This window comes from Ictalurus punctatus, chromosome 29 (assembly GCF_001660625.3).
Source record: "Ictalurus punctatus breed USDA103 chromosome 29, Coco_2.0, whole genome shotgun sequence".
Taxonomy (NCBI): Eukaryota; Metazoa; Chordata; class Actinopteri; order Siluriformes; family Ictaluridae; genus Ictalurus; species Ictalurus punctatus.
This window is the reverse complement of record NC_030444.2, coordinates 7,094,964-7,167,052: the sequence shown is the minus strand read 5'-3', so window position 1 is coordinate 7,167,052 and position 72,089 is coordinate 7,094,964. Positions and strand designations below refer to the sequence as shown.

At 39.3% G+C, this 72,089-nt stretch overlaps 3 protein-coding genes across 15 annotated transcripts in view; 1 reads left to right on the top strand and 2 right to left on the bottom strand.

Moving 5' to 3' along the window:
- Positions 1-28,638: 28,638 nt before the first annotated feature.
- On the bottom strand, positions 28,639-52,488 carry LOC108261001 (serine/threonine-protein kinase ICK). Of its 7 annotated transcripts, none has more exons than XM_017461800.3 (14): positions 52,271-52,488; positions 48,607-48,838; positions 45,897-45,951; positions 43,252-43,373; positions 43,058-43,137; positions 42,614-42,746; positions 42,237-42,408; positions 41,879-42,046; positions 40,419-40,676; positions 37,253-37,461; positions 36,716-36,858; positions 32,074-32,181; positions 31,818-31,904; positions 28,639-29,065 (listed from the first exon to the last, which is right to left on the bottom strand). In XM_017461800.3, the coding sequence occupies exons 2-14, from the start codon at positions 48,705-48,707 to the stop codon at positions 28,908-28,910; spliced, it is 1,794 nt and encodes a 597-aa protein (XP_017317289.1). In that variant the 5' UTR covers positions 48,708-48,838; positions 52,271-52,488; the 3' UTR covers positions 28,639-28,907. The 7 variants fall into 7 exon arrangements, with proteins under 7 accessions (XP_017317289.1, XP_017317290.1, XP_017317288.1 ...); XM_017461801.3 differs by lacking the exon at positions 52,271-52,488 and adding an exon at positions 51,633-51,809 and having other exon boundaries at positions 48,607-48,853; XM_017461799.3 differs by lacking the exon at positions 52,271-52,488 and adding an exon at positions 51,633-51,809.
- A 4,766-nt stretch (positions 52,489-57,254) lies between these two features.
- Positions 57,255-64,289, bottom strand: LOC108260548 (zinc finger and SCAN domain-containing protein 5B). Of its 5 annotated transcripts, none has more exons than XM_047152365.2 (4): positions 64,191-64,289; positions 61,309-61,384; positions 61,003-61,195; positions 57,255-59,250 (listed from the first exon to the last, which is right to left on the bottom strand). In XM_047152365.2, the coding sequence occupies exons 3-4, from the start codon at positions 61,055-61,057 to the stop codon at positions 57,944-57,946; spliced, it is 1,362 nt and encodes a 453-aa protein (XP_047008321.1). In that variant the 5' UTR covers positions 61,058-61,195; positions 61,309-61,384; positions 64,191-64,289; the 3' UTR covers positions 57,255-57,943. The 5 variants fall into 5 exon arrangements, with proteins under 5 accessions (XP_047008321.1, XP_047008319.1, XP_053533692.1 ...); XM_047152363.2 differs by having other exon boundaries at positions 61,117-61,195; XM_053677717.1 differs by having other exon boundaries at positions 61,003-61,384.
- Positions 64,290-67,109: 2,820 nt separating this feature from the next.
- ddx21 (DEAD (Asp-Glu-Ala-Asp) box helicase 21) overlaps positions 67,110-72,089 on the top strand; it is a 26,641-nt gene continuing 21,661 nt past the window's right edge. Inside the window, exons 1-3 of one of the 3 annotated variants that reach the window (XM_053677742.1) lie at positions 67,110-67,289; positions 69,097-69,321; positions 71,032-71,214. In XM_053677742.1, the coding sequence (XP_053533717.1) occupies positions 67,203-67,289; positions 69,097-69,321; positions 71,032-71,214 (495 nt within the window). In that variant the 5' untranslated portion in view covers positions 67,110-67,202. Of the gene's footprint in view, positions 67,290-69,096; positions 69,322-71,025; positions 71,215-72,089 lie in introns of all 3 variants that reach the window. The other 2 variants (XM_017461369.3, XM_017461368.3) reach the window with 2 other exon arrangements.

The following is a 72,089-nucleotide window of genomic DNA, read 5'->3' as shown; positions in this document are numbered from 1 at the left end:
TAATAGCTTCTGAGGCCAAGGGTGTACTTACTTTTTCCACAGAAGAATGTAACATCTATTGATATTTCTGTTGAATAAATGATTGAAAAAGCTAAATTTCCTTTTGTTTTTCTTCAAGTATATCAACTTCATTAATAGGCAACGGTTTCACAGACGATCAAATGTTCGTTTGTCCAAATATGGAAGAGCGGGGGCGGGAGGGGGGGGGGGTTCTGACCTGTACAAGATAGCCTTTAGGTTTATTTTTCTTTTTGCAAGCTCCAGGCAAGCTGTTGCGTCCATTTTCTTGAGGAGTGGCTTCTGTCTCGCCCAAATAAGGGCATGATTGTTACTCTGTTGTCCCACTGGCAAGTTCTGTCAGAGTGATCTTTGGGTTGTTGCTCACCTCCTTGACTAAAGCCCTTCTTCCCCATTAACTCAGCTTGACTGGGAGGCCAGCTCTGTGAAATGGAAGGTTGTGGGTTATGTAAGTATTTTTTTTCTTCGATGAATGGTAACGTAAACTTGTGACTTAGCTTGAGAAGATTTGAACATTTAGAAATTTATAACACATACAGTGATGTCTTTTGGACTGAAGAATATCCCTCCTACTTTTCAAAAGTTGATAAGCCTTGCCTATGTTCCTAATTATAGCAATTAATTGAATGGCCTGGAAGGTTATTCATTGGCCTTGCCCAGTTAGGTAGGGTGTTTTACACACAGGTAGAAACATATATCTCCTTACTTGTCATTGTGTTCACTGAACATAACCCATTAGTTTTTTTGTTTGGTTGGTTTTTTTGTACATTTTTTGTACACCATCATGTACAATCAAAACCAGAGACTTATAGGATGGTCACCCATTGTGCAGCAATATAACTTAGAAATACTATACGAAAAGGTTTAGAAAATGTAGCAGCTGATATGGTCTTGGGTCCCTAGTGTTACTGTAGTTATTATTATACTGGTTATTTCCAAACACTCACTTGCTCTTTAAGGATGGCTGAATTACATGTATGAGCATTGACATACATATTTCCTTGTTTGTTTGCTCAGCATCTTGTTTTGTAACTTTCTCTCTGTTTCTCTCTCAATGACCTCTGCCTGATAGGTGTACAAAGTTGTCAGTGTTTATTATCCATGTCATAAAGCCAGGCCAGTAGATAGTGCAGAGTCTGTAACAATGGCAGGAACTTTTCTTTTAAAACCAGCATACTTGCCAAAAAGAGAGGCACACATGGTACACACACCCTCTGGAAACCCCAACCCCCAAAACAGCACTCGACAAATCCAGAACATTTAAATTGATAAAAGATTCAATAGGACTACAACGACGTGTTAAATCTAACACTTTACAAAAATTGTTAATGCTAATGCTAATTGCTCAGTGATTTAAAAAAGTAGTTTGTTTACTTTGTGGTCCTGTGTTGGTAGGGGGGCACAACTGGTTCCCAGTGTCCCAAAAACTGGGAAGTGGGCCTTACGGGGAAAAAGTTTGAATACGTCTGCCCCAGAGTTTAGTTTAAGTAACGTGAGTTGCCATGACACAGCCTGATTTACCATGGAAAAGGAACAGAGCACGGTTGTAATCACAGTGCGGTCATTTGCCATACCCTGATGATCCATGGAGTGCCTGTCATGGCTAAAACATATAGAACAGATTATTATTACTGTTATTATGTCCAAACACAACTTTCCATCTCAGAGGCTCTTAATATGAGTTTTCATGTGAAGGATTTTGAGGGCTAATGCTTTACAATGTCTCCATTCATAGGAGACATAGACCATGTTGTTGAATTTACACAAATGAAGTGTAATTCTAACCATGAGCTTGGTATTGGGATACAGGAGATGTTTGTGTGAAGCAGTGCAGAATGAACCATTTGTGTATAAGTTGGAATTAATATACAGTTAAATAACACGATATAATTTTATTCAAATTAATTGTGGAGGTACAGTATATGCACAAAGATACAAAGGATTGTTAAATGGCTATCCTTTTTAAAGAAGTTTATCCTCAGTGTCAATAGTCACACAGCCCTCTCTATAGAGGTAAATTCAGTATCATATCAAACTCTTACCGAAGCTAACTTTTTTTTAGCACTAAACTGATATGGCTTTTTCTTTGCAAATTCAGAATTTAGCTGTTTTTTTGAAGATAGTGACAGATTCTGTGGTCCGGATTGAGGTTGGAAGTTCATTCCACCACTGAGGGTCAGCTAGTGTGAAGGTTCTGGAAAGGGACCTTGAGCCACACTGAGTAGGCACTTTTGTCGTTAAACAATCGTAGATTGCATGAGGGAAAGTAAGCCTTCAGAAGAGTGTTGAGGTAGGGGGATGCTGTTCAAGAAAAGCTCTTGTACATGAGCATCAAGGCCTTGAATTTGATATGGGCAGCTACAGGAAGCCAGTGGAGGGAGATGAAGAGGGGTGTGACATGGGTCCTTTTGCGCTGGTTGAAGACAAGACGTGCTGCTGCATTCTGAGTCATCTGAAGGGGTTTGATGGAGTTGGCTTGGAGGCCCGAGAGTACCAAATGAGAAGAGCCTGGAGTAGTAGTTGTGTAGCCTGTTCGGTAAGAGAGGGTCTAATTTTCTTGATGTTGTACAGAATGAACCTACAGGACCGTGCAGTTGTTGAAATGTGGTCTGTAAAGGTTGTTGAAAGCTGTCGTCAAAAGTCACCCCAAGGTTCTTGGCTGTCCTGTTTGGCTTTAGTGTGGTTGAGCCAAGCTGTACAGTGAGGTTGTGGTTGATTGAGGGGCAGGCTGGGATGACGAAAAGCTCAGATTTTGCCAAGTTGAGCTTATGGTGGCATTCACTCATCCAGTCCGAGATGTCAGACAAGCAAGCAGAGCTTCCCGCAGAGACAGATGGATCATCATGCTGTGAACTAAGTATGAAAAACTTTGGAAGACATTTTGCTAAAAAGTGTTAATTTCCTTTATGCATTGAGATTTTTGTGACACCCTATAAATTCCGTGACAAGGATATGAGCATCTCCATGACACCTATAGATATTGAAGATAAAAGGAGATTGACTTGCATATTTCTGTGCCTGTCTAGGACAGTGAAATGTAGTAATTAAGCAGACACATCTGTATTAATGAGAATACATCTAGAGATATGAGAATGAATCCACAGTTACTCTAGAACCATGAACCCAAGGCAGAATGATGAGATTATTTTACACAATGTATTCTAGAGAACAAGCCAAGACCAGCTTGAATTGGAAGACAGTTTTAAAAGGATTATGAATTATATCCTGCAATTTCTGTTTTGATAAAAGTTGTGTTCAACATGTTCCAATGTCATGTCTATTCTGTTTTTTTTTGTCAGTTATTAAGTGAAAACACGTGTCAGAATGTAGCTGCAGACCACATGTAATATTTCTTGTGTTACACTTATCAGCAACAAATAGGAATTCCTGACCTTGTGTGCCAATATTTACAAGAAAGTTAAAATAAACTAAATGCAACATACTGAAATGTTTTTGGGAGGTGGGAGGAAACCAGAGAAACTGGAGGAGACACATACTCTAAATAATATGTTTCACATAGTAAATATGTGAAACTGCACACAGTAACCTGAGCTCAGGATAGAACCGGGAAAGTTATTCTGCTTCTGCGCAGTCAGGTGCAAAATGGATTCCATGAACACATTAGAGCAAAGCTTCTGCTATATGGTTAGATGTAACAGCTTTCTTGAGAAACGATTTAAGATAGATTTGACAATTTAATGATTTAAATTATTCCAGCTACATTAGTGTTCTTATTGTTTCATTTGTGTTTAATATGGGCCACAACAAATTGAAGAATTGTAGGCTTCAAATACATACAGTATCTCACAAAAGTGAGTACACCCCTCACATTTTTGTAAATATTTGATTATATCTTTTCATGTGACAACACCGAAGAAATAACACTTTGCTACAATGTAAAGTAGTGAGCGTACAGCTTGTGTAACAGTGTAAATTTGCTGTCCCCTCAAAATAACTCAACACACAGCCATTAATGTCTAAACCACTGGCAAAAAAAGTGAGTACACCCCTAAGTGAAAATGTCCAAATTGGGCCCAAAGTGTCAATATTTTGTGTGGCCACCATTATTTTCCAGCACTGCCTTAACCCTCTTGGGCATGGAGTTCACCAGAGCTTCACAGGTTGCCACTGGAGTCCTCTTCCACTCCTCCATGACGACATCGCGGAGCTGGTGGATGTTAGAGACCTTGTGCTCCTCCACCTTCCGTTTGAGGATGCCCCACAGATGCTCAATAGGGTTTAGGTCTGGAGACATGCTTGACCAGTTCATTACCTTCATCCTCCTTTCTTCACTCGCCATCTTTATATAGAGCAACAATTTTTTTTTTTCAGATCCTCAGAGAGTTCTTTGCCATGAGGTGCCATGTTGAACTTCCAGTGACCAGTATGAGTGAGTGTGAGAGCGATGACACCAAATTTAACACACCCGCTCCCCATTCACACCTGAGACCTTGTAACACTAACAAGTCACATGACACCGGGGAGGGAAAAATGGCTAATTGGGCCCAATTTGGACATTTTCACTTAAGGGTGTACTCACTTTTGTTGCCAGCAGTTAGACATTAATGGCTGTGTGTTGAGTTATTTTGATTGGACAGCACATTTACACTGTTACACAAGCTGTACACTCACTACTTCAGTGTTGTCACATGAAAAGTTATAATCAAATATTTACAAAAACTCTGAGGGGTGTACTCATTTTTGTGAGATACTGTATGTTGATGTGGTAATGAGATCCTAAAAAGGTAATTTCTTATTACAAGTAAATGCCTTTTTATTGCTGTTGCAGAACAGTGTCCATGCTAGAAGGGTAAGGAATAGTCTACATCTATGTTACAGAACAAGTGGATAATGAAAAGATTTTCTTACAAAATAATAATAATAATTGTGTCTTTGTGTTAGACTACAACTTAGAAAAATAAAGGAGACACACGGAGGCAAAGCTAACTCGTGTATTAACCAGCAAGAGCAAAACAACATATCAATGCGCATGGTTAATTACCAATCAGAAGTCAATGCTAAGGGGAGTGATTCCACTTAAAGAAATAAGTCCACTCTATACACTACACTCCTCCACTTTTAGATGTATGCAATGCATATGAATAGAAAATAAAACATTATAATTTGCTCTCTGCAAATCTTGTTTTTAAACAGTCTATGACTATAACTATAACAGTCTATGATACAAACTATAACTACTATGGTTATAACTATATAAATCAAGTCAGATCTTTACAGATCCAGTCTTTTGGGTGGCGCCCTGTTCCTTTCAGGGCAGCGTCTCTGTATCTGTGGAGTAACATGAGGGTTCTTTTCAAGGGAGACTGTTTCTGTTGCTGGTGTCATACATTTGTTAGTGTCACGATCAGAATCAAGTGATTAGTCTGGTGGACACACTGTGTCGGGTTTATTGAATGCAGACTGTTCAGGGGTGTTCTTTGGCTGAGCATCCAGTATTTGATCAACGTGACGTCTCCACGTATGCTCTCCAACGTCCACTTTGTACATCAGTGGTCCAGCTCTCGTGGCTATCCGCCCAGGTGTCCACTTGTTCTCTCGATAATCACGTGCTAAAACTTGCTGTCCAACATCAAAACTCCTTGCTGCTTTACTTGTCAACTTGCTGAACTGTTTATTCTGCACTTCCCGCCACAAGTTAGGCTTTAGAAGGTCAAAGCGAGATCTCAGTTGTCTGTTCATGAACAGCAGTGCAGGCATCTGGTTTGTTGTTGCTTGCACAGAGTTCGACAAGGAAGTTGTCCACCTTATGTTGCAGAGGAATGTCCTCTTTCTCCATGGCTTTAATGGACTTTTTGAATGTTTGGACAAACCGTTCAGCTAACCCATTTGTAGCCGGGTGGTGTGGTGCTGACTTGAAGTGTTTAATGCCATTTCTCTTCATGAAAAGTCTGAATTCGTCTGAAGTATACTGTGGTCCGTTGTCACTCATAATTTGCTCAGGTAGGCCGTTTCTGGAGAAGATATTCCTCAAAACAGAAATAGTCTTTTCTGAGGTGGTAGATTTCATTGGTATGACCTTGGGCCACTTTGAATGAGCGTCCACAGCAATTAGAAACATGGAATTCATGAATGGCCCGGCAAAGTCAATATGCACCCTTTGCCATGGTGCAGACAGCCACTCCCACGGATGTAAGGGTGCCTGAGAAGGTACATTTTGAATATTATGACATCCTGAACAGGATTTTGTGGGATCCTCGATCTGTCTATCTATTCCCGACCACCTAGCTAGGAGCAAGGCTTTTCATCTTGACTGTACCTAGGTGACCCTCATGTAGGTTCTCCAACACTCTAGTATGGAGCTTAGCGGGAACTATAACACATGAGCCACACATCAGAGTTCCTTGGCACATAAACAGTTGTTCACGTTTCACTGAAAACTCTGGGAACATAACATTTCCATGAGCTGGCCAACCCTGTATGGTGATGTCATACACTTTTGACAGTGTCGGGTCATTCTGCGTTTCTTTTTGTATCTCTGCATTTGTTACCGGCAGCTGGACCACGAGTGCTGTATGGAACACTTCCTCTGGATCCTGAGTGGAAGGCCTTACTTCCTCAGTTGTAGACAATGGAAGGCATGACAAAGCATCAGCATTACTGTGCATCTTGGTACCTTTAAACTCTATGTCGTAAGAATGGGCTCCCAAGAAAAGTGCCCAACATTGTAACCGTGTGGCTGACATCACCGGAATTCCCTTCCCGGGATTGAAGATGGACACAAGGGGCTGGTGGTCTGTAACTAAGATGAACTTTTCGCCATGAAGGTAGTGATGGAACTTCTTTATGCCCCATACTAGACTAAGGGCCTCTCGATCCATCTGTACATAATTAGGTTCTGCACTCGTCAGTGATCCTGAAGCAAATGCAATTGGACGCTCAGATCCATCGTCCATAGTGCGTGATAAAACGGCACCAATGCCATATGGCGTTGGACGCATAACATGCCAGTCTGATGGGTCGTGATGGGTCATAGTGGGTAAGGAGTTCATCTGAGGTAATCAGTCTTTTTGTCTCTTTGAATGCTTTCTCACATTTTTCTGACCACTCTCATTTTGTTGCTGTCTGTAACAGTGCATTAAGTGAGTGCAGCACTGTAGCAAGATTTGGGAGAAATTTGTGATAATAATTTACAAGGCCCAAATATGATCTATGTTGTGACACGTTTTCCGGTCTAGGTGCCTGCAGCACAGCTTCAACTTTCTCCTGTGATTTGTGTAAGCCATGTTTGTCAATGATATGTCCACAATATGAGATTTCACTCTTGAAAAACTCACACTTCTTTTCTTTGCCCGTAGACTATACTCGTTTAGCCTGGAAAGCACTTTGCTGAGGTTTTGGAGATGTTCTTCATCATTCTTGCCTGTCACAATTATGTCGTCAAGATAACACTGTGTCCCTGGTATATCTTGAAGAACCTGATCCATTGCTCTTTGCCAAATGGCTGGAGACGATGCCACACCGAACACAAGACAATTGTACTGGTACAGTCCCTTATGAGTGTTGATGGTTAGGTACTTCCTGCTTGACTCCTCAACTTCCATTTGGAGATATGCCTGTGACAAGTCAACCTTTCAAAACTTCTCCCCTCCTGCCAGAGATGAGAAAATATCTTCAATTCATGGCAGGGGGTACTGCACAGTGTGCAGTACAGGGTTAATGCTCACTTTGAAGTCCCCGCATATGCGAACACCTCCACCTTTCCCTTTCTTGATTATCGGTACGATGGGTGTAGCCCACTCACTCCAGTCAATCTTGGAGAGAATGGCAGATGCCTCCAAGCTTTGAAGTTCAGCATCCACTTTAGTACGTAGTGTATAGGGCACTGGACGTGCATTTTGAAATCTCTCCATTGCTGTTTCATTTAATTCAATTTTCGCCTTCATGCCTTTAAGTTTACCAATGCCCTTTTCAAACACTTTTGTATTAGCATTCAAGAGCTGTGACAATCTTTGGTTAGAACTACAGTTTGTGCTGTGAAGACCTGTTGATGATATGTTGAGGGCTTTAATTGTATGCCAGTCAAGCTGGATTTTTCTCAACCACTCCCGTCCAAAAAGAGCTGGCCCTCCATTTTTCAACACATAAAGCTCCAGCTGCATTGTTTTGCCACCATACGTGACATCTACCTTCAGTTTGCCTTTAGGAGACACCTTTTCACCTGTGTACATCTTTAACATGACTGAGGTCTTTTCTAACGGTAGCTTGAAATACAGTTTGTTGTAGACAGCTTCAGAAATTACAGACAAAGCTGAGCCTGTATCCAGCTCCATTTTCAGTTTTACACCAGACACATTTGTTGTTATCCATATTATTTTCCTGTCCGTTTCAGTCATGCTATGCAGTTCTAGGCATGAGAGATCATCTTCGTCAGAGCCAGTGCTCTCTGATATGTTTTCACATTCAGACACTTTGTGCACTTGTTTAGTTTTGTATTTGAAACCTTTGTCTTTACCTGGTTTTCCTTGTTGGCTGTGCTTCTTGTCTGTTTTGCACACTCTTTCTATGTGGCCTTGTCTGTGACACTTTCTACAGACTTTTTCCTTGAACCAACAATCATTTGCAGCATGAGAGGATTTACCACATCTATAACATTTCTGCCTTTTTGCACCACTTAGGGATATTTTGTGTATTTCATTTTCTACACTTTTCTTTTGTAGCTCCGATGCATCCTTGGCTGCTGTTTCCATTGAAATGGCAATGGCCAGTACTTTTTCCAAGTCCAGGTCTTTTTCTGACAATAGCCTCTTCTGTGTGCTTGAACAATGCATGCCACATACCAGCCTGTCCTTTAATGTACCAGAAAGTCCCTCTTTGAAGTCACAATGTTGTGAAAGTTTGCGTAGTTCTGCCATGTATTCAGAAATGCTCTCCTCTCTTGACTGGTTTCTTTTGTGAAATCTGAATCTTTCCTCTATCACTAGTGGTTTGGGGTTCAAGTGACCTTGTAAGATGTCAACAATTTGTTTGAATGTCTTGCTTGCTGGCTTTGCAGGGGTTACTAGGTTGCGTAAAAGATTGTATGTTTTAGACCCCATGAGACTAAGGAGTACAGAAACTTTCTTCTCTGCACCCACAACGTTCGCTTCACAATACAGTTCAAGCCTTTCAATATACGCCTCCCAGTCTTCATTAGCGCTGTCGAACTCATCTATTTTCCCGACGAAGGCCATTGTGTTAATTCCACGTTATTTTGTTAGCGTCTTTTACTGCGCGCCATGCACAGTTAATGTTACTCAAGCAACCCTTTCGCTAGCAGTGACTGCCTGTCGTGATTCACTGTTCCTCTCCTCTTTTCCTCCGGAGACCATCTGGCATCTCATAACCATGAATCCAGTGATATTCAGGTTCGTAATTCACTCATCGCCAATTTGTTGTGTCTTTGTGTTAGACTACAACTTAGAAAAATAAAGGAGACACACGGAGGCAAAGCTAACTTGCGTATTAACCAGCAAGAGCAAAACAACATATCAATGCGCATGGCTAATTACCAATCAGAAGTCAATGCTAAGGGGAGTGATTCCACTTAAAGAAATAGGTCCACTCTATACACTACAATAATAATAATAATAATAATAATAATAATAATAATAATAATAATAATAATAATAATAATAAATCCTGAGAAAAAACACCTGCTGGCTATCTCAGGTAAGATAATGTGGTAGTGTGCCATTTCTCCTGTGAGGCATTTGCAGTTTCAAACCACTTTAGCATGCAAATTAAGTTAAATAGTTGTATGGGTGTATTTACTTCCCCTAAAAGCATTTAAGCATAATTGCGGATAGTGAACATAATTGTATGTTGCTATAGAGCACCCCTTCAGATTAACTATCACTGAGTAACTAGACAATTTGTTATTATAATGTACTAAGACAATCAATAAACAATTTTAGTGTTACACTCATGACAGGTATGAGGGAAAGAAATAAAAGCAGATTTAGTGTAGACACATCAATAATCATGTAATCATGTCATACAATATGCACACTGGTGGGTACTGTATGTTCTTTAAGCTCCCTTTAAAATCTGTTTTTAAGTTTCACTGGTATTGGTGTAAAAAGCCCTTATAATTCTTGGTTTTATGAGAGGCAGCTTAGCTTCCCCACACATACGCGCACACACACACACACACACACACACACACACACACACACACACACACACACACACACACACACACTCAAGAAAAGGGAGTGCTGTGTTCATGTGTTGTGTGTTCCTGATCTGCTTTAGTGCTTCTGACAGCCTTGACAGAAAAAAAACAAGTCTCAGCCACAGCATCGCTCCAAAAAGAACAAGGCATTGTGGCCCAAAAAAAGCACCAGTGCTGGAAACACTTTTAAACAGTTTTACACTTTTAAACAGTCTATTTGCTTGCAAAGGGATGTAGTTAAATCAGATTCACCACAACCTGAATTCAAGATGCGTGAAAGAAGATAATTCAGGGAACCAATTTTATCCCAGAGGTTAAACTGGGATTTAGAACATCTTCAGGCCGTTCATATCTTCCTCAAATCTTAAATCTATTAATTTGAAGATCTGATTAGCTACTTTAATCAACATTCAGCTAGCTAGATAACTGGAAATGCTGCAAATGTGCCCTTTAAGTGCATTTAGCAACAACCTTTTAGCTAAAAATTAAGAAGCAGACTTTCTGTATGGAGTACTTTTGCCATCAAGCTCAGTTTTGACAATTTTATATAGCTATACAAAGTAGGCTAGATAGTAATCTAGGCAAAAATGTTTTGAGCTACTTTAGATAATGCCACAGTGGAAAAATGTGACTAAGCTGCTTAAGGGGTGAAGCATATTAACTAATTTATTTAGTAAGTTAAATGCTGTAAAACAGCATGAAGAATTGAAACCTTACTTACATGACTAGGAAAATTGCCATAAACAATGCCAAAAGAAGTCAGAGAATCAAATAAACATGGAATGGTAGAAGTAGTCTAGTGGGTTGTCTGTAAACGTCAGTAGAAGTCTAGGGGATTGTCTGTAAGTGTGATTCATTTGAACTGATTTCACATTATTTAATTTTTATTACATTTTCTTGAAATATTTTTCTTCCATGAGATACTAAAATTGGCTGGTTGAAAAAAAAAAAAAAAACAGAATTAGAACAGTTATGTAATATTAGCCATGTACAAGGCAACATCAGCTTCCTACCCTCTTAATACATTCTGTGAAGGAGGTCCAATTACCTCAGATATCAACTAAAGAATTTGCTATTGACACCAAAAACAATGATATAATAAAATAAAAAATAAAAATACAAAAACTAACTTGATTGAATAGTGTTCGGAAAATGCATCAATATCCTTATTATATCCTGGTTGAGAGCCCCCTCCTTAAAAAAATCCTCTCATATAGCACATGGCCTAGTGCCATTCCAGCATTGATCCATTCCCTCCTCCCCTGCTGTTCCTACATCAGGTGGTTCCTATCCGTGAGGCCCTGACAAAACCTGCTGCATCAGTTTTTATGTCTAGCTTTCAGTCAGGAATTGGTAGCGGATGCAAGTATGGATTTAGTTTATTTACAGTGAAACACACTAAACACACACAAAAAAAAGCGAAGAATAGTGAGGCAATGTAACATCTTAAACATAACATGAGTAGAAGAAAGCAACAAATGACAATGACAAAAGCTACATACAATTCAGGACTAGTGCTCATTAAACATAAACGTGAACCAGGTGCAAATAGTGTAATGGGATGTGGTGAGGGTCGTGTTCAGGTGATGTGCAGGGGCTGATCGGTATTGTACTTTTGTGCCTTACTTGGCGCAACCATGACAACCGTCAGGCTTATTCTGTGATCAACAGGCTTTCCCCCACTCTTCCTGTAACACAGGGTTGACTGATTAATCTAAAGCCTCAACAATTTAGGAATAACATGGAGAATCATTATTTTGGGGTTGGGAAATCTTCTACCATCAGTCTGGAACTGGAATATAAATCCTCACACTTTAGACACAATGAGAATAACTGCCAGCTTCCATTATTCCCAGGTCTTGCTTAAATGATGAAACAAATGTAATACAGAACATTATCAAATAAGAACATAATTATTCAAAAGCTTAACTAAGCAATAATACTTTTATTCCAAGCTAAAAAAAAATGCCCACTGGCTAACAGAGGGTTACATACTGCGTGTAACTGTGGTTTTAAAACTAGTGTAGGACTGCTGAGGCATTTTCCTTCAGAACTCGAGCAGTCCCGTTTGCCCGTTTCCTTGCCGAAGTCATAACCTAGTGAACATGACCTGACATGACTAGCCTGATACATCACAATCATCCTCTGGCCATCCTCATCAACCCAGGCTGCCTGATGGTCCTCCACTTAGTCATAGCACTATGCTTACATTCATAACCTTCCATTATACTTCCTTACATTCTGGACCACAGAGCAATTTCCTACAGGCTTTATATCACACACCATGGCCACAGCACAAGTAACTTTATTTTCACATCTTTCATTGTTTAATATGGCAATTTGTACAAATTGTTTAGCACCAAATCCAGATCCTACTGCCAGATCATTGTTTTGTGTGTTTTCCTCTTTCCTGCATACAACCAACACATAAATGGAGCATGCACACTCTTAAGAGTGACCCTTTGAAAACAAGCTAGTATGCTGGGGCCAGACCCAAAATATCAAAGTGTGTGCTGTACCTCAACAAACCTTGCATCTAGGACAGTAGGTCCAGTCTCATGGGTAGCAGGCATGGCCCATCAGTAATACAAACATTAGATGGAACTTTGGCCTGTTTTGCCAGAATGGCCAATAACAATCAACAACAATGATTGTCAGAAGCAATGCAGTATTATTAACAGCAACAGCAGCCATAGATTTGGCCAATAACACATCAAGACATCCTGTCCCAAAGCCTCTGTCTCTGCCTTGCCTGTGGACCATAGTGGACAAAGAATTATCTGTCTGTTCGCCAACAGATCAACTTCCCTTTTCCTGTAGGAGGTTTGCCTCCAAAATTAAACCATTTCCTTGTGAATTTGCCAATCTGTATGCACATACTTGCTGTGGGACAGTACAGTACATCCACTGTAACAGCCTGGCAGGTAGGCAGTGCTCATAGTGTGCATCTGTGCACTTCGAGAGCTTGTTCTCTCATCACATCATATTAAACACCATGTGGTGTTTTAAGTTTGCAGTAGTATCTGTAACCCTCCTAGTGGATATGCTTAAGTTGAGTTACACATGTCTGCCAGCCGAGCATCTGTTTTAGCCTAGCATTTAATTTTGGGGGGGAGAAATTAATGTCCTCTGGGCAAATACCTTGGGGCATGTATACATACTCCTGTCACTACTACTGACACAGGCCTTGCAATATGGATGACAGGTACTGAGTCAACAAGGAAATGGTCTGAGGTGCAGCATTCCGACCACACATAAAAAGTCTGCATATACGCTAAATGGCCAGAATTTTATGGATACTTGACATGATCACACTCATATGTGCCCATTCTATAACCATGGGCATTAACACAGTGTTGGTCCCCCTTTGCTGTTATTATAAACTCCACTCTACTCTGTGCAGTCAGTATCAATTCCTCCTAAAGGTGATCAGTGGGGTTGAGGTCAGGGCTCTGTGCAGGCCACTTAAGTTATTATACATCGACCTTGGTAAACTATGAAATTTTCATCGTAAATGAATATCAATTACCTAAGCGTATCAACCAACAGTGGCTCAGGAAACATGAGCTCCGGACTCAACAATGAATACACCTGGTTCATATTCTCTCCAGAATTTAGTCAGTATAACATCATAAGAAAGCAGGACTTCAGACCCCCCCCAGTCAGAGTCTTTAGCTGTCATGAGATCAGAGAAGGAACTCGGAACTACAGTACCCAGCAGCCACTGCATTACAGTCACATGACCACCTGCACCTGAGTCATGTTCCTGTTAATTGAGCACTCATGTATATAGCCACAGTTTGCACTGCACCTTTTCTCTCATGTTAGTCTTTCTTTGCCTTTGTCTCTGTAGCTGTTTTTGTTCTTTAGTTTATGTTTAATCTTTGCCACAGTGTTTTGCTTCTAGTTATAGTGTCTTTTGCATGTTTTTTCTTTATTAAAACTTTGATATTCTGCACTTGCATCCATCTCAACTTTCTAACGTGACATTAGCCAGCAAAACCCTGTCCTTATTCCCATCACAACAACATACAGCAGTGCCAATTAACACAGAAAAAGAATCCTGAAGGGAATTCCTTTAAATCTAACAAATCCATACAGAAACGTCTGATTTCCAAAAATGTTGAAATCCTCCTTTTTGAGAAAGGGATCTTTGGATGATAGACGCCGAAGAAAAAACAGAGAGGACTGCATTGTTTTTGAAGATTGTATCTTCATGATGTATTCATCATTGTGAGGAAAACCTGACAGTTTAAGTAAAAAAGGAAGAGAGAGAGAGAGAGAGAGAGAGGAAGTCTTGTCAGGAGCCAAACTGAAGAATGAGGAATGTGCCAAGGAGCTGCTGTGTCCCACGTCCTGACATGCCCTAAAAACACTGTGCTCATTACCGGCAATCTCTTGCATGTCCACCAAGCAAAAAAGTTCCACTGTAGGGCAAACATTATAGCTCTCAATTCAAGCCAAATACACTTGAGACCACAGAAGATGCCAGTGGCAGAATCAGAAACTTTATTCAACAAATCTAAAGTCTACAGAGGGGCTTATAGGGGAAATCTGCCTACACGTACACATACATCTTATGCATATCATTTTGAGTATAATAGATTACTATAAAAGAATCATACCAGTTTTCAGATGTAACAGTAGTGTAACTTATGTGACTTATTCTGATACATTATTATATCTATATAGCAAATAATTCACATGGGCACTCACATAATTAATTAATAAATAGAAAATGGTAAATACCTAATATAATGCCTTTTAACCTTAGCGGTTCTACAAAGCACTTTACACCGTTTCTCACTTACCCATGTGCACACACACACACTCACACACCAATGCAAGGTGGTAGCCTGGCATCAGGAGTAACCTGGGGTTCAGTGTCTTCCCCAAGGATGCTTCGGCACATGGGCTGAAGATCGAACCACCAACCCTGCTCTACCACCTGAGCCAAAGTTGCTGCCAATGTTTTGGTTAATCTACTATCCACTGGCAGCTTTAATCTAGTGGCAGGTTTGTCACTACGTAACTGAACGTCAATTAAAGAAGACAGCGGAGTTGTAATTTTGTATCTTCAGTGAATGAAGTGTTGTATTGAAGGTAAATTTCAGTGAACGGAGGCAAGACCACACAGACGGTTCATTTAAAGCATTTAAAATATGTGGAAACATTCATGTCTTATTGCCTGACAGGCGTCAATTCTGCCAAACGCTAGCTCATACAGTCAGTGTGAGGGGAAAATGGATTTATTTTTTATTTTTTTTTAAGGAGTTGAAACTGAAACACTAACATCTTTTGATGCTGAGCAGGAAAACAAGGTGCGTAAATGTCTATGAATTCCAAGTTACGTGACCATGATATGAGCAGAGCATAAGGAAAGATAATATACTTTGCATGGCACTGTAGCAGCTAAACCCATACAATAACAGCTTAGTTGTGCCTCCCCTTGGCTAGTAACACCAAACTAGCCTAGTCTTGTGTTAGATAGCCAAAATGTTTTATATTTTATCGGTCTGGTAGTCCTGCTAACAGTGATAACACCTGAGGCAAGTTTTATGATAAATCCAAATTTTTATCTGATTGTATCATGTCAATTGTGGTTCATATCAAGTAGGTCCATTAGCAATTATTTTACAGCCAGATTATTAAAGTTTACCAGTCACTTTGAGTACTTAGCCGTTTTAAACTCTAATTCATGAAATTGACATTGTATCATAGGTTTTGAGGATTTTGAGATTACATGGTGAATCAAATCCATTTTTTTAAAGCAATTAGCCCTCACATGCATGAAAAAAAAAACCCTCATGGAAAGAGTCTATTTAGAAGTATGTTTTTAAATGTTTTTCGATGGAGAACAATCTGGGCTCAGCCCTGTGATGATTAACAGTCCAGCTAACACCCCTGCACCAGACCCCTGCAACTGATCCAGAATACAGCTGCACGGCTTCAACCTCCTTGTCACCCCATTGCTGTGTTCCTTCAACAGACTCCCTGTAGCTGCCTGCATCAGGTTTAAATCACTGATTTTGTCTGTAAAGCCAAAAAACAAAACAGCCCTGCAATCACTCATGAATGCCTGGTTGGTATCATGTTCCCTTCAAGCCACAAGCACAGCTTGACTTCCCAGCACCTAGGTTCCAGGCTATCCTAGGATCTGAGTCACTGATACAACACTTAACTGATTAAACACTTAACTGAGCACTAAATATACACAGTTTACTGTTTCCTTGTTTTTCAGTAGAGATTTCAATGCAATTATGTAAATCACTCTGGATACCAGAGTCTGCTAAATGTTGTAAATGTACAACATTATTTTATTAGCCTAACAATAAGTGTTTTGGATATTGAGTGATTTCATTTAATGTATTAGTATGTTGTTTTAATATTAAATAAAACTGTAAGATGACAAGCCTGGTTAATAGGGTGGGAAATGAGGACACAGGAGGCAGGGGATGGAGAGAGCGGAGTTGTTCCTTTACATTAATGCGCTAACATTATCACACTGTTCAGCTTCATTTCAGCTCAGCTCAAGTCAAGGCAGGTACAGTCACCTTTCCCTCTATCTGGTGTGTGTCAGCCTACTGTGGAGGAAAAAAGCACCTAAATAGGCTGTTGTAAACCACAGACAGGTGCACACAATCACTTGTTACCTGCTATTTATCCATGACTCCCAATACACTGCACAGCAGGTGCTTGAAGATGCCACCCCCCCCCCTCCCCCCAACAAACTGAATTAACCAGTTTTTCATTATTTTGTGTTATACCAGTTTAGAAACATAATAGTGAGTTTGGAGTTTAAGGATTGAAATGATTAAATATTGGTTCTACTCAGAGCAAACTGGTGAAAAGTAAGAGATTTTTTTTCCTTTGTCATGTCAGTGTTGATTTCAGCCACAAAATAGCCAACAAGAACTCAATTTCCCTGCACTCTCATAAATCACGACTTATAATCATTTACATTTACATATTACATTTATTCACTTAGCAGACGCTTTTATCCAAAGCGACTTACTAATGAGAAAGATTTGTACAATACACCACACAAATGTAAGATGGACAATTATAATCTTTCCATTCAGACCCCAGTGCAGAATTCTTCTCTATATAATCTTATATGTCTTGCTTGTTCTTATTTCTGTGCAGTGGGTCTTGATTTAAGAACTAATATATAGTCAGTATGGCTTTCTCCATCCTCAGCATACTTGAAATAGACCTTAGCCTGAGATTAGCTTACAATGTACTTAGTGGTTTTACTGTTTATTTTCTTTTTCATTATTTTGCTAGTGGGCTGCTTTCAGTGTAAAAGTAAATTTCAGGTTCCCTCATTTTGTTAGAAGGGGGGCACAAATGGACCTTCGAGTCAGTTTGCCTTCAATAAAAAGCCCATTCTGAGTGGTGCCACAATAAATAGGGGTGAATGAAGGCAGAAAACAAAACTGTCTCTGTAAACAGGACGTAATAAATAATGTCATGAATTTACCAGAATAAACCTACAGCTCCACTGCTAATTACCTCGCCAGTATTTGTTTACAATCTACAGTATTTTCTAAAGCAATTTTCCAAGCTAAAATTTTAGGCAAGAAAAACGCTGTCTAAATGTTATTGTATATGTATTCTGAAAACTTTACTTAATAACCTTTCAAAATGTTCCTTTAAAATTGATGCAACAGTTGTAGCTGTATTAAAGTTAGTTCCATAATGTCAGTTTCTGGCTAACAGAGAAGATTGTGTAAGCCATTAAACTAACATTATTACAACAAATGTTACAACATAGTAGGGGTGTTATTTCTGTTATGTTACAGTCTAAGCTTTTTAGAGCTAGTCAATACATGTTCTGCTAACATTCTCTCTTAGCTTGGCTCATACCTAGCCTTTCATATCAGCAGATTTACTATATTCATATCAGCAGATTTACTACATTTAAACAGACATATTCAAATCTTTCTCATTTGACATAATCATTTGCATATGTTTTGTCTTCTCCCTAATTAATAACCCTATTTAAGACCTTGGCTGTGTCTGAAATCGCATATTACCCTACTACACAGTAGGCAAAAAGCAGTACTCCGGAGGGATATTAAACTGAATGCAAGAAATAAACGGATGGTGTGATGCTCATGAGGCTGGAAAAGGTTACAGTACCATCTCTAAAGAGTTTGGACTCCACAGTCAGACAGATTGTGTACAAATTGATTAAATTCAAGACCATTGTTCTCCAGGAGTGGTGCATCTGGGCCCGGACAACATGCCATCATTGATGGAACAATGAATTCCAAATTATACCAGTGAATTCTGAAGGAATATGTCAGGACATCTGTTCATGAACTGAATTTCAAGAGAAAGTGTGTCATGCAGAAAGACAGTGACCCTAAACATTTACATTTATTCATTTAGCAGACACTTTTATCCAAAGCGACTTACAAATAAACACACAAGTCATCTACCAAAGAATGGTTAAAGAAGAATAAAGTTAATGTTTTGGAATGGCCAAGTCAAAGTCTTGACCTTACTCCAACAGAAATGTTGTGGAAGGACCTGAAGCAAGCAGTTCATGTGAGGTAACCCACCAACATCCCAGAGTTGAAGCTGTTCTATACTGAGGAACGGGCTAAAATTCCTCCAAGCCGATGTGCAGGACTGATCAACAGTTAACAGAAACGTTTATTTGCAGTTATTGCTGCACAAGTGGGTCACAACAGATACTGAAAGCAAAGGTTCACATACTTTGGCACTCACAGATATGTAATATTGGATCATTTTCCTCAATAAATAAATGACCAAGTATAATATGTTTGTCTCATTTGTTTAATTGGGTTCTCTTTATCTACTTTGAAGTCTCGTGTGAAAATCTGACGATATTTTAGGTCATATTTATGCAGAAATACAGAAAATTCTGAAGGTTTTACAAACTTGCAAGCACCACCGTAACTTTCACACGTATAAGCAAATGATCCCAATGAATGCAAGTCAAAACCTTGCTGTTAACATTATTTAGTGGATAGCCTAAGCCGTACCATTAAATAGCCACAGTACCTAACCACTTTTCCCATAAAGGAGCAGCTGTGCCACCTCAAATCCATATTTAAGTACAATACTGTAGGTTATCTGTTTACTTTTTCACAGCACAAGGCATACCACTTTAACTGAGGAATCCACTAAATATAAGTATGATGAATAGTGCTCAAGCAGAGGTTTACAGGGAAAATGAGTATTTAAGTATGGAAACTATGTCGCACAAGAAGGTGCCCATTTGCAGACAGGTATGGACAGAAATAGACTTATCAATATACAGAAATGTGTTTTATGAGGTACATAAAAATACAAAATGTCAGGAATGCTGTTGTCTCAATTCAGACATTCTTGTGTCTTATATATTATTATGATCTTGGAAATTATACATATCTGGTTACAATGGTAAACTGAAATAACAATGGCAGTGTATACATTTATTATTATTGTTTTTGAATATGTCTGTTTAAATGTAGTAAATCTGCTGATATGAAAGGCTAGGTATGAGCCAAGCTAAGAGAGAATGTTAGCAGAACATGTATTGACTAGCTCTAAAAAGCTTAGACTGTAACATAACAGAAATAACACCCCTACTATGTTGTAACATTTGTTGTAATAATGTTAGTTTAATGGCTTACACAATCTTCTCTGTTAGCCAGAAACTGACATTATGGAACTAACTTTCATACAGCTACAACTGTTGCATCAACTTTAAAGGAACATTTTGAAAGGTTATTAAGTAAAGTTTTCAGAATACCTAGAAAATCTGTGATTGAGATTTTTTAAGAACCAAAAGTACAATAACATTTAGACAGCGTTTTTCTTGCCTAAAATTTTAGCTTGGAAAATTGCTTTAGAAAATACTGTAGATTGTAAACAAATACTGGCGAGGTAATTAGCAGTGGAGCTGTAGGTTTATTCTAGTAAATTCATGACATTATTTATTACGTCCTGTTTACTATTCCCAAATGGGCAAATGTGTGAAATATAGTGATCACTATTAATTTTTTTAACCAAGGCAATTATGAATACAGAGACAGTTTTGTTTTCTGCCTTCATTCACCCCTATTTATTGTGGCACCACTCAGAATGGGCTTTTTATTGAAGGCAAACTGACTCGAAGGTCCATTTGTGCCCCTCTTCTAACAAAATGAGGGAACCTGAAATTTACTTTTACACTGTGAAAGCAGCCCACTAGCAAAATAATGAAAAAGAAAATAAACAGTAAAACCACTAAGTACATTGTAAGCTAATCTCAGGCTAAGGTCTATTTCGAGTATGCTGAGGATGGAGAAGGCCATACTGACTATATATTAGTTCTTAAATCAAGACCCACTGCACAGAAATAAGAACAAGTAAGACATATAAGATTATATAGAGAAGAATTCTGCACTGGGGTCTGAATGGAAAGATTATAATTGTCCATCTTACGTTTGTGTGGTGTATTGTGCACATTAGTGCAATAGTATTCATGGGTAGTTTAGTGTAAATAAGGTAGTAGGGTTCAAAAGTCTAGATGCTCTAAGAACAGCTTTTTAAAATTTCATCTGTCATTCATTCATCTTCAGTAAATGCTTCATCCTGATCTGGAGTCTATCTTGGAACACTGTGGGTGCAAGGCAGGAATACACCCTGGATGGCATGACAATCCATTGTAGGGCACCTTGCATAAACAGTTACACACTCATTCACCACCTAGGGACAATTTAAAGTCTACCAGCACACCAAGGGGATGGGGTGGGGTTGGGGTAGACAAGTTAGGGGTTTAGTTCAGCATTCACAAACGAGGTGGGTCTTCAGCTGTTTTTGAAGATAGTGATGGATTCTGCCAATATTTTTGAAAAGGAGCTCCAGGAGATTCTCAGGGATGCGCTGTCTATTATCCAGCTAGTGATAAGGTTGCTACCGAGGCTACCATGTCAACAATGAAAGGTACCGTTGTGGAAATGGAGCACGCCCTCTCCGGTTGCACCAATGACATAGCTCAAATGAAGACTACTATCGAGTCTCTCACTGCGACCGTGACTCAATTAGAGAATAAATGTGAGGATTTGGAGTCGAGGTCATGGTGCAATAATGTTAGGATAGTCAGAGTTCTAGAGGGCGCTGACACATGTACAACTGCTGCTATAGCGGCCTTGTTAAAAGAGGCATTTGGTCTGGAGAAGGGGCTGGTTTTGGACCGGTCCCAACGGACCCTTCAGCCGAAGCCCAAGCCTGGTAAAAGACCATGAGCTATTGTGTGCAGATTCCACTATCACAGTGACTGTGTAGACATTTTACGCCGTGCGAGAGAGCTCCATCGGATTAAAGTGAGGGATTTGACCATCTCTGTTTTCCATGACTACACAGCCAAGATAGCCTGGGCCCGAGCTGCATTTAATGAGGTTCGGCGTCAACTTCGTGGCATTGAGGGCGCTCGTTATGGAATACTTCACCAAGCTCGGCTTCGCATTACATATAACAGTGTTCAGAAGGACTTTATTTCAGCGGAGGAAGCAGGAGACTATGTTAAACTCTTGATATCGTGGTGAACTGCATCACCTATACAGCTTCGTCTTTTTCGCTCTTCTTTTATTTTTATTTTTTGTACTCAGCCTTCCAGCTTTCAGTATTTGGATTTTTATTGAAGATATCGTCGTTGCATTACTTCGCCTAGATTTTATGGACTCACTCCTCTTAAATCTACTTTGGTATTAATGTGGTTCTCTGTTTTGAGGGTCTGACTGGGTTAGAGTTTCTGTTTATTTAATTTTATTAGTGTTTTTTCCTCTGTTTTACGTATTACACTGTTATATTATTTGTTACAAGTCTTTAAAAGTTAAGGACATTATATTTGTTATTGTGCGCAGACTGTTTATCAGACTTGAAGTCAGTAGGGTTTTTTTCTCTTACTGGAACTTTTTCTCTTGGTAATTTTTTTGGTTAATACAGCTTACTCTCCGAGTTGTTTTCACATTGTGGACAACTTTTGGTTATTGTGGGAAACACTGCTGTCTCATTTGTTTTATGGAGTCTCTGGGTGTGTGTGTGTTTGGGGGATTATGAGAGTAAACAAAACTTGCCAGTGCTTTGAAAGATGTGAATTGGAACAGAGTAATGTTAGTCAATTGCGAATCTGTTTTTAGAGGATTTAAACCTAACATGGTGAACAAATTATATTATAGAATTCAGGCAATTTTATTGGGGTTATCTCATACAGTGTGGCAAGTAATAATCTGGAAAGACCTTTGTACTAAACAGTATAAAACTGTATTTAAAGAGAAGCCAATCAGTAAATGAATCACATGAAAATGTATCACATTTTTTTTTATCACATCACACAGAAAACTCCCTTTTTTTCCAGAAGTGCATGATGAGATATCATGCTTCTGGGGAAAACCATACACTAGCCGTGTTTATAACCCCGCGACGTCTGATTACTCAGCCATCATGGGGAGTGAGCAGCACGGCAATTCAGCTATGCTGAAGGTAGAGGGGGCACTTGCAATCCACCTCTCTCCATCAATGGCAGGTAATTTAGGGGGCCAACTTTGCCTTCCAAGCCATGTCAGGCCACCTTGGTGTTGGTGGGCAAAGCCTATCCAGCAGCGGGTCTTGCTTGTGGGTCACTGCATACAATGGCAGTGTTGCAGGCCTACCAAGCAGATCTGCTGAGTGAGCTCGATACTGGGAAGGAAATCGGGCCTGAGGCAGTGGCAGAGCTGTGTCGTGCCACAGATTTGTCTCTCCGGGCAACCAAGCAAACGGCCCGTCATATCGGCTGTTCAATTGGTAGCTTGGTTGTGGCGGAGAGACACCTATGGCACAACCTATCAGGGATGGGGGACAAAATTAAATGGTGCACTTATATAGAGCTTTTATCCAAAGCACTTTACACTGTGTCTCATTCACCCATTCACACACACACTCACACACCAACGGTAGCAGAGCTGCCATGCAAGGCGCTAACTTGCCATCGGGAGCAACTTGGGGTTCAGTGTCTTGCTCAAGGACATTTCGGCATGTGGAGTCATGTGGATCGGGAATTGAACCGCCAACCCTACGATTAGTGGGCAACCCGCTCTACCACCTGAGCCACAGCCACCCCAAACACTTTTGGACAAAGATAAGGTCTCCTTGCTGGACACCCCTGTTAAACCTTCTGGCCTGTTTGGTGGCGCAGTTAATGCCATCGCCGACAGGTTATGTGAGGCAAAACAACAAACGGCGGCGTTCAGCCAGTTCCTTCCCCGTCGTGTCGATTTCGCCCGGGCATCCATGAGTGGAGCCTGGGCCAGCGCTAGTGCGAGGGAGGCACAGAAGGCGAGTGTGGGAGCCTGCTTCCCCCTGCAGAGAGCCAGAGGGACCAGGCGGCCATAGCCACAGCCTGTTAACAGGCCTGATCTAAGAATGATAATAAAAGCAAAGCAGGCAAGGAAGGTCCTGATGGGCCACGGAGGGACATATCAGAAGATATGAGGTTGTAAGGGCAGATAGCCCCCAGTGCTACTGTAGGGCCTCCCCTAGCCAAGGCCATCCCAAGTTTTCAGCCTTCTCTGGTCAGTGAGCTGTCACAGGGCAATGAAAATCTGATGCTTTCCCTCCAACAGAATGTGGAAAAGCTAACGTCACTGAAAGACCATCTGGCAGCGTGGAAACTACTGCCAAATGTGTCTCCATGGGTTCTGTCTACCATAGAAAAGGGTTACCGGGTCCAGTTCAGAGCTCGACCCGCCCGGTTCAGAGGTGTGCTCACCACAGTAGTCAGCACAGAGCAGAGCCCAACGTTAGTGCAGGAAGTAAGATCCTTTTTGGACAAAGGGGCCATAGAACATGTACCCTGTTCCCTAAGGGAGGGAAGTTTTTACAGCCGTTATTTCCTGGTCCGCAAAAAAGATGGGAGTATGCGGCCAATTTTAGATCTGCGTCATTTGAATCATACTCATCAGACATACAGGTTCAAGATGCTGATGCTTAAACTTATTGTACCACAGATTCAATTCGAGGACTGGTTTGTGATGATAAATCTGAAAGATGCATATTTCAACATAGGAATATCGCCCAGTCACAGGAAGTTCCTGATGTTTGCATTTGGAGAAAACACATTCCAATATCGGGTTCTTCCCTTCGGGCTAGCTTTATCCCCTCGCACTTTCACAAAGTGCATGGATGCTGCTTTGGCTCCCTTGCGACTCCAGGGCATTCGTGTACTAAACTACATGGATGACTGGTTAATTCTAGCATGATCCAAGGAACTGGTGCTTCAACATCGAGATGTTGTTCTCGCCCACATGAGGAGCTTGGGGCTCAGGTTGAACCTCAAGGAAAGTATGCTTTCTCCAGTGCAGAGGACAACTTTTCTAGGGATCGATCTAACACGTTCTTGTCAGTGAGTGCAATGTACATTCTGGGCAGCCAGAATGTGGGGGCAGACATCCTGTCAAGGCAGGGGCTGAGGCCTGGGGGTTGGAGACTCCATCCGCAAGTGGTGGAATCCATATGGCGGCGGTTCGGACAAGCTTAAGTAGATGTGTTCGCCTCCTAGGAGACAACACACTGCCTGCTATGGTTCGGCCTCACTCCTCCCACACCATTGGGGCTGGATGCCATGGTGCACATGTGGCCAGGGTCGCATCTATATGGTTTTCCCCCGATTGCTCTGCTCCCACAAGTTCTAGCGAGAGTTCGCCAAGACCGTGTACGTCTGCTGCTAGTAGTACCTTATTGGCCAGCTCAAATATGGTTCTCGGAGATAATATCCCTGCTAGACGGCACTCCTTGGGAGATTCCAATCTGCAGGGATCTACTGTCTCAAGCTGGAGGGCTGATTTATCACCCTTGGCCGAAACTATGGAAACTGTGGGTCTGGCCCATGATGGGCACCAGCTCATAGATTCTAGTCTCACAACTGAGATTGTAGAGTCCATGTTGAATGCTAGAGCACCATCCACGAGGAAATTGTATGTGCTCAAGTGGTGGCTTTTTGTCTTATGGTGCGAGGAACTTCAGCTAGACCCAGTGAACTGCATAATAGCTACAGTCCTGGAGTTCTTACAAGGACGTTTCTCAGCAGGGTTGGCTCCTTCTACAATCAGGGTTTACGTGGCCGCCATTTCGGCCAACCATGCCCCTATTGATGGAGCCTCTTTGGGGCAACATCCTCTAACTTCGAGGTTTATGCATGGTGTCAGGCAGCTGAGGTCCATCTGCAGGCCGCGCATACCTCCTGGGACCTTTCTGTGGCCCTGGAAGGTCTGTCAGGTGCTCCATTTGAGCCCTTAGAGTCAGCCTCTGAGAAGCTTTTGACTCTAAAGGTAGCTCTTCTGCTGGCACTGACATCTCTCAAGCGAGTAGGAGATCTACTAGCTCTCTCTGTTGCCTCTTCCTGCCTTGACTTTACTCCTGGATTAGCCAAGGCCTTCCTGTATCTTAGGCCGGATTATATTCCTTAAGTGCCTACATCTGCTGCCCAGCCTGTGGTTTTGCAGGATTTCTGCCCTCTTCCGTTCCTCACACGGGAACAACAGAGAATGCACCTGCTGTGTCCAGTAAGGGCTCTCTGTATTTACGTCCACCGCTCTGGCCAGTGGCGTAAGTCGGAGCAGCTGCTGGTCTGCTTTGGCTGCAACGGTAGAGGTGATGCTGTGTCAAAGCAGCGCATCTCTAATTGGACAGTGGAAGCAATCTCTATCGCTTATGAGGCACACGGTCTTGTTATGCCTATGGGCATGAGGGCTCATTCCACTAGGGGGATCGCCTCCTCGAAGGTGTTGTCCAAAGGGGTATCCTTACAGGATGTGTGCTGCTGCAGGGTGGTCTACGCCACAGACATTCATTCGATATTACAGCCTGGATATTCATTCCGCCCTAGACTCAAGTCTCTTGCAGTGACCGTCGTGCATGGCTCTTTTTGAACAGGCCGTACCCTCGGTCTGATGGAGTGGGTATCCTCGTTCCCATAGTGTTATGCTAAATGCAATGTGGAGTTCCCTTTGAGATGGAACATCTGGGTTACACATGTAACTATGTTCCCTGAGAAGGGAACGAGACGTTGCATAGCTTTGTCATACCAGGGCAGGCCTGTGAATTATCGCTTCAAATAATAGAGGCTGACGGCGCGGTTCACAGGTGCCATATATATATCACGCAACACGCTTAATTGCCATGTCACCTGATCATGGCAGGTCTATAAATAGGCATGATTTTACACAAGCTGCAGATGCTGGTTGTGAGAGGGCGCTCCCATAGTGTTATGCTAAATGCAGCGTCTCATTTCCTTCTTAGGGAACAGGGTTACATGCTTACCCCAGACGTTTCTTTTCTTGTTTTGTTTTTGCACCATTCTGGATTACCTCGAGTAGCGCCTCCGGAATGGGCAAACTTTTTGATTGTTGTGCTGGCATGGACTATGGATGACTCTAACTACTTGCACAGCTTTTTAATTTACAGTATCCTTCAGTAATATTGGCACCCTTGGTAAATATGAGCAAAGAGGACTGTAAAAAATTGTCAAAAAAATTGTTTTTTGTTCAAGAAATTCACAAAAAATACTCTGCTCTTATGGATATCAATTACAAAACACAGGTTTATTAAAAAAAAACAACATTTTTGAATAGAGGTGTGCAACAATTATTGGCACCCCTATGAATTCATATGAGAAGAATATATTTGAAGTATATTGCCTTTACATTTTTTAGTACACCTGGGTGACTAAGAGGAGGAAATTGTTCAACCATGACTTAATGTTTTACAGTGGTATAAATATGAGGTAATACATAGACCAAATTCCCTTAGTTATTCATAACAATGGGTTAGACCAAGAAATATAACTGTGATGTGTGGCAAAAGGTTGTTGAGCTTCAGAAAGTGGGAAGTGACTATAAGAAAATAGCACAAGCAAATAAAATGCCCGTTTCCACCATCAGGGTAATAATTAAGAAGTTCTAGTCAACTGGAAATGTTATGAATGAAGCTGGAGGAGGGCGTGTCTATATTGTCTCAAACCAAAATAGAGCTTTTTGGTAATAAACACCAGAGGTGGTTTTGGCACACACAGAGAGGTAGCCATATGGAAAAGTACCTCAAGCCCACGGCTAAATATGGTGGTGGCTCTTTAATGTTTTGGGTCTGTTTTTATAAAGATACATGGCATAATGGACTCAACAGATATTAAATGAAAACCTGACTGCATCTGCCAGAAAGCTTAAAATGGGCCATGGTTGGATCTTCCAGCAGGACAATGATCCAAAACATACATCACAATCAACACGAAAATGGTTTACTGACCACAAAATCTGCCATGGCCATCCCAGTCCCCTGACTTGAACCCCATAGAAAACCTGTGGGTTAAATGAAGAAGAGAGTCCACCAGCATGGACCTCGAAATGTGAAGGATCTAGAGAGAATCTGTATGGAGGAATGGTCTCAGATCCTTTGCCATGTATTCTCCAACCTCATCAGGCATTATAGGAGAAGACTCAGAGCTGAAGTATTAGCACAAAGTCTTAACTAAAAGGGTGCCAATAATTAATTGTTTAACAAAGATTTTTTTAGATAAACTTGTGTTTATCTAAAAAAGTTTTTAGATAAACTCCTCCAGTGTAAAGTCTTCAGGCGAGAAGAGACATGGTTTTACAGTACCATGACAAGCTGTGTCTCATTGATATTAAGAGATTTTTCAGAGCGTTCCAGACAACATATGAACTGACATTAAGGAATAATTGTTTTATTATTATTGGCAAATCTCTGGTATAAGAAGAATAAAATACTATGGGCCGTTCTGTTATTGGAAAACAATCCACTTCGGGGTGGTAACAGTAACTCTGCTTAGCATCAGGCTGCATCACACCACCCAGTCATTCATTATTTTCCTATAACAATATACCCCCAAGTGTTTTACTACATACTGAAAGTATGTTGGCAGCCACCTATACAAATGTCGGCACATGACGCCCACACATGCTTGTTATACTAGTTATGGCTTTGCATCAATAATTGAAAGATGGCAAGCTCAAATTGCAGAATTGCCAGAGTGCGACCTTTTGAGGAAAGACCTTATGGTGGTATTTCTTTCTGCCCACTTATTTCATAAATATAAAGAGACACAAACCTCTGAGTATAATCATGTTGTTTTCGGTCAGCCATAACAGGAAGCATGTTTATAAAATTCACATACCAAATTTTCTATACTTAAACAAAATGACAGACGCTTACTTTTTCTCATTCAATTATTACTACTTCTTTTTTTTAACGTATTCAAAATTGAATAATTTTAAAGGTGGTAACAAACATGTCAGTAATCAATCAAAGAACACAGTGTTAATTATCTAACATTGCCTAATATACATAACATTTTAGGGAGCAAAGACAAGTTTTTTTTTGCTAAAATGTTTTATAGAAAATAAACAATTTGAAGAGGAAAAGCTGACAAAAGACACATCTACAAACACACATCCAGAAAAGTAAAATAAAGAGCTTTAATATCACCAAATGTACTGACGTAAATGCATACATGTTTTGCAGAGATTATGCAGGATAAAAGAGAAATTTGCAACAGATACACTGACACCACCAGTGAGATTTGTGTGCATATTTTGCAAAATCAATATAAAATCTTCACACAAATGATTTACAAAGCGGAATGTAAAAGATTATTGCTGTATAAGAAGGTATAGATTTCAAATCACAGGGTAGACAAATCAGCACTCATATTGAAAATGGCCTAGCGATGGCCGTATTTGGCAGACCAATCTGTGCGGCCGTGTACGGGCTGCAGAGGAGGCCGAGATCGCATTCCAGGTGTGCTCTTGGTGGGAGACGACACATAGGAGGACGTGCCCATGTGACTATTCGACCTGCTTGATTTCCACGTTGCATAATCTAAGAAATGACAAGTTAATATGAAACAGAATTAAATACAGCTAGATCCCCCCGAAGACATTAAATACATGGGTATAAATGCAGTAATTACACATACTATAGATATTTAAATATACACACAATGCAAAGACATCTGTGCAGAAAGACATCATGACATTCTCCCTACTACATTGAAATCTAAGACTTCCTTTTTCTGTACACAACCATGTGTTATTAAAAAAAAAAAAAAAAAAAAAAAACACCTTATTTGGGGCTTTTTTGTTAATTAGCTTAATCTTGCACTTGGCATATTGTCCTTGTGGGTCAATCGATTGGCTACCCAGCATGGGTAAATTCTCCAATCTAAAGATATTAAATTTAGATAAACAGCACGGCTGGACATTATTTAGATGTCTTCAAAATGATTTAAAAATAAAAACTCTAAACATTGCTTAATTTATAAGTATTCACCCACAGAGTCAATATATAGTGCATTGTCTTTTTGCAGCAATTACAGAGGAGTTGTCTCAGATGTGTCTCTACGAGCTTTGCACATTTAAAATTTGGCATGTTCTACTCAAGTTTTCTTGAACTCTCTCAAATTAAATGGAGAATGCTGGTAGACAGCAATTTTCAGGTCATGAAACAGATTTTCAATTGGATTCAAGTCTGGGTTTTGACTCTTCCAGTCCAAAATACAAACCTTCGTTTTTTCAAGCCATTCCTTTGTAGCGTTTGCCCTGTGATTTGAATAATAAGCAGAAGCAGCTCACTGTCCTTTTGGGAAGTACATTTTTACCAGACACAGATGTCTGGCTTACTGGAACAGGTTCTCCTCAACAATTTGCTTGTATCTGGCTTTATCCATGTTTCCCTTGATGGCAACAAGATTTCTAGTTCCTCCTGCTGTAAAGCAACACCAGAGCATGATGTTACCACCACCATCCTTGATAGTAGGAATGGTGTTACCTGGGTGTTGGGCTGTATTTGGTCTGTGTCAAATGTAACGCTTCACTTTTAGACCAAATGGCTCAAAAATCTTTGGCCAAAAGCTCTCAGATTTGCCTTGTTGTTAACTCCAGGCATTCCTTTATGTTAGCCTTTCTCAGAAGTGGCTTTCTTCTGGCTCTTCTTAAGACAGTGAGCTCTGTAAACCCTTTAGTGTTGTAGCTCGCCTCTTGGACCCTTTTCTGACAACTGCTCTTCCTGCCCATGCTCTCAATTTGGAAGGAAGGCATGATCTTGGTAATGGCTGGGCTGTGCCATATTTTTTCCACTTAAATTTGATTTTTCAATAGAGCAAAAAGAGAAATAATCTCTAGAATGGTGAATATTATAAGGGGGTGGCACAATAAACTCTACATAGATTATGAAAATAAAACAGGTAGAGGCCATGATATTTGAACTTTGGTATATTAAATAACTATTAAATGATTCCATCAGAAATTACACTATATAAACTTTTTTTGTTCCTAGGTAATAAGTGTTATTTCCTAATTGTTTATACTGCAAAAGTATAGAATATGGCTATTAGTCCCCTCAAACTTTGTTTTTGTGGCCAAGACATTAGTATTTTTTAAATTGACCTATTTTCATTGAGAAAACGGGCAAATCTGCAAAAAAAGTCTTTTTTGTTGAGAGATAATCCTATTGTAATGAACAGCATCAAGACATTGCTGGATGCCTTGAAGTATGAGGAGTATGGCTGGGGGGTCATCAGAGACTTTAAAATGGTGGCAGTCCTGATGGGTCTCCAAGGAGGTTTTACCAAGCCTCCCTGCTATCTTTGTTTTTAGGGAGAGCAGGGACACCAAGGTGCATTACCAAAGGCGGGACGGGGAGGAACACCATCATGTGGGAGCCATTGGTACACCACGGCAGGTGCTGATGCCACCACTGCACATTAAACTAGGCCTTATGAAACAATTTTGTCACAGCTCTAGATAAGGAATCGTCAGCCTTCAAGTACCTTCAAGACTTCTTTCATAAGCAGTCTGAGGCAAAAATCCAAAACCAGTGTCTTCGTCAGACTACAGATAAAGAAGATCCTGGAGTGTAAGGAAATCCCAAAGAAGCTCACTAGGAAAGAGAAAGTAGCTGGGAACAGCTTTGTGCTTCGAGGCTTCCTGGGCAATCACAAAGCTGAAAACTATGTGGAGCTGGTTGAGACTCTGTTATGGCACAGTGGGCTGCAGAAAATCTCTCAAAGTCCATATCCTTAACGCTCATCTTAATACATTTTAGGAGAACATGGGAGCAAATGCTTCCACCAGGATATACTGGACTTTGAATGCCGAAACCACAGACAATATAATGAGGAGATTTGGGAGACTACATTTGGGGGCTGATTCAAACTTTAGTATGAATACAAGTTCATTTTGATTCATATGGTGTATTTTTCTGACATAATGTGAACGAATGTCCTGAAAGCAAAGTTTGAGGGGATTAACAGTCATTTTCTATACTTTTGAGGCATAAGCAATAATAATAATAATAATAATAATAATAATAAAACACTTACTACCCAGGAACTAAAATTGAATTGTAACTATTCAATTGAGCTTGTGGTCCCCACTTGTTTTTCATTCCATATTTCATTCACATTTTAAAACCTCTATTATTCTTATTCTGATACCTTTTCATTTCTACAGTAACAACCATCCCATCAGTGACCTTTCCCCTGTAACAGCATGCCCCATCATGTTTTATTTCTTACTTAAGTATGTGACAACTTTCATATAAGCAAATAAGTAATATCAGTTCTGTAACTCACTTGACAGTGTTGAATCAACTGGTGTGAGATGCACTCTTTGGCCAGCTGAACCAATCTCTTTCTTATAAACTGAGGGCACGTATACACCTGAAAAGGTTACAAATGTTTCTAGACTTCCAAAGGTGACAGTCCAAAAACTGAGCAGTTACAAGCAATGCTGATGTTACCTAATGATATCGATTAACATCATGGTATGCTAACTGATAGCTACAGTGCCATAAAGTGCCACACAAAACGTACAGTGTTTGTCTCTTACCATGGTTGCCCGTGATAGGATGCGTTCCTCCGACACTGCTGCCCTCCCACATGTTTCCACTGTAGTCCTTTGCTGCATGAACGGCTACGTTCTTCTTTGTGCTTAACCCTTTCAAATGTGAACACATAATATACAAACTTATTAAATGAAGCATGATCTGAGGACAAACTAAAATGTCAGAATTTACATTTGTTCTGATTACAGCACTTTAGCTACAAATGTTAAATGCCAATTGTGCTTTAAATAAGAGCAGTGTATAATACCAGATGGAGAGCTGACACCCCCTCCTGGACAGTGTGCATGAACTGCAGTTGATCTACAGTGCAGTCTATAAGTAACTAACTGAATGGCGACAAACTATTCTGCTTCAGCTCTGCACTCCAGCACACAAATTAAACACTGATGTGCTGTATTACAGCATTATTTTTTATTTTTTTTAAATACATACTAATCCTGTTTTATAAGAGCAATAAAAAGTACATGGTCATGATCCAAACCAGCAATGCCACCTCAATTGTGAATTATGGCTGTATAGGCATGTATGGCTGCCAGAGGAGCTGAAGCCCTCTCTTCATGTGGTGACAACTAAATGATTTCTGAAGTGTACCAGAAGAATTCTGAAGTATATTAACTGCTCAAATCCAAGCAAAGCCATCAAACCTTACACGTTACAATGCTGTATTTTAATACAGTTTAGACTATGTGATTACAGTGGTCTTTTAAGATTATTACTTGTATGACAAACTGTATGAGATATAGGGTTGGGTATCGTTAAGGTTTTAACGGTATTACTACTCTTACCGATACCTCTTATCGATCCGGTACTTTAACGGTATTCTTATCGGTACTTTTGTGTTGTGTTTTTTATAATTGTGATTTTTTTTATTAAATAAGTTTATTATTATACATCTGTATGTAAACGCGCCAGTGTGAAGGCATTTTTTAGTGTTTAAGATTTATATACTACAGAAAATAATACTCTAAAGATTTATATGTAGATTATTTATAAAGTAACTGAAAGTGATGTGCATTTAATAGCCTAAATGTTTACATACTGATTTATTTCTTTATTTGGGATTTAAAAAACACGTAGAAAATATGTTGAATGCATAATGTCGTTTCACCCGAATGAAATCAACAATGTCAACATAAGGTAAGCAAACCAATTAGTGCGATTTTACATTTATTTTAAATGGTGTGAGCAACGTCGATTCAACATGAATTTAATGAGCAAAAAGATGTTGGATTGATGTCGGAGATGAACATTGTTTCGATGCCGCGACAGACCTTGATTATGCGATGATTTTACATCATTGTTATTTGGGAAGGTTGCTAGCATAAATACTTCACGTAGATGGGGAACCAGAGACAAGCTAGCTAGGCAGTCGAAAACTTTGCATTTCTCTGTCTGTACATAATGCACTTTTGATTGATGCTTTGACGGACTGCTTGTGTTTCTGCCCTTACAAGCAAAAATCTTGTTGCACTTGTGGCAACGAGCGTTGTCTGCATCAACTCTAGTGAAGTGTAACAACACTTTTGAATGTTTGGTTCTCTCCGCCATCATCACATTGTGTATTAAGCGGGAGCATTCATGTTGTGTGTGGACACTCGCTGTTTTGCATGTGACAGACAGCCTCTGCGCGCGAGAGATCTCACTTCTGGATTGCAAATAACGAAAATGTAGACGAATATTTTAATATTATCGCAAATTAGAAATGGTTGTTGAGATAAAATGTGCAAGATAACGTTTATTTAGCAATAATAAATAGGAAATATATTTTAATTTCTCCGGTACCGAAAGCAGAACCGATAGCGTCAGAGTTGATCGATACTACGGTGTTTCATAATTTAGCACCGTGGCCAGTTTAATACCGGGTTTCCCCACCGGGTACCCATCCCTAATGAGATCTGAGTAAAAATCTATAACAGACTTTGCAATAATGTGTACTCCTTGTCCGTTAATTGACAAAGCTCCTCTAATGGTAGATCTGCGATTCCAAAAAATGACATTCTGCTTATTCATCAGTGCAGGTGTTCAGAACAGGTGAACAGGGAAGCATGAAACAGTTTCACATGACAAATTTGAACAGAGCTACATAAATACAAGCTCTTATTCATACTTTACTTTTTTCCATGCTATGCCACTTTCTGTCCTGTCTTGATTATACTACGATTAGACCTTGGACACAATGGCTGCTGGTGAGCACATCACATTATGCATATGCAAGTCCATCGATTTCAGATCTGTAAGATTATAATCAGGTGTTCAAGATTTGGTGCCAGTGATTACAACCTGCTTAGGGAGTGCAGGTGGAACTGGTCTTACTTATACCCCTCTCATATCTAGTGTCTGGTGTTCCCTTTGCTATTGAGGTGTGTGGTGTCATCATGACAAGATCTAAAGAGTTCTGTAAGGCCTTACGAAAAAAGGTTGTGGATGCCTGAGTCTGGCAAGAGATTTAAAAAGATCTCCAAATTATTTTAAATACATCATTCCCCCGTAAGGAAATAATCTACAAATGGAGCAGATTTCAAATGACTGCCAATTTGTCCAGGACTGACCGTCCCATCAAAAACAGCCCAAGAGCAGACCATCTGATGCAAAAAGAAGTCTCCAAGACCCCAAAATTTCATCACAGGATCTGCTAATAAGTCTTGCAACTATTGGTGGCAAAGTGCATGCTTCTACAGTCAAAAAGAGATTGCACAAATTTGACGTGCATGGAGACGTGCCAGGAAATATCCTTTGCAAGACTACAGTTTGCCAATGAGCATATAGGCAAAGGCCAGGCCTTTTGGAATAATGTGTTCTGGACAGACGAATCAAAGATTGAGTTCTGTGGTCACAGTAACAGCAGACATGTTTGGCGCAGACCAAAGACAGCTTTTCAGGAAAAGCACCTCATACCAACAGTGAAGCACGGTGGTGGAAATGTTATGGTGTGGCATTGCTGCCTCAGTGAATGGACAGCTTGCATTCACTGATTGAACTATGAATTTTGCATCATATCAAAGAGTGCTTGGGGATAATGTGAGGCCATCTGTCTGAGAGTTGAAGTTGAACGGAAACTAGAGCATTTAACAGGATCAAAACCTTCAATCATCTTGCAACTGAAAGAATATTGCATGGAAGAGTGGTCAAAAATTCCTGCAAGCTGATGTCAGAGACTGGTTGACAATTATGTAAAATGGCTACAAGACATTATTTCTGCTAAAGGGGGCAATACTAGCTTCTGAGGTCATGGGTGTACTTACTTTTTCACAGAAGAATGTCACATCTATTGATATTTCTGTTGAATAAATGATTGAAAAAGCTCATTTTCCTTGTGGTTTTGTTCAAGTATAACTTTATTAATAGGCACTGTTTCAAAGATGACCAAATGTTTGCTTGTCCAAATATGTAAAAAAAAAAAAAAAAAAAAAAAAAAAAAAAAAAATATTTCCATGGGGTGTACCCATGGAACAACCATGGGGTGTACCCATTCCCTAACAACCATTTAACATCTTAAAATCTATGTGCAGCAGGTACATGCTCTGATTGTTTTCAATTCATTCTGAACAGGTAGCTACTCAAACTTTTGTCAGCTTTAGCATACTGCAAGTATATAGAAACTTTAAAGCTGAGTTACATGGTAAAACACATGGTAACTGCAGGTGTTTGATTTTGGAAAACAGCTTGAGTTAAAGATGCACCGAATGTTCGGCAACCAAAATTATTCGTCCGAAAATAGCTAAAAAGGCACTTTTGGTGTCCGGCCGAATAAGTGAAAAGGCCGAATAAATTTGACCGAACAATGACGTGTTTGATGATGCACCAAATAGCCTAGCAACCAGAGTGAGATGCGCGAATTTCACGACCTCCACTTCAGGCAGCACGCTCGGAGCGATGAGGGGGCACGAGCTACGTGCACGAGCGCATGCTCTTTGGACATTGACAACTGTGACATTGTTTACTATGGACACGTGCGTTTGTTTTGTTTCTGTTCCGGAGTATTCTGTCACGTCGCGAGACGTAAGGGAGTAGAGTACGGAAGCAGGTAAAGACGTAGTTATTTAAGGGAACATAACATTAACAACATATCTAACTATACTATATTTACTATAATACTCTGCAAGGTGTACAGGGACGCGAGCGGTATATATCCCGAATATAATCAGCGAATATAACCATTTTTTGCACTCTTGTCAATGCATTTTTTTGTTGTAGGCTACAGAGTGTTACATTCTTTCAGCAGTTAGTTATAGGCCTACTATAAGCTATTCAAGGGGGGCTCAAAGATGACCACATAAAAATATGTTTATTTTACTAATTTATGTATTTAAAGTTATATTGTGCCTTGGTGGTAGCCTATGCCTGCTGGAACGGGAAAAAAAAATGTTCAGTGTTAAATAAATATTTTGAAATTGTAGTTTTTGTAATTGATTTTTTTTTCTTTGAAAAGCAATACAAAATAGTAAAAATTTAATTTACGCAATGGTGAAAAAAAAAGGTAAAATAAATGGAAAAAACGCGAAAAAACGTACACGGCCTTCGGCCAAGTTTTTCATTGAATTCAATCCGTTTGAAAAACGGCCATCAATTTTCATTTCGGTGCATCCCTAGCTTGAGTGATTTAACTGCAATAGCAAGTGTAAATACCTGGTAAATATCTTGATTGCTTCAAATAATGCTGTTTGGCTGATGCTGTCCTGGATGGCTCCTGGAATGGCAGCACGTTATTTATATTTGCGACTCCTTCACTCCTGACGTTGGACAGACTGAAATCCAAAATGTTTCCCAGCCTGCATAAAGTAATAAAGTGTAACTAGAATGCCAAGTGAAACAGTAATTGAGATTAAACACTTACAATGTCTGCAAGCTGATCCATCACTTCTACTTTAGATTTTAAAGTGTTTATAATATCATTTTATGCAGTCCTATACAACAGTTTTATAGTAAATTTTGGTAACTTGCTTGACTGTAAGTCAAATGTATGTACTCTATAAATGTATTCTCTATAAATAAAAAATATATATACATACACATTTTATATTTATATATATATATATATATATATATATATATATATATATATATATATATATATATATATATATATATATATATAATGTTATAGAAATTAAAAAATTTTGTTTTCTTCTCTCAGAGTATTGCTGGAGACAGCAACCAAATTACCTGTTCATCACATTGCTGTCTCCCTGTAGCCGCTGTTCATTACTGATGAAAATGGGTTTGTTCAGAGTGGTGGTTGTAGTGTCCGTGTCCTCAAAATCATCCCAGTCATATACCTTTAAGACCCGAGTTACATTACCCCACCTCCTCCGGCCTCCTTTAGGCGTCAATAAACTGCTGGACAAGTTAGCATTCTCGGGTTCTGGAGTTAGCTGACACACACAAACACACACAAACACACACACACACACACACACACACACACACACACACACACATAAAAGCAATCACACAACAATCTGTGGTGTGAGATGTACAGTACATTACCACTATTATATTTGTCCTATTTAACATTGATGACATTTTGTGATTCATCTGAAGGGCTTCATCAGTATCTTAAATTTAAAACACACAATACACATCAAAATAATAGGTCTTGGCTAAAACCAATATTCAAGACACATAGGTGTGAAAACTGGCAATTTGGAAAAAGTCTCCAAAAATGAAGCTTCTATGTTCCATATAGAAGCTATAGTAGCATGTTACTTGTCACCAAAGCCAATTTTTTTTGTCTGCTCCAGGGGCAGACAAAAGATAAATTCATTAGTTGCCCAGCATTCAAATAAAAGTCTCAGTGTGCTACCCAGTCCCAAGTTTCTTTTAGCTAATTAAAGGACATTAATACAGAATAAAGGCAACAAGCAAGTACCCTCCACTAATATTGGCACCCTTGGTAAATATGAGCAAAGAAGGCTGTGAAAAATTGCCTTTATTGTTTAACCTTTTGATCTTTTGCTTAAAAAAATTCACAAAAATACTCTGCTTTCATGCATATCAAACAATTGGAAAAAAACAACAACAACAACAACAAAAAAACAACGATCTAACTAAAAAACTAACAAAAACATCTTTGTTAAGTATAGGCGTGCAACAATTATTGCCACCTCTATGCATTCATATGAGAAAAAATATATTTAAAATATTCCCATTGATGTTTAAAATTCTTTTAGTACACCTGGGTGACTACGAACAGGTAATTGTTCAACCATGACTTCCTGTTTCACAGGGGTATAAATATGAGGTAACACATAGGACAAATTCCATTAGTCATTCATAACAATGGGTAAGAGCAAGGAATATAGCTGTGATGTGCGGCAAAACGTTGTTGAGCTTCACAAAATGGGAAGTGGCTATAAGAAAATAGCACAAGCATTGAAAATGCCCATTTCCACCATCAGGGCAATAATTAAGAAGTTCCAGTCAACTGGAAATGTTATGAATCAACCTGGAATTGGATGTGTGTCTATATCGTCTCAACACATTGTGAAGAGGATTGTTTGAGTGGCCAAAAAATCTCCAAGGATCACAGCTGGAGAATTGCAGAAGTTAGTTGTGTCTTGGGGTCAGAAAGTCTCCAAAACTACAATCCAAAGTCATCTACATCACTACAAGATGTCTGGAATGGTTTCAAGAAAATGTCCTCTACTCTCAACCAAAAACAAACTCAAGAATCATCAGTGTGCCAGACACTACTGGAACTTCAATTGGGATCGAGTTCTGTGGTCAGATGAAACCAAAATAGAGCTTTTTGGCAATAAACACCAGAGGAGGTTTTGGCGCACACAGAGAGGTAGCCATATGGAAAAGTACCTCATGCCCACGGTTAAATATGGTGGTGGCTCTTTAATGTTTAGGGGCTGTTTTTCTGCCAGAGGACCTGGACATTTTGTTAGAATACATGGCATCATGTACTCTATCAAATAACAACAGATATTAAATGAAAACCTGACTGCCTCTGCCAGAAAGCTTAAAATGGGCCATGGTTGGATCTTCAAGCAGGACAATGATCCAAAACATACATCAAAATCAATACAAAAATGGTTTACTGAGCACAAAATAAAGATCCTGCCATGGCCATCCCAGTCCCCTGACCTGAAACCCATAGAAAACCTGTGGGGTGAACTGAAGAGGAGAGTCCACCAGCATGGACCTCGAAATCTGAAGCATCTAGAGAGATTCTGTATGGAGGAATGGTCTCAGATCCCTTGCCATGTATTCTCCAACCTCATCAAGAATTATTGGAGAAGCCTCAGAGCTGTTATCTTGGCAAAGGGAGGTAGCACAAAGTATTGACTAAAAGGGTGCCAATAATTGTTGCACACCTATAGGTTTAAAAATAAAGACAATTTTTCACAGCCTTCTTTGCTCATATTTACCAAGGGTGCCGATATTAGTGGAGGGCACTGTATATGATTGGGCAGCGTATTGTGTTTGGGCCCTTAACAAAAGTCAACGTGGTTCTCTGTCCTGGCATTGCATGTAAAAGCTGCACGTAAAAGTCTGGTTTCCTTCTTCATTTTTCAATTATCCATTAATTACTCTTATGATTGAAACAATTTCTAAGAGATTATATATTTTGATCATATACTCACTGACCACTTTATTAGGAATACCCATACACCTACTCATTCAAGCATTTATCCAATCAGCCAATCGTGTAGCAGCAACACAACTGCATAAAATCATGCACCAGCTTCAGGCTACAGTGGGCAGGTGAAGATTGTAAAAAGACCAAGCCATGCATTTCCAATCTTCAACTGACCAGTTTGGCTGAGCCCACTGAACTGAGTGCTCACTGTACCCTCAGATTCCTGTTCTTGGCTGACAGGACTGGAACCAGATGTAATCTTCTGCTGTTGTAGCCAGTCTGCCATAAGGTCATACAATGTCTGATGTTTTGTGTATTGTGAGATGCTTTTCTGCTCGCTATGGTTCTAAAGAGTGGTTATTTGAGCTACCAAAGCCTTTCTTGTCAGATTGGTATCTGGTCAAAAGAACTGCTGATGGGTTTTTTTGTTTTTCACACCATGGTGTGTAAACCCTAGAGATTGTTGTGTGTGAAAATCCCAGGAGAGCTACAGTTTTACAGTGCTTTTAGGCCCTGCACTGCTGCCACATGATTGTCTGACTGGATAATAGCATGACTAGCATGGGACATGTGTTCCTGTTGAATTGGTCTGTAAGTATAGGTGGTGTTAAGGTGGCGCCAAGTTTGAAAATAATTTTTTTCACTTTTCCAAAATATTTTGACTTACATGAAAAAAGAAAGAAAGAAAAAAAGGTGCCTTATGAGATGGAACTAACACACAAACACAGTGGCATTGTTCACCTTGCTCTGCAAGCCTTTGTCATGTATTAGAGGAAAGCGTCTCTGCACTGCCCTGTCCATCTTGACCTCTGCCCTTTCTGGTCTTTTAGGAGGCTCTGGAAGGTGCTGTGGTTGATGGGCTGTATGAGGTAAGGTGAGTGGTGGGATCTGAGGAAGAGGTTCAGGCCTGAGTTGCAGAGGCTGTGTTTGTCCTTGGTCCTGGATCTGCTGTGGTGTGCCTAGAACTTGACCCACCTGAAAGTAGGGATAGCGCAGGGCCTGGAATTTGAACAGCATCATGAGCCGGGGTTAGAAGATGAGGAACGGTGATTTTAGTGTTTACATCTGATAAGACTGTGTAACAACATTTTTGTGCATCATGATATCACTTTTCGTAGGGTTGACGGTTCAATTCCCGGCCCATGTGACTCCACATGCCGAAGTGTCCTTGGGCAAGACACTGAACCCCAAGTTGCTCCCAATGGCAAGCTACCGTTGGTGTATGTGTGTGAATGGGTGAATGAGGCACAGTGTAGCGCTTTGGAAGCGCTAAGGATAAAAAAGCGCTATATAAGTGCAGACCATTTACCAATTTCAAGGTCACATTTTCCTAGAGGATGATGATATAGAACACTGCAGTGGTGTTGTGCAGTATAATAACTCAGACCTGCCAACCATGAAGAAGAAGAAGAATGTCAAATTGAGTTCTTCTCAATGCGGGAATTGAGTAAATGTAAAAACACATTACACAGAATAAAACAGCACATTTTCCATACAGTCCTTTTACAAATCTCTTGTCTAATCTACCTTGTACAAGCCTTGTAGAGTGCTGCTTGGACTCATCCGAGTACTTTAAATTATTTGCAAAAAACGTTAGATTTGACACTTCGCTGTACCCTATTTAACTGTTGTGGTCAAAATTTTCCTGGATGAATGCGATTGAAAATGCATTTTGAATTCTACTGTATCCGTAATAAATATAGTTATATATTTATAGCAATCATGTTAGCTTCTCATAATCATTTCTAATAATAATAATAATAATAATAATAATAATAATAACAACAATAATAATAATGTTAGCCATGTTAAACATACAATGATAGATTTTGTTCCATATTAATGAATTCAAAACATTCTCTGTTTACTGTGACAGAAAGCATCATTGCATCGATCGAGTGGGAAAACTGAGTCGAGGCGAGTGCACCGGCCTACACATTACTAATGTGAGACAAGGGAAGGGGAGCAGCTTCTAGGGGGGATCAGTTAATATCGGCGAGTTCAAAACACCCAGGCAACTGTCAATCATTCCAGATTCATATGTCGATTGGCTCATCTGCTCGTTGTAGTAGGGAGAAAATTACTCCGCATTAACTAGTACCAGCATACTCCGAAATGCAGAGCTCCTATAGAAAATGTTGTAAGGTTGACCGGTTTGAATACTTTTTTTTTTTTTACAAGTATTTTAAACTTTGTGTTACCTGGCAGGCTGCTGGCCGTTTTTTAGGGTCCCACTGTAACAGGTCTCTCATCAGCCGAATGGCTTCGGAGCCGGCGCTGGGGATCAGGGTGGCTAGACTGGTGGGCACGCACTGTGGCCAGCGGAAACTCATGGAGGCAGCCAGCTGGCATCCTTCAGGCCAGTCGTTCTACATGGTCAAAGGTACACATCAAATGCTCACAAAATTGCACAACTAAAGAATAAATCATTTAATAAATTTAGCTTGAAATTGAAATCATTTTCAAAAATTTTATATTTGACTAGTCCTGGAGTATAATATTTCATCAAGTATCAAGTATCTTATCTAAGTATTTTATCAAGTATCATTTGATTACTACCTTTCTCGGAGTTCCCAAAACCTGGCAGATCTTGAAAATAGTGTCCACCTCACTGGAGCCAGGAAACAGAGGTCTGAGCGTGTAGAGTTCAGCCATGATACAGCCTACGGCCCACTGGTCTATAGGAGAGCTGTAGCTTGTGGACTTGAGAAGCACTTCTGGGGCTCGGTACCTAAATTAATGAAAAATCAGTAGATCAGTAAAGAGAAATGTATGTATTGTGTCTAAGAAAATGCAACCCGAAATAAATGTAGAATAATACTGCTTTGAGTCTGCAATTCTACATTGTACAGCCAGTGCTGTTACATATTCATGACATCACGGTCACCTAAATGATCACAAGAGATTTCTAAGAGCAAAAAAAGAGGAAAAGTTACCATCTTGTCGACACATAGTCAGTGTAAGGAGGACGAGATCGTATCTCTCGAGCTAGTCCAAAGTCAGCAATTTTCACAAGCTCAGGACCCATGCACAAAACATTCTCTGGCTTCATGTCTCTATGAAAAAAGCCTAAACGCAAGGCAAAACAGATTAATGGGCAATGTTTGATTATTACAGACAAAGCTAGGAATGGCAAATTCTTAGGAAAAAATGTTCAGCATCAGCTCTTTAGTATTAACAGTGTTTCTTACCACAAAGGCTTCTGAAATATTTCAGTTCTGATGAACACTTCTTATTTTTGATGAAATAGTCGTTTCAGGAAAGTTGCACTTAATTTAATTTAATTTTAAATATGAAGGCACAGCAATTAATGGATTATTTGTTCTCTGAATTCTGTTTGGCAGGTTATTAGAAGAGAAAGCTTTGTTTGTGAAACACACCGTGTTTATGAATGAAGGCAAGTCCCTGTAGAATCTGAAACATGATATTCCTCACTGCAGACTCAGGAAACATGCGTGTTCTGGAAAAATAAGAGGAAAAAAAAAACACAGCTGAGTAGTATACTTTACGTCTATTTTGAGAATGTTATGAAACCTGTAGTCTGTGGTCTACACCTCCTCATTTTATTGGATACCTTTCCTTCATCAGCTGATAGAGGTTCTCCTTCATATACTCAAACACAAAGTAGAGCTGATCATTTTCCCGGATGACCTCCTTCAGCTTGATCACGTTGGCATGGTTGAGTTTCTTCAGGGACTGGGAATGAAAGAAATCACTAGTTTAACCATCAATATCACACACTCAACAAACCCCTGAATCTGAACATTTCAAATAAAAAAGGAGGTTATTATAGACAGGCCATGGAAATAAAACAGGGTGCTGATGATGCCAAATGAACTGTTTATAGGGTTTTATCAAATATAATTGTCCATTGTAGCCTAAACCCAAAAGAGTGAGATCTGAATTTAATATAAGCAGCATACACACATCAGCGACTTTATTAGGAACACCATACTAATACTATATGCACTGTGCTGCTGCTACGTGATTGGCTGACAGATTAATTGCATGAATGGGCAGGTATTCCTAATAAAGTGGCCAGTGTATTCTTAGGGTAAAAGAATAATCTGTAAGTAGACCTGTGCTGATATGTGACTATGCGATATACGGAGACAACACTAAACACAGTACAGACAAAATATCTTGGAATCTGTTCTTATATTTACATAGTTCAGCTTTAATCAGTGAGACCTGTGCTAGTATAATGACCTTTATAATTAAATGATATTGCAAACCAATAATAAAGAACTGTACATCAGCACATGCCTATTTATAAGCTGTGTAATTCCATGCATTGGAAAGAATTCATCATCTAGTAATTGTACTTGATAGGCTGCCTGCTTGATCACATGCCCTTTTATAGGATTAATACAGGGACAACTGGAGTTAGAAGCACTGCAATTTCAAGACACACAGACAAGCACACCAAGTCACCTAGTATCTTCACTGTGCAGCTGCAGAAATTTGTTTAAAATACATGTTTTTTTGGTATGCCAGCAGTTATGGACAAAAAACAAAAACAAACAAGTGACAAAACATAATCATAAGAAATGTAAGAACGTTTATTCCCCACACCTTCAGAGCAGCTGAATCCAAACATTACAACATAAGAAATTATTTGTAGAGTGGTGCTTGAAAGTCTCTTTAGAATTTTCAATATTTCTGCATATATATATGACCTAAAACATCATTACATTTTCACACAAGACCTAAAGGTAAACAAAGAGAACCCAATTAATCAAATGAGAGAAAAATATTATACTTGGTCATTTATTTATTCAGGAAAATGATCCAATATTACATATCTGTGAGTGGCAAAAGTATGTGAACCTTTAGAATTAGCAGTTCATTTGAAGGTGAAATTAGAGTCAGGTGTTTTCAATCAGTGGGATGAAAATCAGGTTTGAGTGAGCACCCTGTTTTAAAGATCAGGGATCTTCACAACACATGTGCATGGAAGTATATCATGGCATGAACAAAGGAGATTTCTAAGAACTTCAGAAAAAGAGTTGTTGATGCTCAACAGGCTGGAAAGGGTTAGAAAACCATCTCTAAAGAGTTTGGACTTCACCAATGCACAGTCAGACAGATTGTGTACAAATGGAAGAAAATTAAAGACCATCATTACCCTCCCTAGGAGTGGTCTAATAGTCCACGAGGTCACAAAGCAACCTAGAGTAACTTTTAAGCAACTAAAGGCCTCTCTTACACTGGCTAATGTTAATGTTCATGAGTCCACCATCAGGAGAACACTGAACAACAATGATGTGCATGGCAGGGCTGCAAGGAGAAAACAACTACTCTCCAAAAACATTGCGAACCTTCTGCATTTTGCTAAAGATCATGTGGACAAGCCAGGATGTTAAAATAGAACTTTTTGATTTAAATGAGAAGGGTTATATTTGGAGAAAGGAAAACACTGCATTCCAGCATAAGAACCTTATCCCATCTGTGAAACATGGTGGTAGTAGTAGCATCATGGTTTGGACCTGTTTTGCTGCATCTGGGCCAGGACGGCTTGCCATCAATGACGGAACAATGAATTCTGAATTATACCAGCAAATTATAAAGGAAAATGTCAGGACATCTGTCTGTGAACTGAATCTCAAGAGAAAATGGGTCCTGCAGCAAGACAATGACCCTAAGCACATGCGTTGTTCTATCAAAGAATGGTTAAAGAAGAATAAAGTTAAAGTTTTGGAATGGCCAGGTCAAAGTCCTGACCTTAATCCAACAGAAACATTGTGGAGGGACCTGAAGCAAGTAGTTCATGTGAGGAAATCCACCAACATCCCAGAGTTAAAGCTGTTCTGTACTGATGAACATGCTAAAAATTCCCACAAGTCAATGTGCAGGACTGATCAACAATTACCAGAAACTTTTAGTTGTGGTTATTGCTGCACAAGGGGGTCACACCAGATACTCAAAGCAAAGGTTCACATACTTTTGCCACTCACAGATATGTAATATTGGATCATTTTCCTGAATAAATAAATGACCAAGTATAATATGTTTGTCTCATTTGTTTAATTGGGTTCTCTTTATCTCAAATGTGAAAATCTGATGATGTTTTAGGTCATATTTATGCAGATATATAGACAATTCCAAAGGGTTCGCAAACTTTCAAGCACCACCCTATGTGGGAGTGCATTCAGAGAGATGAATGCATGACATGATAGAACTTTTTTTTTTTTGCATCTTCACAACAATTGTACTTACCTTGACCTCTCTGAGATTGATGCACTCCTCCCAGGAATAGAATTTCCTTTTCATTCTGCATAATGAAATAAAATACATGTATTATCTCACAAAAGTGAGTATACGCCTCACATTTTTGTAAATATTTGATTATATCTTTTCATGTGACAACACTAAAGAAATGACACTTTGCTACAATGTGAAGTAGGGAGTGTACAACCTGTGTAACAGTGTAAATTTGCTGGCCCCTCAAAATAACTCAACACACAGCCATTAATGTCTAAACCACTGGCAACAAAAGTGAGTACACCCCTAAGTGAAAATGTCCAAATTGTCGATATTTTGTGTGGCCACCATTATTTTTCTGCCTTAACCCTCTTGGGCATGAAGTTCACCAGAGCTTCACAGGTTGCCACTGGAGTCCTCTTCCACTCCTCCATGAAGACATCACGGAGCTGGTGGATGTTAGAGACCTTGTGCTCCTCCACCTTCTGTCTGAGGATGCCCCACAGATGCTCAATAGGGTTTATGGTCACCTGGTTGCCGCCACACACGCTTGATATCACCTGAACCAAATAAGTTTATCTTGGTCTTATCAGACCACAGGACATGGTTCCAGTAATCCATATCCTTAGTCTGATTGTCTTCAGCAAACTGTTTGCGGGCTTTGTTGTGCATCATCTTTAGAAGAGGCTTCCTTCTGGAACGACAGCCATGCAGACCAATTTGATGTAGTGTACGGCGTATGGTCTGAGCACTGACAGGCTGACCCCCCACGCCTTCAACCTCTGCAGCAATGCAGGCAGAACTCATACATCTATTTCCCAAAGACAACCTCAGGATATGACGCTGAGCATGTGCACTCAACTTCTTTGGTAGACCATGGCGAGGCCTGTTCTGAGTGGAACCTGTCCTGTTAAACCGCTGTATGGTCTTGGCCACTGTGCTGCAGCTCAGTGTCAGGGTCTTGTTCTTCTTATAGCCTAGGCCATCTTTATGTAGAGCAACAATTTTTTTTCAGATCCTCAGAGAGTTCTTTGCCATGAGGTGCCATGTTGAACTTCCAGTGACCAGTATGAGGGAGTGTGAGAGCGATAACACCAAATTTAACACACCTGCTCCCCATTCACACCTGAGACCTTGTAACACTAACAAGTCACATGACACCGGGGAGGGAAAATGTTTAATTGGGCCCAATTTGGACATTTTCACTTAGGGGTGTACTCACTTTTGTTGCCAGCGGTTTAGACATTAACGGCTGTGTGTTGAGTTATTTTGAGTGGACAGCAAATTTACACTGTTACACAAGCTGTACACTCACTACTTTACATTGTAGCAAAGTGTCATTTCTTCAGTGTTGTCACATGAAAAGTTATAATCAAATATTTACAAAAATGTGAGAGGTGTACTCACTTTTGTGAGATACTGTATATATACACATTCTAATTCATGAACACTGATGATAAAAAATAATACAACAGTAACACACTAACCATGAACACACAGCCTGCAAAAACAAACCCTGCTGGATATAAGGACTAAAAGAATACAAATGGCCACAATCTTGTTTTCCTTGTGCATCCCCCTGTGGTGAATCATGAACTCCACAGCTGTTTGGCAGTCCATGATTTAGCATTCTTTTGACATGAAAAGTATCAGGCAGAAGAACATCAACAGTTGATCAAAGTGTGCTAAATAGTAAAAAAAAAAAAACACTTTATTCTGATGACCTGATTACAATCTTGACGACCTGATCATGGATGCATTTGCGAGAGCAGTATTTTTTCATCACATTAATTCATTTCAGATTAGTCGACTATGTAATCCTGTGCTGCCAACCCAAATTCCTTAAAACGTAAATACTCCATTGAGTTAAATCAGTGGAACACTCCAGTGCTACTGTTCATGTCCCTTCTCCCATAATAACATCCTGTTCAAGTTAAAAATAGAGCAAACCCTAAACTGTGGCTTTCAGAAGACTGACAGATGGCTACATAATCACAGTAATGGGAGGCTTTAAACCCTGGATTCCTCCACATCTGAAGCACCAGTTATCATCTTAAATGAGTTCGCTACTTGACTGGTTAGAAGATACACTGCTACATTTTTATACTCAAGCTTACTGAAAAGGCACTGGCAATCACTAGCTGCCTGCTTCAAAACACAGAAAGCTTCAAATGCCAAGAGTTCTCAAAACCTCTCAAGATACTACAATGGCCTCATTCTGGTGCTTAGACAGGTTAGGTAAGGGGCTCTGTGCTTTGTCAGTCTTGGTGTGAGTCTCTACGCTCTGCTAATTTGGGTCCATGTTGCTGCACTCAACTTGCCTTGGTCTGGAGCTCTGCACCCAGCTAGACTTGGTCCAGGTCACTGTACTCAGCCTTTCTCGGTCTGCGGCTCTGTGCTCGCCTAGTCTCGGTCTGGTGCGGCTCTGTGCTCGCCTAGTCTCGGTCTGGTGCGGCTCTGTGCTCGCCTAGTCTCGGTCTGGTGCGGCTGTGCTCGCCTAGTCTCGGTCTGGTGCAGCTCTGTGCTCGCCTAGTCTCGGTCGGATGCGGCTCTGTGCTCGCCTAGTCTCGGTCTGGTGCGGCTCTGTGCTCAGCTAATCTCACAGCCACAGCCGAGAGTTTCTTCAGTGAGCTACATTTTATACAACATTATTTGTGAATGTGGCCCTGATCCTCATACCAACTCAGCAAATAAAGACAGAAAACATTAGAACAGCTCGACTCACTTCTTAATGGCGACAAGCTCACCAGACTCCAGGCAGCGGCTCAGTGTGACTGAGCCAAAGGTGCCGTCGCCAAGTTGCTGGAGGGCAGCGTATCGGTTCATAGTGCTGTTTTCTTTCTCAGCATGACATGCAGTTGTACCTGGCACCTGTTCGATGGCCGCTCAAATGCAGCCAGGGTCTGTGGTTTGAGTGACACGCCTTGAAGTCATGATGTTCGTGTGCACACCACCACCTGCAAAGTAACAGACTGACAGGGTCAACAGACAATTTGAGGATGGTCTGAGGAGTGGATACGCACACAGTAACATTTTAATGAAGATGAAACCAGTTTTAGACTGAAATTAAGATGATCCCAAAAATATTGTGATTATATAATTAAAAAGATTAGATGATGACACACCTGCGATTAATGAAAATGGATGCAGACTTTAATGTGGTGAAGGCCAGGATTTTCTTTTATTTTGCTTTACCTTTGCTTTAGGTCTCAGTGCTCGCACAACTATATTGCTCTGATACACAACAGTATATCTACACACTCCGAATATCTTTGTGTACATGCAGACGTTTTTACTGACCACCCTCTCTTTTACTGGGATCATCTTACGCAGTCAGATAACATGTTCCTTTTACATTGCTAACATTAAAGGAGCAATCCTGCCTAAACTTTTCTATTAATCTTTGTGATTATGTGATAAATCCACAATGCCACTTGACTGCCTGATAATACTAATGCCAGTGGGATTTAACCCTTACATCATCTCTACTTAAAGAGAGTGATGCAGCAGTGCTTTATTACATTAGTCTGTCCTGCTTTCTCATCTCCTCACTTGCACTCTGCTTAAACAGAGCAGGTTCCAAAGCTTCAACTTTCAAGCTAACACCACCATCAAAAGCATCACGCTCGTCATCTCGTAGATCTGTCACTCGCCTGTACTCTGCTGTAACTCTGCACAACCTTGTCATACTTGTCAATTTTATTATTGCCCCTGCTGCTACATTGAATTCCTCATTAATACCATACTGAGCTGCGAGTGAGAAAAGAAGCTCTTATCCCTCATGTCTGAGATGTTTGCTGATATGTTTTCTGCTGTTAAGTGCCATCAGCCCTATCTGGACAGGATTACATTTACATGGTGTTCTGGGGTAATTTCCTATTTTACAGAAGCTCCAATGTGATCTGATTTCCAACCAGTTCGGCCATATTGGTGTTTTTCTCGTCCTCTGAGAAAATTACAGTCTGAATTACTTACTATTTTTCGCCAAACCCGGCGGTTGTCTGATAATTTTAGTCCCGTCTGAATACACGCGTCCGTGATGCAGCTGTTGCCTCACGTTGAAAAAAATAAAATGATGTCCAACTGCTGGTACTTGCTGTATTTAGTCTCATAGTGCATGTATCAGATTTTTGAAACTTTGCAGACTTTTTACATTCACAAACAGCTATATAACACACTACATGAAAGGTAATATTAGAAAAAACATAACAGTGCACCTATTATGGTTTTTAAAATATTACCTTTAAAGCCTTTGTGAGTTACAAAACAAAAAATGTATGCTTTTTTTTTTTTCCTTTTACACTTTGTGATTATTGTTTTATTGTATTTTGAAACTGTTTCTGGAATGTTGGCCAAAACTGAAATAAGTAGTGATGTGAACGTACGTTCATTTTGAGCGAATCTTTAATACAACTCAATAACAACGGGTTGTCTCTGAGAGTGATTCATTCATTTTTGACCACGCATGCACTGCAACATTCCCATAGGTTCTGTACAGGAAACAGAAATGATTAGCTCACCTCTCGAGTCTTCTGGTTCGTTCATTACGTCACAGCCCCACTGCATTCAGCCTATGGGTCGGTTACAGGATGAACGAATGACTCGAACCAAAGACTCGAGAGGTGAACTAATCATTTCTGTTTCCAGGGAACAGACGTGACAAAAAAATCGTCATTGGCTGCATTAGCCTATAATTTATTTTTTATTCCAAATATGATCAACGTTTGTGTAAGTACTAGATGTGTTGGGAATTTAACATGTAACATTTTAATTATATTCTGCACAAATGAACGAAATGACTCAGAAAAAAGATCCGTTCATTTTTCTGAACGAAATTCAAAGATCCGAGTCAGGTAAATGATCCGAACTTCCCATCACTACTTGTGATTGGTGCATGATCATATGACCACGTGACCCTGATAAATTAATCCAATCCAAATAGGGCTAATGTAACCTAGCAATGTACCACTGTGACGTCAGAGCAGCACACAACCGCTACCTTCTGATGGGAATAATAAAAAACCAGCATCACTAACCACGTTATCACCGGCAACATCACTAACCACATTATCACAGCAGTATCACTAACCACATTATCACAGCAGTATCACTAACCACGTTATCACCGCAGTATCACTATCCACGTTATCACAGCAGTATCACTAACCACATTATCACCGCAGTATCACTAACCACAATATCACAGCAGTATCACTAACCACATTATCACAGCAGTATCACTAACCACATTATCACAGCAGTATCACTAACCACATTATCACAGCAGTATCACTAACCACAATATCACAGCAGTATCACTAACCACAATATCACAGCAGTATCACTAACCACATTATCACAGCAGTATCACTAACCACAATATCACAGCAGTATCACTAACCACATTATCACAGCAGTATCACTAACCACATTATCACAGCAGTATCACTAACCACATTAAATATACTGATGGCGTAATATTTGTTATAAAGGTTTCCTTTATATGTACGAAGTAATGATAGCGTCCAGCAGTGTTTTAGCTCAGGCTAAAGCCACCTAAAATAAGAAATAATAGTATTGTGGCAAAATATATGACGCTACATATAACCCAGTTGCGGTCTGTATAATATCTGAGAGATTAACATCAGTGCTGTGTTAGTGATGTTAGATCAAATTCTGCGATTTATTCATACACCCGCTAACAGTAGCTACACTGCCCGTAGTGTGGCACGTTAACTTCAGATTATTTACCTGTCGTGCATCATAGCCAGTCCAATCTCTGGGTGTAACGTTACTCTAATCCCATCTGTAAATCTCAGTGTAACAACAGAAAGCACCGCCGTCCCTAACAACTGCCAGAGTGAGTCATACAACAAACAAACAAAAACAAATAATCCGTTCTCCCGGCACACCCGTCTTCAGACAAGCCCCGCCTCCTGGATTACAATTGGGTAGGACTTGCAATACGAATTTACTATTAGCCTATCCAACGCAGGGACAGGACGGTATTAGCCAATCATATAGTAGGATTTATATACGTCTGGACTACAGGTGGGAAAAGGATAAGTAAGGAAAGAGGAAGGCTGCGTTCCAAACTGTGTACTACCGCACTACAATAAGTACACTACATACCGTTTCTGGCATACTGTTCATTTTAGTGCGTAGTATTGCAGGTTGGGACGTGGCCATTAACAGGCTTGCAGCAGTTTTAAGTTATAGGGAGTAAGTAGTAACTGTAGTGACTTGTGACTGATAACATTTAAAGTCAAATTAGCACGCGCAATGTCAGATTAGTATTGATCCAGGTAAATACAGCACTGAAAATATCGCGTGTTTAGGAATCAAAATCTTTTCGAACAGCTCGAAACATACTTCTGTTTAACACTCACCTTATAACAGAGAAAAGTTTTCTTCTGAATAGTTGAAACGGAGCATCACTGACTGTTGCTCTGCACTAACGATGCAGTTGTAAAGAATGATTAATATTCTGCTGAACAACTGTATTGTAAAAGGTGACACAAATTTTGGCATAGTGACTACGTCACGGATTCCATTCGATTCATTTAAGACGCCATGCGATGCTCAGAATATTCGCTGTTCCATAATTCCAAACTTCCACACAGTGGAGAGAACATTGTTTAATTGGAGTGATGAGAAATGTATGATTCATCATTTGTGTAATGACGTGACAACGACATGCTGTTACATTATGTATGACCGCTAGATGGCAGTCGAAGCACACAAACGAGTTCATTATTCATCCATTCATTAATTCGGGGCCGTTTCTGAACATTTCTCAGGACCCCCCAACGATAATAATCACATTATTTTATATGCAATAATGAACAGAAATAATACTTTATTATCTTGGATGAAGTTTACTAAACAGTTTTATAAACAATAAAATAAAAACCTCAGAACAAGGACTAGGAGGAATGGTGGTTTAGTGGTTAGTACGTTTGCCTCACATCTCTGGGCTTGGGGGTTCAATTCCCACATGTAGCCCCTATCTTGGGTGAATAACACATACCTTTAATGTATTCTTGGTTTTGTGATTTAATCCCTGTTCATCTTTTGATCTTTGCCGTGTTAATCAGACACCTCTTTGGATTAGCATTTGATTTTGTTATTTAATGCCTGATCATGCTTTGACCTTTGCCTGCCTCATTGCACTGATTAGACAGTGTTTCAACTTTGTTTGCCTGGCATAATCAAGTCTCTCTGCACATGGATCCTAACTCTCTTGCAGAGTCTGGTACATTACAACTAAATAACCATTTTACAGCACTTAGCCTTCCGTATGTCTTCAAGACATGTGCCCAGTTGTTACAAACTTTATAGTATATTAGTATAGTATATTTATTAGAGTTTCACCAATTAACCAATAATAACAGCAACAACAACAATATTATAATAATAATGTTTGCTCAGGATCTTTTGCATTTCAAGAAGTATATTAATCCAGTACCTCTGCATTATATGACATGTCCATAAACAGAGTTGCAAAGTTTTTAAAAAATATATTGTTGAATATTTAATTGGGCCTTCCAGATTTGAAAATAATTTATATATATATATATATATATATATATATATATATATATATATATATATATATATATATATATATATAGCATAACATTAAATATTATAACTGTAACTATAGTAACTATTTTATATCTCATCACAATACACTGTTATATTGTATACATTATCACACCCCTTTTGAAAGGTTCAACACTGGTTAATCAAATTACATTATTATCCATTACTATATCATTCTAGCACAATATAAAGTAGCTATGTTATAAAACATCAACGTCTACCTGTATATTGGAATTTTTGTTGAAAAGAAAAAACTATTTTTCCAGCCAGGGGACAAAAATATTCAGTAACATGATGTTCAAAACTGTCAGATCAGAGCAAATCATCATGCTCTAACTTTAGGAATGAAAGTAGTCTGACTACATGGTGACAGGCAATAGTTGGTAACCAAACAGGTGTGTTAGAGTGTCCATAATAAAGCAAACAGGGGAGTGAGAAAGTAATAGTCAAACATACACTATATGGCAAAAAGTTTATGGACACCTGCACCTGGTGCCCCAAACTGTTGCCACAAAGATTGAAGCATTACAATTGTCCTTCCCTGGAACTAAGGAGCCTAGCCCAAACATATCCTAGCATGACAGTGCCCCAGTGCACAAAGTGAGGTCCATGAAGACATGGTTTGCCAAGGTTGGACTGGAAGAAATCGAGTGGCGTGCAGAGCCCTGACCTCAACCTGAACACTTCTGGGTTGATGTGGAACGCTGACTGCGCCCGAGGCCTCCTCACCTGACATCACTCTAATGCACTTGGGGTGAATGGAAAAATTCCCACAGCCACACTTCAAAATCTAGTGGAAATCATCCCAGAACAGTGGTGGTTATTAAAATAGCGTGGGGGGTGGGGGATTTTCAAAAAACACATATAAGTGTGCCAGGTATCTACAAACCTTTGGCCATATCATGTAATATTAAGGGGAGTGATGGAATTTTCAGCATATTTTCACTCACTAAAATGTTTTTGAGTGTTCTCTAATTTATTAGAAAGCTAGTCAATGATAGGCAGTCAATTATTATGAAATTTATATTGTTACCTATTGGTGAAATTGTTTATCTAGAACACTCATGATTTTCATCTAGTGACTAACGAGAAATGGGTAATGGGTGTGTGTCTCTTTACATTCCGAACATGGTTATATCGGGTGAGAGTACGTAATTTGATGCACCTGCTCGCCCTTGGCATATATCTTTTTCACTGTGTCTTTTTAAAAAAAATCATTTTCTTTGTGTTTTCATTAGCATGCTAACACTATTTGTTTTGTGATTGATGTTTTTGTCAGGCTAAAGATACACAGATTAGACCATAAATAGTAGATCTTAGAATACAGATTGTGTAATAGAAATACATGAACTGGATTCTTCTGTAGTACTGATTAAATGGCAGCATATAATTATATCCTCAGATCTACAAATACTTTGGCTGTGTTCCAAGCTGCAAACTACCCTTCAAAATAATTTATAGGTAGACCACTGGGGTTACTACAATTTACACATTATTAGCCTTATTCTGCATTATGTGTTGCCGACCTGAATTCTCTCTGCATATCTAATGCCTTGGCACTTGTAGCTGTGTGATTAATCTGCATAGTGAAGAGAGTAGCACAAGTTATGAAATGTTCTTCTGCAAGTAGTTTGCAATAGCATTTTTCTAACAGAAAGGGCACAATTCAAAATCTTACATACAGCAATTTCAAAGAAAAGGTTAAATAAAAATCATGAAAATATCCCCACCTTAAGGCAATGTAATTCTTATATCCATGACTACTTGGTTTTATACAGGACACAAATAAAACATCACTTTTAATACTCACATTGGCAGTAACTCATCAAAGTTGAAGTAGAACCAAGAAATCCAGAAGGAAGTACATTTCAGTGAAAACTCTATTTATAGATAGCATTTTATTCATTTTAAAACAAGTCGAATTGGCGAGATTTAGCTGAAATCACATAGGTGTTCAACCAGGGGAAGTTCACTCCACTAACTGGTTGCCAGGACAGAAAAGAATCTTGATGATTGTCTTCTTTGTGTTTTGAGGGATGGTGTTTCAAGTGAAGTCGTGCTTGTGGTTCAAAGGGAACGTGGTGTAGAACGATGTTTGCTGTCTTAATGTATGTGGGACCTTGTCCATTTTTGGCTTTTCAGGAAAGCATCAATGTTTTAAACCTACAGCTACTTTACAGGGGGCTCATGGAGGGTACACAGCAAGTGGTCTAGGAGAATAGCTGCAGTGGTCTGATGGTACAGTACCTGGTGGTACACAAAGGTAAACCTGTCAGGAGTTGCAGTAGTCCAATCTCTAGATGTCAAGGGTCTGAATAAGCACCAGAGTGGCTTCTGTGGAGGTGTAAAGTAGAAGCCTGAATATTGGAGTCAGAGTACACTAGCAGAGAATAATAGCTTGTTGTCATGAATCACACCAAGGGTTCATGTATTATCAGATGGTGTGACTCAAGAGTTTTCCAGGGAGATGACATAATTTTGCAATTTTGCGATTGGGAAAATTAAAACAAAATCAAGGAAACTCCGCAATATACAACTGAGCTTGCTATTTTTTTTAATTACCGCAGATTCTCTGCAGATTTTGGCCAAGACGCATCATGACAATGCACATTTCAGCCAAAGCCCTCTTTGATTCACATGCGTCGAAAATGAGTACAGCTAAAAGGTCACATTTATTAACAAGCATCACTGTGCAAAACAATTTCAAGCAATTTGCATTTCACTAATTCAAGTAGTTTTCTGAAAAAAAGAACAAAAATCTCTGAAATTGCATCGCAAATGTTGAAAAAAAAGCTGCAGAAAAATCAAACATTTTTGGCTGAACAATCACAAAAAAAACCCTCTGGAATCCTGTATGGACTGGTTATCCCTGATGCCTGATGAGATGCTGATGACCCCAACTTCTTCTGCCTTCTGGACCTGCTTGAGCAAATCTGATGCTGTACTTCTTCCTGGAACTTCCTTCACCCGAGAATAACTTTCTGCTGCTGAAAGACAGAGCCACGTGGATAGCCTAAAGATTGTTGTTGATGATACCACACAGATACCCTAAGGGTGGTGAATGGTCTCAATTGAATAGCCTAAAGATTGCACTGAAAATAGTTTATACCCAAGTCTCATTCATTATTCAGTGGATAACTTCACTTGGATACTATAGATTTAAAGACAAAACTCTAATGATAGAAAAAACACATGATGCTTGTAATGAAGATCCTTTCAACACTTGCTAGGTACTGTTTGACTTTATAGCATACAGTTGTGGAAGAGTAATACTCATAACCCATTTATCCTCACAAGGAAGAGGATGGGTTCCCTTTTCCCTTATGTCTGAATTTCTATAAAGCTGTTCTGTGACAGTGTCTGCTGTTTAAAGTGCTACTGTGTGTCTATATACAATACTATTCAATATTTTTTTCCTGCATCATTCCACTTTATTGCACATAACTTTATTTATGGACTTTAATGTTGTGAATTCTTTATATTTCCAGATTTCTTGAGTTAATACTGATGTCTGGTGAAAATTTCATGTGAATAGCCTCATTGGAAATATATTTACTGAAAAAAATATTGACATGTCCAATACTTATTTCCCTAACTGTATATAGTATCACTTAAGGCAGGGGTGTCAAACTCATTTTAGTTCAGGGGCCACATACAGCCTAATTAGATGTCAAGTGGGCTGGGCCAGTAAAATCATAGCATAATTACCTTTAAATAACAATAAGTCCATGTTTTCCCTTTGTTTTCATGCAAAGAAGTACAAATACCTTAGAAAAATCTTCATATTTAATGAAATATCCTTTTACAAAACATATCATGAACAACTTCATATTTCTTAAGACAAACATGTGCAATTTGCTTCTGATTATCATTTACATGTGTGCATTACAACTGGTCATAGTGTTTGTACAAATGCAAAAAACTTCACAGGTATTCAGAACTGAAAAATTGCACTTTAAAATTTGTGGCATTGCATGAACAATAGGATCCCACCAAACCAAACTCTTTTGTAGTGAAGTTGTTGACTGACATTAAATTGCACATTTTTTAACTATTACCCATTAATCTCTGTGAATAAATAGGAAGCGGTCCATTTTTCTCGGAAAACTCTACACTCTGTATCCACTTTTCTCCTTTTTGACAAACACATTTTGGCTAATGAGGGTGTGGGGACGAGTAGAAAATAGGGTAGACTACACCGTAATAACAAACAGCAGAAGGCGCATTGCTGCCATCTGCTGTTCGGTCTGAGTCCCAGAGTCGTGCCGCGTCTTCTACTCTGACAAAAACAGTGCGGATAATTTAGGAATAGCATTTTATAAAAAATTTCTAGTTCGTGACTTTTATGCATTTTTTCACTTTCAAAATTCATCCTGCGGGCCGGATTGAACACCCTAGCGGGCGGGTTTTGGCCCGCGCGCCATACGTCTGACACCCTTGACTTAAGGGCATAAGGATTAAGGTGGGTCATCACAGCTCCTCTGGTGGATATGCATGTGCTCATTGACCCTGTACTGTCTGGAAAAAGTCATGGTGCAGAGGGGACAGGAGTAAGGACGAATGCCCAGGTGTGAACGCATGTGTCTATTCAAGGAACCGCGCTGGTTGAAGGCCTTCTCACACTCTGGAACTGAGCACTGGAACGGACGTGTCTTTGAGTGATTGTGAGATCCAGACTTTAGTCGTTCCCTGGTTGAGAGCAATATCTCTGCCACATCGATCGTCTCCAGACCTTTGGAGTGGTCTTTTACATCTGCATTAGGCCCTGGGCATGTCTCCTCACTGTCTGAATCATTAGGTTCTGGGAAGCAGTGGTATCTTAAGTGTCCCTGATAGGCATTTACATAGTCTTCCCTCAGTTTGGAGAATTCACAGAAATCAGTGTGACTAGTATTTTGAGATTCTTCACCCAAGACAACTTTTTCTACAGTCAACATTTCCAATGTTGGAGCATAATATTGGCCCAGTTTATGCCACATATTAAGATCTGAGGTTCCTTTTTCACAGATTGTATCGTTTGTGTCAGTACTGCTAGAATTTTCTAAATATATATCGGCTTGCCTTTTACAACTTTCTGCCATAAATTGACTAAAAGCATGAGATCTGCTCTCAGAGTTGTTGGCAGTGGTGTTATGTGACTTCTTATCACTAAAGGTGTCTGAGAGAATTCCTGGTACATGGCCATGTTTTTCTACTTCAAAAGGATTAAATGACCGGACACTGTCCACATCTGAAACAACTATATTGTCACTTTCTCTACAGTCAGGTTCTGGAGACAAATGCTTGCTGCTGGTGTAAGCACTATGCACACACTGATCTTTATCATCAGTGTTTGGGTGGAGAGCTGTGATGGTCTGAGAGACACTGGATTGAAACTGGACAATCTTGCAGGAGCTATTGAACTTTTCAACTTTCTCAGCAACCACACTTGGGATTCCATTCACTGACATTTCTGTCTTGTTATGTTTTGACTGTGACAACTTAAAAAATGAATCAAGCAATAAATTATTATCTTGAGAACTCTGAGAGTGTTTGCTGGCCTTTGAGAGAAGTTCAACATTAATGGTTTTATCAAGACAGTGGCTTTGTATTGGAAGCTTGTTTCCCGTTGTCTTGAGGTGGCGTATGACTGGCACAACCTCATAGCTTGGCGTGGATGGCGGTGGCTGGTCTGAGCCATATGAAGAATCCGATGAAGATATAAGAGTCTTATTTTGAGACTCATGCTCTGTAAATCCCCTCTTTCTGTTGACTTGGTCCTGAACTGTTGAAAGAAGGAAAAGTTTTCTATCAAGTATATAAAAAGGTACAGTTGAGTGCACATTTTGCATACACTTACATGATGAAACCAACAAGACATTTAATGAAAATTAGACTTTGGATATTTGTGTTGTTATGTTTACATCACCACTGTTGGTAATGTTATCAGTAAACGTGTTAATTTCTTTTTACCCTTATCTTTTTTACAGCTCTGTGAAAGGTCAGTGTTTTCTATTTTAGGTTCGTGTGCTGTTTTTCAGCTCTTAACTTTACTGAATGTCTAGTTGAACATTTCATGAATTAAAATATGATTTAACAAAGTAAACATGCTGACTGTTTTAAGTCATTAGAAGCCTCAATGAAGCACATTTAAATAAATTAAATATAGCATGTCAATCAAATATCTCTTGTGTTGCGTTGAAGAGTCTGAGGTTTGTTGCAATTACAATCCAAAATGTAGCCCTTAATTAATATTGATAAATTCCTCACCTGTGTCTATGGCCACCTCTAACATATTTTGCTATATGTAGGACTTGCTATACACATTTACACTCATCAGCCATAACATTAAAAATAACCTGCCTAATGTTGTATAGGTCCTACTTCTGTCGTCAAAACAGCTCTGACCGGTCAAGTCATGGACTCCACAAGACCTCTGAAGTCTAGTGTGGTATCTGCCACCAAGAGTTTAGCAATAGATCCTTTAAGTTCTGTAAGTTGTGGGGTAGGGCCTCCGTGGATCGGACTTCTTTGTCCAGCACATCCCACAGATGCTCGATTGGATTGACATCTGAGGAATTTGGAGGCCAAATCAACACCTTGAACTCTTTGTCATGTTCCTCAAACCATTCCTGAACAAGCCTGCTTAAAGAGGCCAATGCCATTAGGGAATACCGTTGCCATGAAGGGGTGTACTTGGTCTGCAACAATGTTTAGGTAGGTTGTACGTGACTTAAGGTTTCCCAGCAGAACATTGCTTGCCTTCTTCGCATAGTGCATCCTGGTGCCATCTGTTCCCCAGAAAAGCAATGCATGCACACCTGGCTGTCCACATGATGTAAAAGAAAATGTGATTTATCAGACCATGCCTCCTTCTTCCATTGCTCCATGGTCCAGTACTGACACCTTTCTATTATATCCAGCATTAACTTTTTCAGTAATTTGTGCTACAGTAGCTCTTCTATGGGCTCGGACCAGAAGGGCTATCCTATACTCCCCACGCGCATCATTGAGCCTTGGAAGCCCATGACGCCCACCAGTTCAGTGGTTGTCCTTCCTTGGACCACTTTTGGTAGGTACTGACCACGGCATACCGGGAACACTCCACAAGACCTGCCATTTTGGAGATGCTCTGACCCAATCGTCCAGCCATCACAGTTTCGCTCAGAAGTCACTGAGATGCTTAAACTTGCCCATTTCTCCTGCTTCCAACACATCAACTTTGAGAACTGACTGTTCACATGTTCCCTAATATATCCCATCCCTTGACAGGTTCCATTGTAACAAGATAATCAATGTTATTCACTTCACCTGTCACTTGCTGCCTAAAATATCCCAGCATATGTGGGCTCACCACCAACACTAAAATAAACTAAATCAATTACTGCTTATAACATGTTATCCTATTATCTCTTAGTATAAGTTTATATCATTTTTATGTGATTTTGTGTATATATGCACACTACTTAATGTATTCTGTATTTCTTTCTCTGCTGTATATTACTATCAGATAGGTTTTATAGAATAAATAACTCACCAGTGTATGTTATCTCTTTTCTCCTACGGGTCAGTGCATGCTGCAGTTGTTCCATCTGCAGGTGGATAGCTGCATACAACACTGGTTATTCTAGGTTCTTCGAGGGCAATGTACCTGAGTACATGTATTCCAGAAGGAAAGCCAGGGTTTCTGGGGTGAGCATGGGGGAATTTAGGTCCATGAAGGAACCATGCTGAGGAAGGAGAGTGGCGAAAACTGGACTAAAAGCAGCGAGGACACATTTATGGGCCAAGAAGAGCTGGTCAGGGTGCACATGGAGACGTATCACACAGTCACAGAAAGTACCTGTTCTCCGCTGGAAGTCCAGCTCTTTCAGTAAAGAAAAGCCATGGGAAGGTTTGGTTATGGGGTCAGTTTTTATCTAACAAGAAAAAAGTAATAATTTAGATGTTATATTTGTGTCAAAATGAACCATTTGAGCTTAGTTCTTAATTGACTTTCCAGAATGAACATTTGTGCTTGGCTCAATTTTTCCAAAGCAGATTAAAATCACAATGACAGTCATTATATTTATACACAATAGATATTAGATATGTGACTCTATACCACTGCACACCTGCCCTTTATTGTGACATTTTAACCTATTGATTAAAATGTGAAAATCAATTGAAAATGAAAATGAAGTGAAAATCAAGTGAAAATCAATAAGAACCATTTTAGGGGGAAAATAATCTTTTTTTTTTTATGTACATGCATGGATGCATGGTTGCATACCGTAATTTCCGGACTATAAGCCGCTACTTTTGTCACACGCTTTGAACACTGCGGCTTAAACAATGACGCGGCTAATTTATGGATTTTTACGGGCTAACGAGCTTCATGCAGCCAAAACATTTAGCCTCGTCACATCGGACCAATGAAATTACCGAACAGTTCACAGTGGACCAATGAAACTGTTCGAATTAAATCAAACGCACTCAGTCATTTTGCGCTTCATGCACACACCCTCATCATGGAAAACACACGAAGAAATGCATATGATGCAGCTTTCAAGTTAAAGGCAATCGATTTGGCTGTCGAAGAAGGAAATAGCATGCGAAGAGCAACTTTTGCTCAGGTTTGCCAGTGGATCCTAACAGCGTGGAGCAGTGTCAAAAAATCTACTATCACCAACGTGTTTCGAAAGGCTGGACTGCTGCATGATGAAGAGGACAGCACAAGCTCAAGGCTGAATTTGCCTCGAGATGTAAGTGACATTGAGAGCGACAACGAAAGAGAGACTGAGGAAGTGTGTGACGAAGTACCGGTAATTCTGAGGCTGTTCAATTCCGACACTGAAGAAGACGACTTTAGTGGTTTTAGTGCGCAGGAGGAAGATGAAGATAGCGATCAATGACTTTTCCTGGTAGGCAACTGTATTTTTATTTTTTTTTTAACTAGCCGTGTTACAGGCACTGTTCGGAAAAAAACATTTACGGTACGTATTTAATTAAAAGTTAAAAATAAATCTTTGTGTAACATCTTTCTGTGTAAATATCTCATGTTACAACGTGGACACCTGCGGCTTACAGACAAGTGCGGCCTATATATGTACAAAAAAAAAATTATTTTTAAAGTTAGTCGGTGCGGCTTATATTCAGGTGCGCTCAATAGTCCGAAAATTACGGTAAGTGTGCACATGCCTAAACTAATATTTAATTAAAGCACCTTTAGAGTTTATCACAGCATTCAATCTTTTTGGTTAAGAGTCAATCAGTTTGGGACATCTTGACTTAGAAATATTTTGCCATTATTTCTTGCAAAAGCATTCTAACTCTGTCAAATTAGTTGGGTGTCTCCTGTGCACAGCTCTCTTCAAATCACCCTACAGATTTTTTTTATTAAATTTAGGTATATACTGTGGCTGGGCCATTCCAAACCCTTGATCTTGTTTTGGTGAAGCCATGCCTTTGTTAATCTGGAAGTTTGCTTTGGGTCGTTGTCATGTTGAAAGTGGAAATTCCTGTTCAGTGTTTTAGCAGAAGCCTTAAGGTTATGCACCAAAATTGACTGGTATTTGGAGCTATTCATTATTCCCTCCACCCTGATTAAAGTTCCAGTTCCAGCTGAAGAAAAACAGCCCCAAAGTATAATGCTGCCAACACCATGTTCCTCCATGGGGATGATATTCTTTTGGTGATGTGCTGTGTTTTGGGTTTTTTTTGTGCCAAACATATCCTTTGGTATTATGGCCAAAATGTTCAACTTTAGTCTCATCAGACCATAACACACATGACTTTGGGAGACTAGGTGTATTTGTTATTTATTTTTTGGTTACACAAGGCTTCTGTCTTGCCACCCTACCCCATAGCCCAGAGATATGAAGAAATTGGAAGATTGTTGTCACATGTAAGGAGCAAACAGTACTTGCCAGAAATCGCTGCAATTCCTTTAATGTTGCTGTAGGCTTCTTGACAGCCTCCAAGATCAATTTTCTCCTGATCTTATAAATTTTAGAGGGAGATCCTGTTCTTAGTATGGTCACTGCCGTGCAATATTTTCTTCAGGTGTTAATTATTGTCTTTACAGTGTTCCATGGTATATCCAATTCCTTGTATGCCTTGTAACCCTCTCCTGATTGATATTTTTCAACAGTGAGATCCCATACCAGCTTTTCAAGCATTTCATTCCAATGTATACAAGCTATATAGAGGAATGACAATAAAAACCCACTTGACGATTTTAATTGATTAATACATGCGTGAAACTTTTCATGTGTCTAATAACTGTTGTTCATTGCAAATATTTGTGACGAATTTAAGACATACCTAGTATTTCATATATATATATATATATATATATATATATATATATATATATATATATATATATATATATATATATATATATATATATTATCATACCAATTAAGATATAAACTCAGTAACTAACATGTTCCAATGTTGTAATAATCTGACTATATGATCACTTGATCAAATCAATTTTTAATAAGACCCAAAGTGTTAGTAATACTCACTCTAATATTAAAACTAACGTGCATATTCATATTTTTGTCAAAACTGTAAACTGTGAATTACACAAATACATCTAATTCCAACACGAACATGCATTTTGCTTACTGCATTATCTATTATCTAATTACTCACTGTATTATCCAAATTAGTTAAAAGTATGTCTTCCACAAAACACAACAGAATGCATTAAAGACAGGTGAAGTAATTACTTACATCCATTGAGAACGCTAACGACACAAAAATACAAAGCTGATGCACACTGACGTCTGCGCGCGCTTTCATCTGCAGCAAGTCAACGCAGCAGCAAGTCTCTTTTTGTATCGCGAGCGCTACGTGACGTACTGCGACACCTCAGCTGTCTAGTGAGGTAAAGCCCCGCCCACCGTGCGGCTCCAGCCAATAGGCTTATACGTTGTCTAACGCAACACGGTTAAAGCCTTTATTGACAGCTGCTTCCGCGCGGCTCCGCGACCACGTGATTACTCCACTGTATTGCGTTACAGAGATCAGGCGGGTCTCATGTCAACAAAACCGTCACGATGGAACTGGCACTGGATTAAAAATACGGTGTATTAATGAATTAATATCCGTTTATTTCCCCTGAAAGCTGTTACTTATTTGTACCAGTTTGGATAATTATTTCCCTCACTTCACACTTGTGCCATGGCCAGGCTCGATAATGTTACTGCCTTTGGATTCTGTACACAAACATAAATAGTGAAGATTACCATTACTACACACACACACACACATATATATATATATATATATATATATATATATATATATATATATATATATATATATATATATATATATATATATATATATATATATATATATATAAAATTTTCACCTGGAATGAAGCTTTAAAGGTGAAGCTTTAAAGCTTTTTTGAACATTTCAAGCTAAAATAAACATAGTAAAGGTACACATTGTGTACCCTGTAGGAAATTTAAAGTTTAGTGTTCTTTTTTCTGAGAGTGTAGGATTGTAAGAAATGGGACAATTTTCTGAAATTGATCATATAATCCTTATTAAACTGTGTTCCTGGACTTCTAGGGATATATGGAGCCAGGAGTTCCCAGACTTTCTCCAGGATCAAGTGTACTAAAATTCCACAAGGAGCTCCTGATTGCAGAACAGATGTATTTTTTATGAACATAATCCAACTATTGAAGTATTAGGCACATGTGGTAAATATGGCCATCATTTGTTTATTCAATCCATTAGGGCTTTTACATAAAAAAAAAAAACATAAACCCAGAGAACCTAAGCTGTGGTTGTATATTATCCTAGTTTTATTAAAATTGTGAGTAGAGTTATATTATTTACACACACACACACACACACACACACACACACACATATATATATATATATATATGCAGTATTTATAGGATCTATAGAAGATTAAATCAATTTAACTGTGATAGTGATATGGGACTGTAATGTCAGCTTTAAATCATTACATAGAACTTTACATAGTGTTATTCTTGATTTTCAAAAGCAATGAATAGAATAAAAACACATCGTACATAAAATAGTGCATTAAAAAATAGTACATAAACTACATAGTCACATGCAGTGCCCAAATAACAGTGTGCCTAGTGGCTAGTGCCCTGGTACGTGCAGTTCCACTTCAAGAGCTCAAATCCAAATCCCATGTACCAGGCAGCTGACAGGGAGTTGCTATGTCAGGATTCAACCAACTGTTCTGCACGTGGCTCCCACCTTCTCCAAATTAGCCTCAGGCACTTGTGACAGTCACCTGGGGGCAGCCTTATCCTATTATTAGCTATCAGTAGGCCCACAGAATCCACACTGAGGTCCACTATGGACATTTTACCATGTAATCATTGAGCGATTAAAAATATAAGTAGTTTGACAGTAAATGTCTCAATATCTTACAATGTCATACTGCATATTTTGCAAACATCGAGAACTTCTATATCTTATATCTTAGTAGTTGATTACATGAAAGCAGTGTAAGTGCCAGGAATATATCACACCAGGAGCTTTGGGGTTAAAAAAAAAAAAAAAAAAAAAACCTATCTAGAGCAAGGGCCAATGTACTGTCCAACGTGAATACGTGCGGCCACATTCATGCGGGCCAGATTTAGAAAACAGGCATCAGGCCTAACCTATAACAGATAAGCCATTTATGACAAAATATAAATCTATAATCTCTTACAAAACCTCGCCTATGATTCCAGAGTGTAAAGTGCAGTGTGAGTTCCTTACTGCTGTGAGATCATGACAATGAAATAGCTATCTGTGGCCAGGAGTGCAAGAAAGCATAACTGACCCTGCTGTCTGGATGGATTACCTTCATCTCTCCCCTGTCAACTAAAGTGACACAAGTCACCATGGGAGTCTGTGAACTCATGTATGTACAAGGAAAAGCGTTTGTGAGAGAAAGAAAATCCTAAATTGTTTAAATGTATTTTGTTCATATTTGAGATCGGATGTCATAACAAAATAGGAACCGGTCAGTTGGAAACTAATGATGACCCCAGTAGGAAGATAAGTTTAAATGGCCCTCTAACTCGTAATTCCTACTCTGAAAGCTTTTCCGAGCGATTCTGTGATGACGTCACGTCAAGGTGGCAGTGCTCATAATGTGTAAGAACAAGAAATAACAGCGTAATTTGAGGTTTTTGAGCAATCTGTTCTATTTGAAATAGCTAAATACTGGGTGAAAATATTTTTGGTTCTCATTTTATAATTAAAATGATAATTAGCTTTCTGCAACATCTTTGATCAAACTGCCCTTATATGTAATTTTCTGTGCTAGTAAAGAAGCATTGTGTAAGATTTTAGGTAAGATTAGGTAAGCCTTTTTTAAGATTAGATCTCTAACTGTTGGAATTATTATTTTTTTTAACTCCTGGAGCCCACTTCCTCATTACCGCCCATGATCACGAAGCTCCGCCCCCAGGGTCTGGCGTCAATAAGGGGTGCCTAATTTATGTTTAAATAACCAAACAACGTTTTCATTCGAGTTGGCCATAATGCGCCATGTGGTGTTCTTTTATTTCCTACCCACATTTTGACAAGCCCCGCCCCTGGGTCTAGTCCATACTGAACTTCTACAATGGCCAAGAAGAATCGGGTGTGAAGAAACATCACGCGTCTCATCCGCTTCCTGTTTGAGGCTGACGGTCCTTTTCCTGCCTGTTCCCGTGGCAGAGGCTGTGTTCATCGGCGGAGAAACGGTACAAAATGCCATCATTAGTTCTAAGCAGCAGTGAGAACGGTATCACCATGAACGACGTGGACGAGGGATTAGACAGCAATTTGGAAACCAAAGTAAGTACAAGTATTTGCTTGATTTGAGTATTTATTACTAATAAGTTAGCCAGCTGGCTAGCTAGCAGCGCTGTTAGTGGACATGGACCACGGCTCAGAGTTAAACTCGCTGATAAATTCTTACAAACTCTTTGTTACAACATGTCATTTACATCATATGAGTCGTCATTGCTCTAGATTAGAGTACGAATACAGCCGATAAGGAAAGGATGAGGAAAGCTAAGTAAATAGTCAGCTTGTTAGCTTTTTCGCATGCTGGTAACACGTGTGTTGATGGGGGGGGCACGTCTCAAGCGCCCCAAGCGCCCCCTGTTGGGCATCACGTGAACTGCACAGGGTGCAGAAACCGTGGCAGTGTCTGAAATGCAGTATACGATATTACAATGGTTCTCAAACTGGGGGCCGCCAGATGGCGCCAGAGGGGCCGCATTGAGATTCTACAACCTTATTTTGTTTAAAATTAATTTAACTTGTATGTAAGTCAGGATCGTTTAGTTTATTGATTTATAAAGCACATTTAAAACAACAGATATTGAAACCAAAGTGCTGTACAAGAAATATAAAACCGAATTAAAACAAACTAAGAGTAAACAAAAACCAAAGAGAGACCAATGAAAAATTTACACTCTCGATTAAAACATAAAGAATACAAATGAGATTCAATACAAAGGAGATTTAAACACAGAAACGGAAGGGGAAGATCTGATGTGGAGAGGAAGACTATTCCAAAGCCTAGGAGCAGCCACGGAGAAAGCCACCGGGATTTAAAGCCACCTTTATTTAGCCTTAAAATGTGAACAAGGAACTGAGAGTAGTAATTAGTAGTAACAAGGGGGGGGCCTCATGCTGAAAAAGATTGAGAACCATTGCTCTACTGTAGTACATACTTTCGATTATAGAACTATATGATTGTGTAAATATGACCACGCATAACTTTTACTTACTGTTACTATGGTGAGTTTTGGTTATTGCTGTTCTTTGTGTCTGAGCAGTAGTTTGTTTACTATATAGTTATTTTGTTCCAATGTTGCTCAGTTTATACAGTGTCCATGTAGAATTATATGAAGTATGTCCATGACAACTTTTATTTTATTTGTTACTCATCTTTTATTTCATACTGTAGCACTCATGAGAGTGTGCTAGCTTTTTGAGGAAATGCTTATGAGGAAAATATCAATATTGAACATATTAAATGTTTTCAAGGGGGGAGTGGTGGCTTGGCAGTTAAGGCTTTGGGTTACTGATCAGAAGGTCGGGGGTTCAAGCCCCAGCACTGCCAAGCTGCCACTGTTGGGCCCTTGAGCAAGGCCCTTAAACCTCCAGGGGTGCTGTATCATGGCTGACCCTACGCTCTGATCCCAACTTCCTAACATGCTGGGGTATGCGAAGAAAAGAATTTCACTGTGCTGTAATGTATGTGTTTTCAATAAAGACTCATTATACCACAGCACTGTTGATTTCTTGATTATAATTGGTTGGATAAATTTCCGGTAGGATAATTATCAAGAACATGATGGTGTGATGAATTTTCTGTTACTGGTGCAAAATGGATTATTTCTTAATAATAGTGTTTCCTGCAGTGTTTCATTCCTCTTATTTCTCCAGTAATTAACCACTGCTAACCATTCATTTATTAAAAGTGAAATGTTTTATTGTTTATACTTTAACAGTCAAAAGCAAGCAGACTATCACGTTGTAAATGGTTACCATTTTAGCACTAACTTGCATTAGCTTAGCGTTGTCCTTTTTCTAAGTTATAGCAGTGTTTAAGATGCTCATAGAAAATTTTCTCTTGTTTAATCATCAGAAAAAGAAAGACAAGACCAAGAAGAAGAAAACCACAGTGACTGAAGAATCTGCTGACTGCGATCCACCGGCTCCCAAAAAGGTCAAACGAGAAAAGATGGACACAGCCAACGGGACAGTGCAGAAGTCTCCTGACGTTAATGGAAACTTCGGGAGGAAACCAGTTGAAGTGAACAACCTTCATTCCAGTGACGAGCTCATGAACCCGGAAGGCGAGCAGCCAGAGGTAATCATCTCTTAATAGGCACTATCACAATGATATGTGTTTCTGTAGCCACAAACAATGTGAATCAGGCACATTTTTACAGGTTGGGTTCAGGCAAATGATCTACTTGAACAAAATGTCCTTGACAAACCTCTGATCTGTTTTTCACCATTTTTATTTCTCATGTAAAGATTTCCTTCTGTGGCCATAGAAGTTTTGTCAAATTGTCATTTTTGTCTTTTCTGCACAGCTATTTATTTTTATTTAAGAGTTCTGGTTATTGTTGGGTATGAATACGGGGCATCTGAAAAGTCAGGAACAAATAAGAATAAAACTGCAAATACATAATTTTCTATTTATTATTTAAAACATGTTCACTCTTATGTAATTTCTCAGCTTCTGTTTTTTGTTTTTGTGGATTTTGCTCAACATATTTGGATCGACATATTTGCTGAACATATTGCCATTGATTTCTGACTTTTCGGACACTCTGTGCAAGTTCCCTTGTTGTTACTCTAGAAACGGTAACATTAAAATCAGAAGGAAAGAAAATAAGTCTGAGATTTGCCTTGCAGCCACCATTACTGTCAGAGCTACTGTTATAGAAAATCAGTCAACGCCCGACCAATCGGATTTGAGAATTCTGTAGTACTTCATTAAATTATTCTGTTTTAATTAGGATACTACTTTGCTAATAATTCCATTATTTTGATTGTCAGCTGCTGAAATTGTGTGTATGTGCATGTGTATAGATATATGTATGTGTGTGTATCAGTCAAAAGTTTAGACACACTCATTATTATTATTATTATTATTATATGTTGGGAAAAAATATACAAAATAAACTCGTAAAAACTTTGGAGTAACAAGCGGCGCTATGGGAATTACGTTGTGATAAAAAATCCAAAATAAATCAAAATAATTGAATATTTTAGCATCTTTAAAGTAGACAGCCTTTTTGCCTAGAATTTCCAGAATTGTATTCTTGGAATTTTCTCAACAGATTTCTTGAGGAATTTCCCTGAAATGCTTTTTAAACAGTATTAAAGGAGTTCACACCTACGCTGGACTCTTATCGGCTGCTTTTCAGAATATTTCGCTCCAAGTCGTCCGTTTGAAAAAAAATTTTTTCTTGTAAATAAAATCTTAGTTTTCTAATGAAAGAAATGAACATGATGATACAGTTATATATTTGTCTACAAGACCAATTTAAAACATTTAATCATACACCTTCAGATCAAAAGGATTTTTTAGATCATGAGAAACATTTCAGTCGAGTGTCCATAAACTTTTGACCGGTCGTGTACAGATCATGTTTTCATGACAAAGGAAAGTGTTTGATTATAGTACTGAGGTGTTCAATTAATGACTCTAAGGAGTGCTTCTATTATTGCTATTAGCATTATTATACTGTAATTAGGCTTGTACCATAATGAGGGCAGGAATAATTAAATTGTAATTATATAATTGGAGTCTAAAAATATCATGATTGTGACAGGGCTCTGATCTGTGTCTCAGCTTCTCTGGCTTTGTATTTTACTTAAATTATGCAAACTAAATGTAACTACATTTACAAACATTTGATATGTTTGAAGTGTGGAAACGGCTTACAACAACAGAAAAAACGATGAACAGGTTTAACTAGCATTGTGTTACACTATTTCACTTGTCTTTCCCGATTAATCTTGATGTGCTCTTCCTTGGTTTCCTTGGACACCCTAACAGGAGAAGAAGAAGAAGAAGAAGAAAAAGAAAGCAGCGACACCAGATGAGACAACAGTTGACCAAGCACCGTCTGTCACTGGCATTGGCACAAAATCAACAAAGACTCAAGCAAAAGTCAACGGGCATTTCACAGACTCTACCTCGACACAGTCCAATGAAGACTCCAACAGCGAGAGTGAAAAGGATGTGGTAGGTTACTGTTTGTGCTCTTTCTGCTTAGCATTTGCACCACACTAGAAGTAACACGTCACAATTATGACATTTCATGAAGACTTTTTCATTTGCAATCCCACTATTGGAGAAACTACAGTGTATACTTCAGGAAGAGCCATGCCCCTGGAGTTTATCAAGCTTTATTTGTGACCTAAATGCAGGTTTAACTGCTTTGAGAATGTTTACCTTATTTGTAGCAGGAAGTAAAAAGCCCAGCCCAGGCAACTTCAGCAAGGTGGTTTTTATAATGTTGGGGGTGGGACACTTCAGATTCTTAAGAGCATTTAAGTGTAGAATTAGGTCTGGGTGGTACAGCTCAAAAAATTATTATAATATAGTGTTTCATATCATTCAGTATCGATAATTATTGATCGTTTTTAATCTTTTTATAAACAAAGACCAATAGAAAAAAATGTTTGAATTTAACCACTGTATTTTTAATTTACCCACTGTTATAAAGACAAACAACCAGTAATTTTAGTTTTAAAAGTGAAAAACAAAACAGAATTTAAACAAATATCTTCTCTTATGTTATATCAAGATTAAATAAATAGGGGTTATACAAACTCTTGAACTTAAATAAAATATTACAAAATGTGCAATGTAAGTGTAGATCAACATCGCATTATAGCACCACGCTCTGGTTTGTGCTCCGCCTGTTAGCATAGTTAGCCTATCCTCGTATAAAACTTCCAGTTTAACACTTACTTCTGGTTAACACTGTGCTGAGGTCAGAGTTCTTGCTCTGAGGACACTCGCTGTCCTCCCCAGAGCCGACATTTTACCAAAAAACACAAAAAGAGGAAAAAATGTCTCACTTCTTCCTTGCCTGCTGTTCAGAGTCACACTCA

Bases quoted from the DNA above. Each gene is read 5' to 3' on its own strand.
- LOC108261001 (XM_017461800.3), bottom strand. From the start codon at position 48,707: ATGAACCGATACGCTGCCCTCCAGCAACTTGGCGACGGCACCTTTGGC. The intron at 40,677-41,878 runs GTAACACAAAGT...TTCAAATTCCAG, and splicing joins AACGGCCAGCAGCCTGCCAG to GCCCTGCGCTATCCCTACTT. The intron at 29,066-31,817 runs GTGAGTTACAGA...GTCATTTCTTAG, and splicing joins AGTTGATTCAACACTGTCAA to ATTATGCAACGTGGAAATCA.
- LOC108260548 (XM_047152361.2), bottom strand. From the start codon at position 64,259: ATGAAAGCGCGCGCAGACGTCAGTGTGCATCAGCTTTGTATTTTTGTG. The intron at 61,385-64,190 runs GTAAGTAATTAC...TTTTCTTGTTAG, and splicing joins CGTTAGCGTTCTCAATGGAT to ATAAAAACTGACCCCATAAC. The intron at 59,251-61,116 runs GTACATTGCCCT...TTCTTTCAACAG, and splicing joins TCTGGAATACATGTACTCAG to TTCAGGACCAAGTCAACAGA.